The sequence below is a fragment of the Melanerpes formicivorus genome, unplaced genomic scaffold, assembly GCF_026170545.1.
Source record: "Melanerpes formicivorus ecotype bairdi unplaced genomic scaffold, bMelFor1.0.p_v2 SCAF_10, whole genome shotgun sequence".
NCBI classification, from domain to species: Eukaryota; Metazoa; Chordata; class Aves; order Piciformes; family Picidae; genus Melanerpes; species Melanerpes formicivorus.
The window spans coordinates 5,919,990-5,987,748 of NW_027142362.1; the positions used below are offsets into that span (position 1 = coordinate 5,919,990).

The 67,759-nt window shown below is 55.6% G+C and overlaps 2 protein-coding genes and 1 non-coding gene across 4 annotated transcripts; 2 read left to right on the forward strand and 1 right to left on the reverse strand.

The window, feature by feature from the left end:
- The first annotated feature begins 626 nt into the window (after nt 1-626).
- Nucleotides 627-33,022, forward strand: FANCI (FA complementation group I). Its single transcript, XM_068143410.1, has 37 exons — nt 627-710; nt 821-893; nt 1,883-2,013; nt 3,060-3,216; nt 3,307-3,364; nt 3,765-3,806; nt 4,292-4,415; nt 5,239-5,324; nt 6,256-6,388; nt 7,104-7,196; nt 7,658-7,794; nt 8,958-9,138; nt 9,737-9,824; nt 10,980-11,110; nt 12,046-12,116; nt 13,004-13,118; nt 13,912-14,034; nt 15,508-15,576; nt 16,764-16,865; nt 17,657-17,842; nt 17,942-18,063; nt 18,405-18,569; nt 19,700-19,879; nt 22,197-22,360; nt 23,105-23,181; nt 24,378-24,494; nt 25,737-25,788; nt 26,985-27,112; nt 27,247-27,315; nt 27,449-27,536; nt 28,117-28,301; nt 29,046-29,102; nt 29,179-29,238; nt 29,929-30,015; nt 30,946-31,041; nt 32,020-32,145; nt 32,936-33,022. The coding sequence occupies exons 1-37, from the start codon at nt 627-629 to the stop codon at nt 32,999-33,001; spliced, it is 4,023 nt and encodes a 1,340-aa protein (XP_067999511.1). The 3' UTR covers nt 33,002-33,022.
- Nucleotides 32,628-46,167, reverse strand: POLG (DNA polymerase gamma, catalytic subunit). 2 transcript variants are annotated; one of them, XM_068143412.1, is made up of 23 exons: nt 46,105-46,167; nt 44,945-45,581; nt 44,415-44,610; nt 43,865-44,032; nt 43,433-43,579; nt 42,748-42,827; nt 42,107-42,293; nt 41,824-41,983; nt 41,489-41,612; nt 41,194-41,418; nt 40,959-41,079; nt 40,524-40,583; nt 40,303-40,422; nt 39,996-40,156; nt 39,821-39,874; nt 39,606-39,723; nt 38,995-39,130; nt 38,636-38,882; nt 37,293-37,415; nt 36,690-36,861; nt 36,235-36,443; nt 34,494-34,654; nt 32,628-33,424 (listed from the first exon to the last, which is right to left on the reverse strand). In XM_068143412.1, exons 2-23 carry the CDS (start codon nt 45,520-45,522, stop codon nt 33,363-33,365), a joined length of 3,609 nt encoding a protein of 1,202 aa, XP_067999513.1. In that variant the 5' UTR covers nt 45,523-45,581; nt 46,105-46,167; the 3' UTR covers nt 32,628-33,362. The 2 variants fall into 2 exon arrangements, with proteins under 2 accessions (XP_067999513.1, XP_067999514.1); XM_068143413.1 differs by having other exon boundaries at nt 46,067-46,164.
- Nucleotides 46,168-46,288: 121 nt separating this feature from the next.
- Nucleotides 46,289-46,361, forward strand: TRNAR-UCG (transfer RNA arginine (anticodon UCG)). Its single transcript has one exon. It is a non-coding gene; the product is annotated as a tRNA-Arg (tRNA).
- Nucleotides 46,362-67,759: the final 21,398 nt, after the last annotated feature.

Here is a 67,759-nt window from a genome sequence, read left to right on the forward strand (position 1 = left end):
TGCTCTGGCACCGGATCCCCCAGCTAAATCCTGCTGCTTAAGGGTGGGCTAAACCTCCTCGTGTGCCCAGGGCCACTCCTCGTGCCCCCCGGAATTAAGGGGTTTACTCGAAGGGATCCGCGCCCCACGTGGGTGGCACTCGCCGGGGCTGGGCACCGCTGCCGCGAGGTGGCCCTGAATGGACACTTTGTACCCAGTGCCCCACTTCCCTCCCCGCCGCCAGCCCCACGCTGCCCTGCACCCCACGCCGTAGCGCACCCCACGCTGCACCCCTAAACGTGCGCACCCCACACCGCTCCACACCCCAGCCTGCCCGCACCCCACGCCGCCCTGCACGCACACCCACACCCACTTCACACCCCACACGTGTTCCTCACACGCTGTCCTTCAGCCCCTGCTGCCCTGCAGTCCATGCGCCTGCACCCCACGCTACCCTCCACCCCACGCCGCCCTGCATCCCGCGGGACTCGAACCCGCGGCTCCCGGGCGGGGCGGGGTGGGTGGCGGGCGCGGGAAGTGCGCGCCCGGGGCGGGAGCTGTTGCCCCGGTGACTCGCGGCTGCTTCCGGGCGGGAATTTCGGGGCGGCGGAGCTGGGGCCGGCCGGCCCGGGCACCCCCGTGGGAACATGGCGCAGCGCATCCTGGCGCTGGCGGCAGAGGAGGCTCCGGAGCGGCTGCAGGAGGCCCTGCAGAGCATGAGGGAGAGCGAGGTGCGCGGTGCCCTGCGGGCGGGCGGCGGGGCTGGGGGCGCTGCGCTGCGGGGCGAGGGTGGCTTGTCCGCGGGCGGGATGCGGCTGACCGCCTCCCCTTCTCCTTGCAGCTGGGCGAGATGGTGACGAAGCAGGCTCTGAAGGGCAGGGAGACGGCAGCTTTGCTCAGAGGGATCTTCAAAGGTGGGTGAGCTGCGAGCTGCGCTATGGGGGCAGGTGGGGAGGGGGACCGTGGCGCCAGCCGGCCGGGTGGTGCAGAGGGATGTGTCACTTTGGTTTAAAAAGCAGCCAGTCTGGGCTGTCCCGGGGAAACGACACCTGGGGGTGCGGGGAAATCGACGTCTGTGTGTCAGGAACCCGTGGCAAGGGAGCTTTACTTTGGGGAGCCCTCGGGTCTGAGCTGGTCAGCTGAGATTTAATTGCCAGCAGATCCTCCCCAACGTTTTGACTCTTCCTGATCTCCAGCAGCAGGCCGAATGGAGCAGGGGGTGTGACACAAGTGGATGAGTGCTTCATCCCAGGGCTCTCGTTTCCTCTGCTCAGTTTATTTCTCTGTTTTGTCAGATAGGTAAAACCGGGAGTTGCAATTACATCAGCTCGATTTTTGCTCTGTTCCATCAAAGAACAGCCCCAAACAAAAGAGCTCAGGGCTGGATTCCCATCTTAGGGGGAGGATTCAGTGAGAGCAGTGTTGTCTCTTGCTGGGTTTTGGTGACAGTTTGGGTGTGCATGTGGAATTCTGTGTGCTGCCTCAGGCTCTTTCCTGAGCCAATCCCATCCTGGGCTGCATCAAGAGCAGCATAGCCAGCAGGTCGAGGGAGGGGATTCTCCCCCTCTACTCCACTCTGGTGAGACCTCACCTGGAGTACTGCATTCACAGAATCACAGGAAGGACCCTGTTGGAAGAGACCTCCAAGCTCATCCAGTCCAACCCTTGTCCCAGCACCGCAGGGTCACCACCAAACCACATCCCTAAGCACCAGCTCCACAGGCTGCTTGAACGCCCCCAGGGATGGTGCCTTCAGCACTGCCCTGGGCAGCCTGTTCCAATGTTTGAGAACCCTCTCTGTGAAGGAGTGTTTAACAGTTCAGCCCTGCTCATTTCCTGTGGTTCAGCAGTGTGTTGTTTCCTGTGTAATTTGCCTGTTCTTTGTTTGTCTCCTCACCACAAGGCTCCCCTTGCTCCCAGCCAAGCGGCCTGCTCAGGAGGCTCCAGGTTTACAAGCACTGCATCCCACTGGTGGAGTCAGGGGACCTGCATTTGAGCAAGGTGTCTGAAATCATGGGCCTGCTGATGCTGGAGGTAGAGATTCCTTTGGGCTGGCTTTCCTTTCCTGGGCTCTGCTGGGTAATCGTTTTGTGTGCAGACAGAGACATCTCACTGAGGAGAGCGAGTTGTGTCCTTCCCATGGATCCACCCTGGGCTAAGCTGGTGTTGGAATTTGCCCTCTGTGTGTGAATTACTCTATCATTCTATGAGCCTGTGATTCCAAAGGTGATTCAGCTTTGGCTATTTAGACTCAAAACTCCAAACTTGTAATTACATCAGCTCGATTTTTGCCCTGCTCCATCAAAGAACAGCCCCAAACAAAAGAGCTCAGGGCTGGATTCCCGTCTTAGGGGGAGGATTCAGTGAGAGCAGTGTTGTCTCTTGCTGGGTTTTGGTGACAGTTTGGGTGTGCATGTGGAATGCTGTGTCTCAGGCTCTTTCCTGAGCCAGTCCCATCCTGGGCTGCAGCAAGAGAAGCAGAGCCAGCAGGTCAAGGGAGGTGATTCTCCCCTTCTACTCTGCTCTGGTGAGACCCCACCTGGAGCACTGTGTCCAGTTCTGGAGCCCCTAATTACAGGAAGGATCTGGAGGTGCTGGAAGGTGTCCAGAGCAGGGCCACAAGGATGAGCAGAGGGCTGGAGCTGCTCTGCTATGAGGACAGACTGAGGGAGTTGGGGCTGTTCAGTCTGGAGAAGAGAAGGCTCCAAGGAGACCTAATTGTGGCCTTCCAGTATCTCAAGGGGGCTACAAGAAAGCTGGGGAGGGACTTTTGAGGGAGTCAGGGAGTGATAGGACTGGGGGGAATGGAGCAAAACTAGAAGTGGGTAGATTCAGATTGGATGTCAGGAAGAAGTTCTTCCCCATGAGGGTGGTGAGAGCCTGGCACAGGTTGCCCAGGGAGGTGGTGGCAGCCTCATCCCTGGAGGTTTTTGCAGCCAGGCTGGATGTGGCTGTGAGCAACCTGCTGTAGTGTGAGGTGTCCCTGCCCATGGCAGGGGGGTTGGAGCTGGCTGCTCCTTGAGGTCCCTTCCAACCCTGACAATTCTGTGATTCTTTCCTGCTGTTGTGTCTTCTCCCAGGCTCGCCAGCTGCCAGGCCAGGCCTTGGCTGAGCTTGCCACCCTCTTTGTTGATGTTATTAAAAGTGGCAGCCTGTCCAATGGGAAATCCTTGGAGCTGTTTTCCACTGTTCTCACTGCACTGGCCAATTCAAAGGAGAGCCTGGCTTATGGGAAAGGTAACCCCTCTCACTTCCTTCTTCCCAGCCTGTCCTCCCCTCCTCTGGAATTGTCTCCTAAAAGATTTCTGCCCTTTTTTTTCCCCTCAGGTGAACTGAATGGGGAAGAGTTTAAGAAGCAGCTGATAAATACCCTCTGCTCCAGCAAGTATGTCCCAGCTCTGCCAGCCCATGGCCAAACAGGGTGCTTCATGTCGTGCTCTGATGAGTTGGATGTCACCATCTGTGTCCTGTTCTGTCATCTTTGAATCTGTGCCCTCTGGGGCAGTGCCTTGCCTGGCTGGGAAGGCAGAGGAACACCCTGTCCCCAGATCTTGCATGAACTGGTCTCAGGAAGTGCTTTTTCCTTCTCAGAGCTGGGGCAGTTCAGAAGTGTTAACAAGCCTGGGTGCTTGCAGGGGGGTTGGGGGTTGGTTTCTGGTGGGAATCTTCATACCAGCATGTGGTGGGGACATGGTGACACTGGAGGATTGTGCACAGGGAGGGAAAGGGCTCAGCCATAGCTTTGCTTGCTCTCCCAATTTGCTGGCTGATTTTTGCTTTACCAGGTGGGACCCTCAGAATGTGATACACCTTGCCAACATGTTCAGGTAATCCTTTGTCCCCCTTCAGCATCAGCACTTCCCTCTGCTGTGCTCAGGTCTGTGTCCTGTTGCACATGCAGCCTGGGGGCAATGACAAATAGGAGGTCTGACTGTGCCAAGGCACAGCCTTCTGGGTGGTTGGTCAATGAACATCCAATGTCAGATCCATGTGGATCCAAAACCCAGCTGGGAAGGCATGTCCCCCACACACCCCCCCAAAGACTGGGCATGCCATCCTGGGTTTCATTCCATGTGTGAGTGAGCCTTGCCACATGGACAACACATTCATGAACAGACACACTCTGGAGGAGATCTCAGCACCTAAGGCTGAAGAGTGTCCTGGGACAGGCTATTGAGGGCTCTGTGGGGTGAGGCCTTTGGGAGCTCTTGCTGCCCCTCTGGGGCAGCCTTGGTCTAGTTATGGGCTGCATCTGCTGTGGGATTCTGGGGGAAATCAGTGAAATGCTCAGGCTGCATCTCTGATTCAACAGGGACATTCCACTCTCGGGAGAGGAGCTGCAGTTTGTGGTGGAAAAGGTCCTTAGGATGTTCTCCAAATTAGACCTGCAGGAGATTCCCCCTCTGGTCTATCAGCTGCTGCTGCTTTCTGCAAAGGTAAAAGCTCACAGGAGCTGCCCTCCCTCCCTCCCTAAGCATACCCCATGAGACAGAAAGCTGGAAAGGCTGAGCTACAGGCTGGATTTTGGTGGGAATCCTGTGCTGGACATCCATAGGGATTTTTTTCCCCCCTAACTCCCTGTAGCCTTGTAAGCTGACTGCTCATCTTGAGCTTCCTGGTGGGGCAAGAAGGAAACAGTTGGGGGAGAAAAGGATGAGCACAGACCTAGCAGACAGCAGAGATGATCTGGGGTTTTAAGCATGGTTTGGCTCTCTCTCTCTGTGCTCTCCACCCTGTAACAGGTCATGCAGCATGACCCTCTTCTGGGATGTATTCTGACTTGTCTCATGTCTTGTGCTCTTGCTGCAAAGCAGAGGCTGCCAGTGACATCTCTGCTCTTTGACAGGGTCACTTGGCTCTTTTGATTGCTTCATTTGAGACCAAGTCAGTGACAAAATGATCCACTCAAAGCCCCAGTACCACATTCTGGAGGTCAAAATGCAGTGCTGGATTTGAGGTTAGGAGTTGAAAAGCCTTGCCAGCTGGTAACAGCATGACAGATCCTTGCAAAGATCCTTTCTAATTGGTAACAGCTTCTAACTAGCTTCTTCCAACTCATCAGTAAGTGCAGCCAAAAGAAATGCACCAACCAAACCAGGCTCTCTAACTGGAAATGAGCCACACAGGAGCCCTCCCCCACCCTGCAGTTCAGGAGGGGAAGTGAAGGACACAATGACATTTGTAACTGGTGTGGGAATAGAGTGTTCCCTGGGGTACTGCTGGCCCTGCAGTGGCTCACTGTCATGTCCTGCCTTGCAGGGCAGTAAGAAGGCTGTCCTGGAAGGAATCATCAGTTTTTTCAATCAGCTGGATGGGAGACAAAAGGAAGAACAGAAGGTTCCACAGTAAGTTCTTTCTGTCATCCCCTTCCCTTTAAAGACCTGGGTGTTTGTGGGCACACTGGGCCTGCACAGGGCTCCTTCCAACCTGAGTGGTTAAGCCTTGTACAGGTACAAAGTCCTTGGTACCTGACAAAGCATTTATGGCTTGGTAGACCTGCAGCTGGCTCGGGCTAATCCCAGGCACAAATCCAGGCTGGGTGCAGAGTGGGTTGAGAGCAGCACTGAAGAAAGGGACTTGGGGGTGTTGGTTGCTGAGCAGCTCCCCAGGAGCCAGCAGTGCCCTCATGCAGCCCAGCAGGCAGCTGTGTGCTGGGCTGCAGCCAGAGAAGTGTGGCTAGCAGGGCAAGAGAGGGGATTCTGCCCCTTGGCTCTGCTCTGCTGAGACCTCACCTCCAATCCTGCCTCCAGTTCTGGTGTCCCCAGCATGAGAAGGACACAGAGCTGGTGGAGGGAGTCCAGAGGAGTCCTCAAAGATGATCCAAGGGCTGGAGTAGCTCTGCTGTGAGGACAGGCTGAGGGAGCTGGGGGTGGTCAGCCTGGAGAAGACTCCAGCAGCAAGGTGGGCTTAGCACCCTAGAGCTGCCTTCTAATAGCTGAAGGGATCCTCCAGGAAGGCTGCAGAGGGACTTCTCCTGAGGGTGTCTAGAGACAGGACAAGGGGGAATGGTTTGAAGCTGAGGCAGAGCAGGGTTAGACTGGAGCTGAGGAAGAAGTTCTTCAGTGTGATGGTGGTGAGACTCTGGAACAGGCTGCCCAGGGAGACTGTGGCTGCCCTCTTTCTCCCTGGGGATATTGAAGGCCAGGCTGGATGAGGCCTTGAGCTGCTGAGCCTAGCTGAGAGGTGTCCCTGCCCATGGTGGGGAGGTTGGAGCAGATGATCTGTGAGGTCCCTTCCAGGCTGAGCCATCCTCTGATTTTTCTGCTAAACTCACAGATCAGTGGACCTGGAGGTAGCCACAATGCCCCTGGAGCAGCTGCGCCACGTGGAGGGCACCATTATCCTCCACATTGTCTCTGTTATCAACCTGGATCAGGACCTGGGTGAGGAGCTGATCAGGCATCTAAAGGTAGGAGAGGGATGGAGCAGGCAGTGCTCCTGAAGATGTTGAAGCAGGGTGTTTAGAGCTGGTTTGGGTGGTTGTCTGTAGAAGAGATTGAATGATTCCTGTGGGGGCAGTCACAGTGACTTTAACAGAGAGTCACAGAATCACCCAGGTTGGAAAGGACCTCAGAGGTCATCAAGTCCAACCTGTCACCCAACACCTCCTGACAGCTAAACCATGGCTCCAAGTGCCACATCCAATCCCCTCTTAACACCTCCAGTCATGGTGACTCCACCACCTCCCTGGGCAACACATTCCAACGGCCAATTACTCTCTCTGTGCAGAGCTTTCTCCTCACCTCCAGCCTAAACCTCCCCTGGCACAGCTTGAGACTGTGTCCTCTTGTTCTGGTGCTGCTTGCCTGGGAGAAGAGACCAACCCCCCCAACTACCTCCCTTCAGGTAGTTGTAGAGAGCAAGAAGGTCTCCCCTGAGCCTCCTCTTCTGCAGGCTAAGCAACCCCAGCTCCCTCAGCCTCTCCTCCCAGGGCTGTGCTCCAGACCCCTCCCCAGCCTCCTTGCCCTTCTCTGGACACATTCAAGTCTCTCAATATCCTTCTTAAACTGAGGGCCCCAGAACTGGACACAAGTGCTTAACATGTGTCTGAAAGCTTCCCTAAACTTGCAGGAGGCTGCAGCTGACCTTAAGCAGCTTTCTGACTGATGTTTGTCATCTTCTAGAGCGAGCAGCAGAGGGGCCCTGGTCGAGCCCTGTGTCCCTTCAGCGTGGCTCTGCTGCTGTCGGTCGCGGTAAAACACAGGCTGCAGGAGCAGGTATGTGGCTGCTCAGCTCACACAGGCCTTCCACTGCACTCCTTGTAGAGGAAAGGAAGCGCTGTTAGGTCAGAGTCCCATCAGAATTAGGCTGTGGATGGCTTCAGGATGCTCCTGGAGAGGCAGTTAGGTCGTTGGTGTGCTGTGGCTTACAGAGCCCAGAGCAATGTCAGCGTTTTCCAGAGCTGTGAGTGCTGTGGCTGTGGGTTAGAGGATAAAAAAAGCAAGGTCTTATTTTCCTAATGTTTTGGCTCTCTGGTGGCCACCTGAAGAGGATCTTGGCAGCAAGTTCCCCTCCTTGAGGCCCTTAATGAGGTTGGTGTATTTGTCCTGAGAAAGAAGGGAGTGCAGGTTTTTGGCAGGGTGTGCTGCAACTGCTGCTCTTGCTGGAAGGCACCCAAGCCTCTACAGGTCCCAGTTCAAAGCTCATTTCCTCACACTCAGTGGTTTTTACCTTCCAGATATTTGATTTCTTGAAAACCTCAATCACAAGAAGCTGCAAGGACCTGCAGTTCCTCCAGGCCTCCAAGTTCCTGCAGGATTTGTTTCCTCACCAGTATGATGTCAGCTCTGTAATTCTGGAGGTGGTGCAAAATAGGTGAGGGCTGCAGGGCACCCACTGGGCTTTGGGAGGAGCAGAGTCTCAGCCTTACCAGGGTGCTCTGGGGTGCTGCTGACCAGATGCCAGCAGGGAGCAGTGTCCAAATCCACAGTTTTAACCCCAGTGTTACATTGGTGAATTAAACCAAACAAAACAATAACCAGAAGGCAATGAAGAGCAGCTGGATAAATCTGCTCCCTGTACCCCAAACCTTGGCAGCTGATGGAACAAAAAGGACTCACTTGGATCAGGCTCCTTTCTGCTGCTTACTGGTGAAGCAGTGGATGAGAGGAGTCATGCTGCTGGCTGGAGTTTGTGTGCTGGTCAAGGGATCAGTGAAAGGTTCACTCTTTTCTTTCCCCCCACCACGGATAGTCCTCTGAGCATCCTGTGGGATAGCTCTGTGATCTGTCACCAGCTCTCCTTCAGTTCCTCTTCTAGCTTCCTGGCTGACCTGAAAGCCTGAGGATCAGCAGGGTATTTGTGCACCCTGGTTGGATCCTACTGTCACATCCAGGTTAGACTTGAGTGCACAGAGCAAGGAAGCTTTTGGACTGGAAAGGAAGTGTGAAGGTTGGAGAGCCAGGACTGCAAGATGGGTTGTGCTGAGCACCTGTCCCTCAGCCTGAAGACAGCCTAGAGGAGACTCCAAGGAGACCTCAGAGCTCCCTTCCAATAGCTGAAGGGATCCTCCAGGAAGGCTGCATGAGGGACTTTCCATCAGGCTGTCTAGAGACAGGACAGGGGGGAATGGTTTGAAGCTGAGGCAGAGCAGGGTTAGGCTGGAGCTGAGGAAGAAGTTCTTCAGCAGGAGGTTGGTGAGACTCTGTAATAGGCTGCCCAGGGAGGTTGTGGCTGCCTCCTGCTTGGGGGTTGCTGAAGGCCAGGCTGGATGAGGCCTTGAGCAGCTGAGTCTAGTTGAGAGGTGTCCCTGCCCATGGTGGGGATGTTGCAGTAGATGATCTGTGAGGTCCTTTCCAACCTGAGCCATTCTGTGGGGCTGTGAGGGATATCATCTTCCCTGGAGTGATCAAAGCATCTCTCACTGCTGCTTTGGACCCTGGAATGACTGCAGAAGATTTTACTTTATGATCTGTGTAGTCTCAACCTTTTCTGTGGGTAAGCTGTTTGTTTCCTGGTCTGTTTCATGTTTCCCTCAGTGCATTTGGCTGGGACCATGTTACTCAGGGCCTGGTGGATCTTGGCTTCAGCCTCATGGAATCATATGAACCCAAAAAGCCTTTTGGAGGAAAAGCTGCTGATACCAGTTATGGCCTTTCCAAAATGCCAGCCCAGCAGGCTTGCAGACTGGGAGCAAGCATCCTGCTGGAAACATTTAAGGTAGTGCATGCTTTGGAGAGGATTTCTGGGGGGAGGGAAGGGAGCTCATTTCTTGCTCTCTTGGGAAGCGCTGCCAAACCCTTGGCTGCTGTATCCACCACGAGGGTTCTACCAACAGGACCAGATTTAGGCTCCTGCTTGCCCCTGTCCAGCTGGAAGAGGCCATCCTCATAAAGACATGGCCCTAAATTCTTCCATTTACCATGACAACTTGCACAATCCCTTCTGCAGTGCAAAAGAAACTGCTGAGAAGGTAGAGAAATGCAGAGGTACAAAGAGAGGCTGGCAGAGGTGGGGCTGAATGCAGCATCTGCACTGAAGTGCTAAACTGGCATCCCACAGCCCATTTGACCCACTGTGTTCCAAATGTGGTGTGTGAGCCTCTCTGGTGTGCTGGCTCTGAGTGGCCTGGGATGAAACCTGCCCCAAGCTGTGAGCTCAGCTGCACAAAGGGGAGTGCTGGCAGCCAGTCCCAGCTTACCTGGCAGGTCTGGATTTGCTCTGTGCTGCAGGATGCCTGCGCTGTGAGGTGCAGCAATGTCTTCAGCTGATGTGGGGGTTGAGTGTTTTTTTCACTTACTGCTCTTTCTCATTTCAGGTTCATGAGCCCATCAGGAGTGATATTCTGGAGCAGGTCCTGAACAGAGTCCTCACAAAAGCAGCATCTCCTGTCAGCCATTTCATAGGTAAGAAAGAGCAGTGTGTCCTGCTTGGGGGGCACTCAGAATGTAGCTTCTCAGAGCAGCTTAGAGAATCACAGAATGGGTTGGGTTGGAAGGGACCTTTAAAAGCACCCAGTCCAACCCCCTCTGCAGTCAGCAGGGACACCTTCAGCTAGACCATGTTGCTCAGAGCCCCTATCCAACCTGACCTTGAAGCATTCCAGGGATGGGACATCCATCACCTCCTTGGGCAACCTGTGCCAGTGTCTCACCACCCCCATTGTAAAGAACTTCAATCTAGTCTAAGTCTCCCCTCTTTTAGTTTAAAACCATCACCCCTTGTCCTGTGGCAGCAGACCCTGCTGGGAGGTTTGTTTCTATCTTTCTTATCAGCTCCCTTTCAGTGCTGAAAGGCAGCTCTGAGGTCTCCCTGGAGCCTTCTCTGTCCTCCAAGCCAAACCACCCCAACCCTCTTAGCCTTTCTTCATAGCAGAGGTGCTCCAGCCCTCTCATCATTTTTGTGACCTCCTCTGGGCCCTTGCTCCAACATCTCCATGTCCTTCTTGTGTGGAGGACTCCAGAGCTGGAGCACAGTAGTGCAGGTGGGGTCTCAGCAGAGCAGAGGGGCAGAATGCCTTCCCTTGGGCTGCTGGCCACGCTGCTTTTGATGCAGCCTGGGACACAGCTGACTTGGTGAAGTTCCTGCAGACATGACCAAGAAGAGGAGTTGTCCCTCCCCCTCCTACTGAGGTGTCAGCTGCCTCAGATCACCCTGTGCTCAGTGCAGGTGAGAAACAGGTCTGCAAGTAGCTGCCATGGAGCAGCTGCCCCACAGGGAGCTGGTGTCAGCAACTTGTGACACATTCCTGTCCCTGCCTTCCTGCTCCCCCTTGGGCAGCTGCTTGGGAGTCACTGGGGCTGCTGAGCTGCCTGTGCTGCAGCCTCTTCTCTTATACCTCAGTGCCCTCTGGTGGGGTGAGGCCCTGCAGCCAGGTTGTGAGCTTTGCACACTGGGTGCCTGCAGCAGAGCTCAGGTTTTTGGTCCTCCTCCTCTCCTGACCTCTCCCTGGAGCCGGAAGGGCTTCGCTATTCTGTGGCGGTTAGCTCTGGAGGCATCTTCTGCTCAGGCTTTCCTGCCCTCTGGGTAGCAGCTGCTCCTTTGCTCCTTCTATTTTTCAGACTTGCTGTCCAGTATTGTTGTGTCTGCCCCTCTTGTGCTTCAGTCCTCCTCCTCCAAAGTCACAGAGACCTTTGACAATCTGTCCTTTCTGCCCATCGACACGGTGCAAGGCCTCCTCCGGGCGGTGCAGGTAAGTGCTGCATTTCCCCCCCAGTATCCTGAGGAGTGACAGCTCCAGGCCACAGTTCTGGGCATGATCCAATACCCCCCCCCCAAAACAACCCTTCATGCTCTGCTGTGGTTGTTCAGTGCAGCATGGAGCTCTGCCCTCTAGCAGGAGGCATATGGTGCAGTCTGGCGTGGTCCTGAGCTGCTCTGTGCCGACCTTTCAGCTGGAAGATGCCCAGATGCTGCACACTGCAGCAAGCCAAACAGACAGTGTTTAGCTGAGCAGCTGTAGCTGTCATCTTGATTTTGTTTTATCTCCTCCCAAGCTCCATGTCAGTGTTTATCTTTGCCTGGGCTGAGATAGGATGTTAGGGTTTGGAAGGGACCTCTGAAGATCATGGAGTCCAAGCAGGAGCATAGAATCCAGCACAGGTCACACAGGAACACATCCAGATGGGGCTTGAGAGTCTCCAGAGAAGGAGACCCCACATCCCCTCTGGGCAGCCTGTTCCAGTGATCTGTGACCCTCACAGTGAAGAAGTTCCTCCTCATGTTGAGGTGGAACCTCCTGTGCTGGAGTTTCTATCCATTGCCCCTTGTCCTATCCCAGGGTGCAGCTGAGCAGAGCCTGTCCCCTGCCTCCTGACCCCCAGCCCTCAGATACCTCAGATACTGCCCTGCCCTTCAACTTGTACCTGCTCAGCCCAGTCTGGGGGGCGGGGGGGAGCAGTTCTCTTCCCCAGCCCTTGCACTGTGTCCTCACTAACCTGAGGAGGTGTCTCACTGCTCCAGCTCTCTGGGTTTCATTTTACATGGGTTTTATTTTGGTTCCCCTGCTGGAGTGATGACAGTGTTGGAAATGCAGGGCCAGATGGGCCTGAGGAAGATGAGCTCATATGCCCTGAGGGCTTGGCATGCCTTGGTGTTTTTCTCTCCAAAGTGTGTCTTCCTTTCCAGCCTCTACTCAAAGTCAGCATGTCAGTGAGGGACTCCCTGATACTTGTCCTCCAAAAAGCTATTTTTTCCAGGTAAGCTGGGAGAGGAATGCTTTGAGAAGATGTCTCCAACTCATCCATGGGCTTGGAGCAGAGGTGGTTTTGGTCTGTGCTGGCTGAGTCTCTTCTTACCATGTTCTTCCCCAGCACCAGATGGTGACATCTGCCATCCACCCCTTTAGCCTAGGACTGTAGCACAGCAGCAGCTCTACTGAACCCCAACCCCAGCTGAATGGGCTTTGGAAATTCAGAAACTGTTGGCAACTCCAAATCTGAAGGCAACATTAAACCCAGTTCCCACAGGTGTTTGCACAGCTGAGTACATCCAGATGCTAGAGAGGAAGCAGGGAGCAGAGTGCTGAGCTGCCACCTTCCCTCTGATCCCTTTCAAGGTGGGGGAGAAGCAGACTTCTTGTCTCAGTAATGCTTGGGGCACACCACCCTGCTGCCTTCACAATGCTCTGCTTGGAGACTGGATGTGGTTGGGCAGTGGCTGCCTGGTTGTGAACACTGAAGTCCTGCTCAGGATGATTGTTCAAGCCAGGGGCTTGGCCTTGGGAAAGGCACAGGGTTTCAGTGAGCAAAGCCACACACCAGCTGTTTGGGAGGAGTTTCCCATCTCTGAGCTCTCTGAGACTCTTCCCATGCCAGCTGTCAGGGGACATTTGGTGCTTGAGTCTTGCCTTGGTGCTCTCCCTCAGGGTGCCCAAGGACGGAAAGGAAATTGAATGTTGTGAGGCTGTAGAGCAAGGGAGTTCCCAGGCTCTTACCTGCTCAGGGCTGTGCTGGCCTCTTGGGGGTAGAGTTCCATGGGGCCCAGCCACTCTCTATTTGTGGACCCTTCTTCATTCTCAGCTCTTCTTTTGTGTTCCCTTGCTTCCATTTTCCTTATGCTCCTCTCTCCTGCCCTTGCCCCACAGGCAGCTGGATGCTCGGAAGGCAGCTGTTGCTGGGTTTTTGCTTCTCTTAAGAAATTTTAAGATCCTGGGCAGCTTGTCCTCTTCCCAGTGCAGCCAGGCCATTGGTGCCACTCAGGTAGGTGCTGTCCTGCACTCCCTGGTGTGGATATGTCACAGAATCACAGAACGTTAGGAGCTGGAAGGGCCCTGGAAAGCTCACCCAGTCCAACCCCCCTGCCAGAGCAGGATCACCCAGGGCAGGGCACACAGAACACAGCCAGGCAGGGTCTGAAAGTCTCCAGAGAAGGAGACTCCACAACCTCTCTGGGCAGCCTGCTCCAGGGCTATGGCACCCTCACAGTGATGAAGTTTTCCCTTCTGTCCCTGTGGCACCTCCTGTGAGGAGAGGCTGAGGGAGCTGGGGTTGCTTAGCCTGGAGAAGAGGAGGCTCAGGGGAAACCTTATTGTTCTCTACAACTACCTGAAGGGAGGTTGTAGCCAGGAGGGGGTTGGTCTCTTCTCCCAGGCAACCAGCACCAGAACAAGAGGACACAGTCTCAAGCTGTGCCAGGGGAGGTTTAGGCTGGATGTTAGGAAGAAGTTCTTCCCAGAGAGTGATTGGCCATTGGGATGTGCTGCCCAGGGAGGTGGTGGAGTCACCATCACTGGAAGTGTTCAAGAGGGGATTGGATGTGGCACTTGAAGCCATGGTTTAGTTGTCAGGAGGTGTTGGGTGATAGGTTGGTCTTGATGGTCTCTGAGGTCTTTTCCAACCTCATTGATTCTATGCTTCTATGCTGAGGAGCTCCATGGTGGTGCTAAAGAGCCTGGCAGTGCTCCAGGGCCTGTTTCTGTGATCCTTTAGGGGCTGGGCTGTGTTGTGATCTCTGAGAACTGTAAGCTGTAACATGACTAATACTGCCTCTCAGGTCCAGGCAGATGTTCATACCTGCTACAACTCTGCAGCTAATGAGGCCTTCTGCCTTGAAATCCTGGGCAGCCTGAGGTGCTGTCTGAGCCAGCAGGCGGACGTTCGGCTCATGTTGTACGAGGTGAGCATGGCCTCTGCCCTCTCCTTTCTAAACACCTCTGCTGCTGGAGGTCCAGGGAAATAATGATCACAGCAGCCCATCATCACCTCAGCTATCTTGGGACACAGCTGCTAAGGACTGGGTTGTTTTTTTTTTGGAGGGGCTGGTTGTTTGTTTTCAACCCTCCTTCATTTTATTTGGGAACATTCTGAGGCCAGAGGCACAGTGATCTCTCTCCCTCAGCTGACACTGCCTCAGAACCACCTTCTGAGGCCAGAGGCACAGTGATCTCTCTCCCTCAGCTCACACTGCCTAAGAACCACCTTCTGAGGCCAGAGGCACAGTGATCTCTCTCTCCCTCAGCTCACACTGCCTAAGAACCACCTTCTGAGGCCAGAGGCACAGTGATCTCTCTCTCCCTCAGCTCACACTGCCTAAGAACCACCTTCTGAGGCCAGAGGCACAGTGATCTCTCTCTCTCCCTCAGCTCACACTGCCTCAGAACCACCTTCTGAGGCCAGAGGCACAGTGATCTCTCTCCCTCAGCTCACACTGCCTAAGAACCACCTTCTGAGGCCAGAGGCACAGTGATCTCTCTCTCTCCCTCAGCTCACACTGCCTAAGAGCCACATAAAAAAAGAGGAGGCTCTCTTCCTGTGGTGTGGCCTGAGAAATGGGAGGTGTATTTGATGCCCAGTGTCTTAGTGGGCATTGGACAGAGTTGCTTGTAGTCAGTGCTGGGCTCCAAAGAAAGCCCTGACTGGGGGCTATGGGGAAGCTTCCCCAGAGGCTGCATCTGGGAGCTGTCTCCTTTTTTTTGTGTCCTCCTTTTGCAGGTCTCTAGGAAGGTTAGTCCCTCCCTGAGGTTTCTTAGGGCTGATGGCCTGATACAAAGAGCCTTTTTTGTGTGTGTGTGTGTGTGTGTATCTTAGCTCCTGAGACAACTCTGAGGTACCCCCCTGAGGGAAAAGTCCTCTTTAGGTCAGAGGTATTTTGTTTCCCTCTCGCCTTGGTTGGACTGACCTTTGGTGAGCTGCAAGGTTTTGCTGTGTCCATCACTGTTGCTGTAAGGCCTTGTGTTTGCTTTACCCCTCCACTGAGTCTATTTTAGAGGCTGAAGGATTTTCCCCCCCCCATAGTTCCCCCAGTGCCTTGTTTTGCCTTTGAAGCAGGAGTTCACAGTTTGAAGTTGGATCTGGCGCTGGTGTTAAATAGCAGCAAAAGTCACTCTGGGCTCGGTGCCACCGCTGCTAGGGAGATACAGCCTGTGAGAGGGCCCCTGTGAGGAAATTCATCCTCCTTCTGATTCATCCCTGCTTTCTGTGGTGCCTCGGCCCTGCCAGCCACGGGGGTTTACGCTGAGCACACTGCCGCTTGCTCACGGTCCCTTGCGGCGCCCAAGGGTCACTGCCGCCTTATGACGCCAGTGTCAGTGTGCCTGTGGCTTCTGCTCTGGCTTGTGAGAGCCAACTTGTCCTCCCTTCCTGTCTTCAGGGCTTCTATGATGTCCTTCGCAGGAACTCCCAGCTGGCCAGCTCCATCATGGAGACTCTGCTGTCCCAGGTGAGCGCTGCCCGGTGCTGGGGCTGCCCTGCAGCCACCCTGAGCAGGCAGCTGGGCTTAAACGGTGGGGAAACATTGCTCCCTTACCCTGGAAACATGTTTGGAAGTGCTGTGGCACTCCTCTGAGGAGCTGTTCAAATCCCTGCTGTGCTGAGAGAGCAGCCTGGGTGAACACCTGGAGGCTGGTTCATACCCTGTGTCACAGGCTGGAAGAGAAGGGATGTCAGAGCCCTTCCCGAGCCTCCAGCTGGGAGGTGCTGTGGGAAGGGTGAGCCCAGTGCTCTGTGCACTCCCTGCTCCTCAGCAGTTGCCCTCCCATACCTCCCCAAGGATGTGTGCTGACACAGTTATTCTTGTGACTGTCCTCCCATCAGGAGAATACCCAAGCCCATGGAGGAGCTGGGAGGATTAACTCATTCCCCAGGAGTGTTGCTCATGGCAACAAGACAATCACATTCCCTCCATCCATGGACAAGCTGTGCTTTCTTGGAGACAAGTCATTTTCTTCCCTTTAATCATCCAGAGAGTTCATGCTGACTAATTCCAGCTTTCCCATGACAGCACAGGGGCTGAGATAGGAACATGAACAGAGCCAAGCCAGCTTTTGGGTAACAGAGGGCACTTCATGGGAGCCTGGTCTGAAGGTTTAATGCTTTGTCTCATTGCTATCTGCATAACTTTGCCCATTCCACCCTGGTCCTGTGTCAGTACTTGGAGCATATCTCTCCTGTGGTGTGCCAAACAGCCAGGAACTGGTACAAGCATGGGCTCCCATGGTTTGTTTTGCTGTCAGGTGGAGCCTCTGTCACTGACTGCACCCACAGGCCAGGAGACACCACAGCAGAGCCAAGCCTCTGGGTGATGACAGGCAGCAGAAGCTGTTACTTGTCCTGACTGTTCAAGGCATGGGCAGCACTGCAGGCAAAGTGCAAGTGGGGTTGCATGTTGAGGCAGCACAACAGCAGGTGGTCAGATAAACCTGCTTTTGTCCTGGCTGAGGGGCACCTGAGCAGCTCAGGAGGGGGTTTCAGGTACTAGTAGAGCAGCTGGTGTGGCTCAGGGATGTGTTCAGGCTCATTATTGCAGTGCCAGCTTTCACTCCATGAAGATGATCCTGTTCTGCTTTCAAACACCCTGAGAGGCTCAGGCACCAGCTAACTGGTTATTTCTCTTGTTTTCTATGGCAGATAAAGCAATATTACTTGCCCCAGCCAGACCTGCTGCCTCCTCTGAAGCTTGAGGGATGTATCATGGCTCAAGGAGACCAAATCTTCCTGCAGGAACCGCTGGTAAGAGCTGTGCTGGCTGGCCATAGCTGCAGGCACATCTGCTGTGCTGTGTTGTGGTTGTGCTGCTACATGAGCTGCATATTTTGTCTTTCTTCAGCCTTTTCTAGCCTGGAGCAGCTCTTTTAGTAACAGTAGAGCTGGGCACCTCACCCCTGGCTCAGGCTTTCTGTCAGAGCTCCACTAGCACAGTGGTTTAGGGAGACCTGTGTGAGAAATGCTCTAAGAGTGGTGTAGTTCTGTTATCCTCTATTGAGATCACCATGGGTTGGGGGGGATTTTGCCCCTCCTTCACCTTAACTCCACATCAAACAGTTGAGCAGTGTGTGTGTGTGTGTGTAGCAGAGGGTTTGCTCCTTTGAAACTGCTGGAGGTGAGACCTCAGTGATTGGATTCAAAGGAAGGATTCAAATGAATCACGCTGTTTCCCCCTAAGGAAGCTCCCACCCTGTGCTGCAGCAGCACACCCAGGAAGGGAGCAGGCACTTCTCTGGGCTAAGAGCCCTTTTGGGAATTCCTTTTCCATCTCTTTCAGCAGTTGAGGGAGCTGGGTGAGGGAGCAGTGGGAGTTAAGTGTCTGCATCCCCTGTTGGCGAGCTCGGGCAGCCAGCCTTGTCTGAAGCCCGAGGTGGGCAGCTGTGTTCAGCACTGCAGGTCCCCTCCTTCTGGGAATGAGACACTGAGTCTCATGTGAACCTCCAAAGGGAGCTATGGCTCTTTGCAGCCAACTAGAACAGTCTGTCAGTGACCTCCAGGCAGAAGGCTGAACGTGACTGTGTGGCTGCTGCCTTCAGGCCCATCTGCTCTGCTGTATCCAACACTGCCTGGCCTGGTATAAGAGCACTGCACGACTGTGCCAAGGAGCTGAAGAGGAGGAGGAGGAGGAGGAGGAGGAGGTGGGATTTCAGCAAAACTTTGAAGAGATGCTAGAATCTGTCACAAGAAGAATGATCAAGAGTGAGCTGGAAGACTTTGAACTGGTAAATCACATTCTCAGTTTGGCTCAGTGGAAGAAGACACCGAGTTCTTGTCAGGCTTGGAGGAGATTTGTTTTCTCACTTCTTTCCTTTACCTCTTAGGATAAATCAGCAGATTTCTCTCTGTCTTCTGGTGTTGGTGTGAAGAATAACATCTATGCCCTTCAAGTGATGGGAATTTGTGAGGTCCTGATTGAGTACAATTTCAACATAGGGAATTTCAGGTAAAACATCAACTCTCAGCCTCCAGCAGCAGCTGTGCCTGGCAAGTGCAGCCTCAGTGCAAGCAGAGGAGTGCCAGCGCAGAGTGGGGGTGATGCTTCCTGGATGCCAGTGCCTTGTGGCACAGGGAGTGTCTTGCTGTGGAGTGTGGTGAGAGATGGGATGTGACATTTTATAGAAGAGCAGGACAGGGAGGAACAGATGGAGGTGTTAGGGAGGTGGGGAGATGTCGTGGGTTCCTCCTTTGGAAAGTGTGGCTGTGGAACGTGGCAACTGAAGCCTCAGATGGGAAACTCTGAAGGCTGGGTTTTCTCCATTAGTGCTTTCTGCTGCTTTATTGCAGCAAGAACAAGTTTGAGGATGTCCTAGGCCTGTTTGCATGTTACAACAAACTCTCTGAGATCCTGAAGGAGAAAGCTGGAAAGAACAAACCTGGCTTGGGCAACAAAACTGCACGGAGCTTCCTGTCCATGGCTTTTGTATCTACTCTGCTCACAGCCCTGTTCAGGTGAGAAGCTGTCACATCTGGAGTAGCTTGAGGACCATTCACAAGCTGCTTCTGTGGGGTCTGCATGCTGGCTGCCTTGTTCACTGCACACACAGCACAAGCATTCTCCTTCCTGTTCAAAGCATGGGTGGTAACAGCACAGTCTGGAGACCATCGTGGTCAGGGCAGGATCCAGAGGTGTGCAGCTCCTGGTATTACAAAAGCATAGAATTGTTTGGGCTGGAAGAGACCTCTAAGATTGTGGAGTCCAACCTTCAACCCAACACCAACATGCCCACTAAAGCATGTCTCAAAGTGCCCTGTCCACACACTTCTTGAACACCTCCAGGGATGGTGACTCCACCACCTCCCTGGGCAGCCTGGTCCAATGCCTGACCACTCTTGCAGGGTCCAGGGCTCCTGACCTGTGTTCTGCAGGGAGTTCTCCTGGACCTTGCTACAAGACCCCAGAAAATCTCTGCTCTTCCAGTCCTGAGCCATTCCCTGGGCATCAAACTCCATTGTTTGAGTTCCAGAGCTCTGTGGAGCAGAGGCAGACATCAATTCAAACCATGTCTGCTGGTGTCTTGGGACAGGCTGGTGGAACTCTGTCATAGAATCACAGAATTGTCAGGGTTGGAAGGGACCCCAAGGCTCATCCAGTTCCAACCCCCCTGCCATGGGCAGGGACACCTCACACTGCAGCAGGTTGCTCACAGCCACCTCCAGCGTGGCTGCAAAAGCCTCCAGGGATGAGGCTTCCACCACCTCCCTGGGCAGCCTGTGCCAGGCTCTCACCACCCTCCTGGGGAAGAACTTCTTCCTAACATCCAATCTGAATCTACCCACTTCTAGTTTTGCTCCATTCCCCCCAGTCCTATCACTCCCTGACACCCTCAGAAGTCCCTCCCCAGCTTTCTTGTAGCCCCCTGCAGATACTGTCATAGTATCATAGTATCAGTCAGGGTTGGAAGGGACCACAAGGATCGTCTCGTTCCAAGCCCCCATGTCCTCAAAGTGTTCACTGCAGGCTACCAAAACAAAGGGGCTTCTCCACCCTGAATTCAGCTGATGATTTTGAATCTTGTAGGGCCATCCCTGTGCCTGTTCAGTGCACCCTCAGTTCTCTGACAGCGCTCTTGATCCTTCAGGGACGATGCGCAGAGCCACGAGGAGAGCCTGGCGGTCCTGCGCTCCAGCACGGAGTTCCTGCGCTACGCTGTCGGCGTAGCTCTGCAGAAGGTGCAGCAGCTGGAGGAGACAGGGCAAACTGATGGGCCAGATGGGCAAAACCCTGAGAAGATGTTCCAGAGCCTCTGCAAGATCACCCGGTGAGCGGCTGCGGCACGGGGAGGCAGCAGGCCTGCGGAGCCGGGGGGAGGGCTTTTGCTTCTCGGGTAGGGCTCTGGGAGAGGGCTGCAGGCCACGGCTGCTGCAGACACTTACAGTGTGACAGAGCTCCAGTCACAGCTGTTGGCCTGGAAGAACCAAACACCATCAAACCTTCCTTTTCAATCTCTTCCTGAGTTTTGGTTCATAGAATCCTACAATGGCTCAGGTTGAAAGGGACCTCACAGATCATCTCCTCCAACCTCCCCACCGTGGGCAGGGACACCTCTCCACTTGACTCAGCTGCTCAAGGTCTCATCCAGCCTGGCCTTCAACACCCCCAGGCAGGAGGCAGCCACAGCCTCCCTGGGCAGCCTGTTCCAGAGTCTTACCAACCTCCTACTGAAGAACTTCCTCAGCTCCAGTCTAACCCTGCTCTCCCTCAGCTTCAAACCATTCCCCCTTGTCCTGTCTCTAGACACCCTCAGGAAAAGTCCCTCTGCAGCCTTCCTGCAGGATCCCTTCAGCTATTGGAAGGCAGTTCTAAGGTCCCCCTGGAGTCTTCCCTTCTCCAGGCTCCCTCAGCCTGTCCTCGTAGCAGAAATGCTTCAGCCCTTGGATCATCTTTGGGCATGATGAGCTTTGAGATCTTTTCCAGCCTTGTTGATTCTATGATCTTTATTCTGTTCTGTTCTATTCTATTCTGACATGATGATCTTTGAGGTCTTTTCCAACCTTGTTGATTCTATGATTCTATGATCTTTGTTCTATTCTGTCCTGTTCTGTCATAGACCCATTGCCCTTTGTCCTGTCATAGAATCAACGAGGTTGGAAAAGACCTCAGAGATCATTATTCTATTCTATTCTATTCTATTCTATTCTATTCTATTCTATTCTATTCTATTCTATTCTATTCTATTCTATTCTATTCTATTCTATTCTATTCTATTCTATTCTATTCTATTCTATTCTATTCTATTCTATTCTATTTCTATTCTATTTCTATTCTATTCCTATTCTATTCCTATTCTATTCTAATTCTATTCTAATTCCTATTCCTATTCTATTCCTATTCTATTCTATTCCTATTCTATTCTATTCCTATGCTATTCTGTTTGAAGGTCTCTTCCAACCTGGTCTATTCTATCCTATTCTGTCCTGTCCTATTCTATCCTGTCCTATTCTATCCTGTCCTATTCTATTCTATCTTTGTGGTCCTCCTCTGGCCTCCCTCCACCAGCTCTGTGTCCTGCTCATGCTGGGGACACCAGAGCTGTGGCATCCCTCCTGCTCCCCGAGGAGCTTGCATGGTTACAGGCCGGATTCCTGAGGCCTCTGCGATGCAGTGAGGCTCAAATTCGTTTTGAGCTCCAGCATGAAACAGATGTAAGAGAGGCACAAGCTTTGCAAAGCCTTTCTTCAGGGCTTTTTTCAAGATGCCTGGAGACATTCAGGCATGTAATCCTTTGGAAACCCAGGAATGTTAACCGTGGAAATGTCTTTGGGGATCTAGGTCACATCTGCATGGGGCCTTTTCAGCTCCCAGTCAGCAGAGAGCACAAAATGCAAATCACCTCTGCCATGAATAATGCCTGGGCCGTGTCTCACCCCAAATAATAGAGGCTGGGGTTGTGGCAGCCATTAGGGCTGCATGTGAGCTACATCATGTTTTGTGTGACTGGACACTGAAACAGAATAAGATCATCTGTGTGGGCAGCCCTAACTAGGGAGAAGAAAGGAGAGGGAACAACAAAGGGAGAGAGTGGGCTTAGGGGAGCAGGAAAAAGATGTTTGCCTGCAAACAGAAAATGAGCCTTTGGGCCAAACAGTCTGTGTGCTCTCCCAAGCTTTTGGCTTGGTCTTGCCTGCCTTCACCTTGCTGATTTTATTTATGTGGAGCCCTAGAGTGAGGGCTGACATCTCACAGATCCACACTGCCCAGAGAGGAGCTTTTTATGGCACTGATAGGTTTGACACCAGCAGTCAGTGTTTGGGTAGGCTGAGACAGAAGGAAAGCTGAGTGGGAGAAAGGAGTGGTTAAAGATAGGCTCCAAATGGGATTGGAGGTCCCCTGGCCTTGAAATTCTTCAGCTGTGCAGGAAGAATGCAGAAGCTGTGTGGCTGACTTTGTAAACAAAACCTTCTTCAAACTGGATCTCTTCTCCCTCCACTTCCCCATAGCAAAGGAGACCTCACAATGGATACCAGGAAGGGCATCCTAGTGGGAAAATCTGTGATCAGCCCTCTTCCAGTTCTTGCACTGTGCAGCCAGCTTTACTGGAGCCTGTGGTTGGTGGTAACTCCTCTCCCATCCCACAGGGTTCTGCTCTGGAGGTACACTTCAATTCCCACCCATGTGGAAGAACCAGGGAAGAAGAAGGGCAAAAGCATCTCCCTGCTGTGCCTGGAGGGTTTGCTGCGCATCTTCAACACGGTGCAGCAGCTCTACGCTGCCAGGATCCCCCAGTTCCTGCAGGCCCTGGGTAAGCACATGCTGCACTTCTGCTTTGGTCTCTAGCCTTTTGGCTTCCACCATGGCCACTTAGGGACCTTTCTTCCATAGCCAGGGGTATGGCCCTCGTCTCTCAGCAGCAAGGTGGGCTCAGCACCCTAGAGCTGCCTTCCAGTACCTGAAGGGAGCCTGCAGGAAGGCTGCAGAGGGACTTCTCCTGAGGGTGTCTAGAGACAGGACAAGGGGGAATGGTTTGAAGCTGAGGCAGAGCAGGGTTAGACTGGAGCTGAGGAAGAAGTTTCTCAGTAGGAGGGTGGTGAGACTCTGGAACAGGCTGCCCAGGGAGGCTGTGGCTGCCTCCTGCCTGGGGTGTTCAGTGCCAGGTTGGATGAGGCCTTGAGCAGCTGAGTCTAGCTGAGAGGTGTCCCTGCCCATGGTGGGGAGGTTGGAGGAGATGATCTGTGAGGTCCCTTCCAACCTGAGCCATTCCATGATTTTCACACCAGAGGCAAGTTCTAGAGGTATCTTGCCCTGCTTCTGCAGAGCTCTGAGGCCTGCCAGCAGAGAGCAGCTGAGCTCTGGCTCAGCATTTGTCTGTTCGGAGTCCGTCCCTGACATCTTTCTGTGCTCACCGTGGCTTTGCAGCTCTGTATTCCTTCTCTAGCTGTGAGCAGTTGCCACCTTTCCCAGGTTCAGGAAGAAATCCTGTGTTCTGCTCTTGGCACTTAGCTTGGTGGGTTTGTTTTTCCTTTCTGCACCTCTCTGTCTCTGCCAGATACCAGCGATGGTGACGCAGAGGCAGCGGATATTAATGTCACCGAGAGAGCTGCCTTCCAGATCCGGCAGTTCCAGGTAAGTGCCACTGAGTGCTGCAAGTGTTCCAAAACACTGCTAATTCTGGCACAAAACACTGCTGCCTCCCTCTTGCTTGACCACAGGATCGAGTGTGTGTCAGCAGCTCTGACACTAATTCACTGCCACTTCAGAACAGCTCCTGATCTCCGAGGGAGGCTGCCCCAGGGCGCTGTGCAGAGCTGGGCTGAAGTGCAGCTCTCCTAACAGAGCTTCAGGTCCTGCAGCTGGCTCAGGCCAGTCCCAGGCACAAATCCAGGCTGGGTGCAGAGTGGGTTGAGAGCAGCACTGAAGAAAGGGACTTGGGGGTGTTGGTTGCTGAGCAGCTCCCCAGGAGCCAGCAGTGCCCTCATGCAGCCCAGCAGGCAGCTGTGTGCTGGGCTGCAGCCAGAGGAGTGTGGCCAGCAGGGCAAGAGAGGGGAGTCTGCCCCTTGGCTCTGCTCTGCTGAGACCCTGTCTCCAATCCTGCCTCCAGTTCTGGTGTCCCCAGACTGAGAAAGACAGAGCTGTTGGAGGGAGTCCAGAGGAGTCCTCAAAGATGATCCAAGGGCTGGAGCAGCTCTGCTATGAGGACAGGCTGAGGGAGCTGAGATTGTTCAGCCTGGAGAAGAGAAGACTCCAGGGGCACCTTAGAGCTGCTTTCCAATAGCTGAAGGGATCCTGCAGGAAGGCTGCAGAGGGACTTTTCCTGGGGGTGTCTAGAGACAGGACAAGGGGGAATGGTTTGAAGCTGAGGCAGAGCAGGGTTGGACTGGAGCTGAGGAAGAAGTTCTTCAGTAGGAGGCTGGTGAGACTCTGGAACAGGCTGCCCAGGGAGGTTGTGGCTGCCTCCTGCCTAAGGGTGTTGAAGGCCAGGTTGGATGAGGTCTTGACCTGCTGAGCCTAGTTGAGAGGTGTCCCTGCCCCTGGTGGGAAGGTTGGAGCAGATGATCTGTGAGGTCCCTCCCAGCCTGAGCCATTCTGTGATAAACTGACCTGAGTACTGTAAAAGTCACAGTGGATCCTATGCAGGCCTTTGTGAGCACTCACAGCAAAGGCCAGCACTTGCTCTTCAGGAGTTCTCTCTTTATATTCTTTGTCATTCTCCCTGCTGCAGATTCCTTTCTGTGCTGCAGCTTCTCCTTGTTTGCTTCTCAGAATGGCCCTGCAACAAGCATTGCACACTCAGAGGCTCTGTCTTTCCTTCCCATGGTCAGAGGTCTCTGGTGAACCAGTTCAGCGCTGCTGAAGATGACTTCAACTCCAAGGAAACGCAGTCACTCATCGCAGTCCTCTCCACTTTGTCCAAACTCCTGGATCCAGCCTCTCAGCAGGTACTTCACAGCCACCATGGAGTGGCAGGGAGGGGGGGTCCTAGCCACAGGGGTGGGAGGAAGACTCTCAGAGGGCTCTGCTGTGTCTGCTTGTTCTGCCTTCTGCAGGCCAGACCACGGCAAAGGGACAGTTTTGGTGCGTTACCAATCTCACTCCTGTCACACTCCTCTAAGGACAGTCTGGAACAAGCTGGCTTCCCAGTTCATAGTATCAGTCAGGGTTGGAAGGGACCACAAGGATCATCTAGTTCCAACCCACACCAGATCAGGCTGGCCAGAGCCTCATCCAGCCTGGGCTTAAACACCTCCAGGGATGGGACCCCAACCACCTCCCTGGACAACCCATTCCAGGGCTTCACCACTCTCATGGGGAAGAACTTCCTCCTCCCCTCCAGCCTGAATCTCCCCACCTCCAGCTTCATTCAGTTTGGAACAAGCTATGATGTCCAGTGAGAGGACAAGGGGCAATGGGTACCAGCTGGAGCAGAGGAGGTGCCATGGGAACAGAAGGGAAAACTTTTTCCCTGTGAGGCTGCTGGAGCCCTGGAGCAGGCTGCCCAGAGAGGTTGTGGAGTCTCCTTCTCTGGAGACATTCATAACCTGCCTGGATGTGTTCCTGTGTGCCCTGCCCTGGGTGATCCTGCTCTGGCAGGGGGGTTGGACTGGATGATCTCTGGAGGTCCCTTCCACTCCCTGATACTCTGATTCCCACCCTGCTTCTCTAAGCTCTGATCCTGCCTTTGGGCACCTGGAGTCTGAATGGTTTGTTCACCTCAGCAGGGACTCCTAACAGAGCCTACCTGTGGTGCAGCTTCCCCATGAGAAGAGAGCCAAAGGCAGCCAGCAGACTTGTGACCAGTCCAAACTGGCTGAGTGCCTAATTCCTGCTTCACAAGGAGACTTTCTGTCACACTGGGGCACTCTAGAAGCTGGAGGCTGCACTAAAAGTGTGCCAGGAGTCTGGAGTCATCATTTACCTTAAATGAAATGGAGCTGTTGCTCTGTCCAAGGGAACCTGGAGCCATTCCCCTGGCCTGGAGCTCAGCTTTGTGCTTGCTAGGTTTAGTGTCCCTTGTGGAACTTCCCAGGGCAGGGTGGGACAGCTTTCTGCCAGGAGAGGCCTCTGCTCCTGTCCCTGTGCAGTGATGCATTGGCTGAGATGATTTGGGGTCTTTTAATGGTGATTAGTTTTGTGCTTTAAATCCTGCCCCACAGCCAGGATATCCTTTCTCCTTTCTACAGTTCCTTCAGTTCCTGACTTGGACAGTCAAAGTTTGCAAAGAAAATACTCTTGGTGAGTAAGCTTTGGAGAGCAGGTTGAGATGTGGGCAGCTCTGATAATAGATCCCTAAATGCTCTGCTGTTGTCTGTCCTGGTCTTAGCTCTCTGGGACAGGTAGATTCAGGTCCCATTCTGTGGCACACTGGACACTGTGGTTATTGGAGTCATAGAGTGGTTCAGGTTGGAAGGGACCTCAGAGATCATCTATTCCAACCTCCCCACCATGGGCAGGGACACCTCTCAACTAGACTCAGTTGCTCAAGACCCTGCTCTGCCTCAGCTTCAAACCACTCCCCCTTGTCCTGTCTCTAGACACCCTGAGAAGAAGTCCCTCTGCAGCCTTCCTGCAGGATCCCTTCAGGTACTGGAAGGCAGAATCATAGAAATGTAGAATCAACCAGGTTGGAAAAGACCTCAGAGATAGAATAGAATAGAATAGAATAGAATAGAATAGAATAGAATAGAATAGAATAGAATAGAATAGAATAGAAATAACCAGGTTGGAAAAGACCTCAGAGATCATTGAGTCCAACCTATCACCCAACACCATCTGGAGAAGAGGAGGCTCAGGGGAGACCTCATTGCTCTCTACAACTACCTGAAGGGAGGTTGTAGCCAGGTGGGGATTGGGCTCTTCTCCCAGGCAAGCAGCACCAGAACAAGAGGACACAGTCTCAAGCTGTGCCAAGGGAGGTTTAGACTCAAGGTAAGGAGAAAGTTCTTCCCAGCAAGAGAGATTGGCCATTGGAATGTGCTGCCCAGGGAGGTGGTAGAGTCACCATCCCTGGGGGTGTTCAAGAGGGGATTGGATGTGGCACTTGGAGCCATGGTTTAGTTGTCAGGAGGTGTTGAGTGACAGGTTGGTCTTGATGGTCTCTGAGGTCTTTTCCAACCTCATTGATTCTATGCTTCTATGCTGAGGAGCTCCATGGTGGTGCTAAAGAGCCTGGCAGTGCTCCAGGGTGTTTCTGTGATCCTTTAGGGGCTGGGCCCCTTATCACCTTACTCCTGTGTTGTGATCTCTGACTTGATGACCTCTGAGGTCTTTTCCAACCTTACTGATTCTGTGATTCCAAAGACTCTCACCTGCTGTGTTCCTGGGAGTGCAGACTGCGAAACCCCCCCTGAACCTGAGCCTTTCCCTGCCTGGAAGTCTGATGTTCCAGGAGCTCTGCAACTTGCCAATGCACTGTTTGCTCTTGCCCACAGAGGATGCTGCTTGCTGCAAGGGTTTGCTGTCCCTGCTCTTCAGCCTTCATGCTCTCTACAAGAGCCCTGCCAGCCTGCTGCGCGAGCTTGCCCAGGACGTCCACGCCTGCCTGGGAGACATAGATCAGGTACGAGGCAGAGCCAGCCCTAACTCGTCACCACTTTGTGCTGCCAGGCCAGGACTGAGTGCATCTTTGGTGCAAGCTGTGTGGCAGCAGCTAACCACTCACCAGCATGTGCTTGCTTTCTCTCCTCTGACCAGGATGTGGAGGTGGAGAGCCGGTCCCACTTCGCCCTAGTGAACCCCAAGACAGCAGCCCCCACTGTCTGTGTGAGTCAAGGGAGCCTGGCTGGAGCAGTCTGGGGGGGTCTGGGCTGCTCTGCTACAAGTGGCTCAGAGATCCCTGCTGTGCCAAACTTCTCCACATGTTTTGTTATTGGTCTTCTGTCTCATTCTGCCTCAGCTGCTGGTTCTGGGTCAGGCAGATAAGGTCCTTGAGGAGGTGGACTGGCTTATCAAGAAGCTCAGCAGCCTGGGGTCAGACACAGCAGGTAATGAAAGGGATGGGATGGGATGGGATGGGATGGGATGGGATGGGATGGGATGGGATGGGATGGGATGGGATGGGATGGGATGGGATGGGATGGACCAGGTTGGTAAAGACCTTTGAGATCATCCAGTCCAACCTATCACCCAACACCATCTAATCAACTAAACCATGGCACCAAGTGCCTCATCCAATCTCTTCCTTAACACCTCCAGTGATGGTGACTCCACCACCTCCCTGGGCAGCACATCCCAATGGCCAATCTCTCTTGCTGAGAAGAACTTCTTCCTAACACCCAGCCCAAAAGTGGCCCAATTCTTACTGTCACACCTTTGGCAAAGCCAGATTAAGACAGAGAGGGTGGGGAAAAAAAGCAAGCTGTCTGGGGACTTTGAGGTAGTATCACCTGAGGGCAGGCTGAACTCTCCCTTGAGCTGGTTCAACATGAGCATTGTCACCAGATCCCTCCCTGTGCCACCCTGGTGCTTTGTGCACGGACACAGGGGGGGCCCTTTTGCACTTCTCACCCCCATCACTGCCTTCATTAGACACACACTCACCAGGTATTCATCCCTGTCTTCTAGAAGACTCTTCTCAGGCATCAAACCAAAGCCAGGCTCTGGAGAAAGGCATCATTCTGCAGCTGGGGACTCTGCTGACAGTTTTCCACGAGCTGGTGCAGACAGCACTCCCTGCAGGGAGCTGTGTGGACACGCTGCTGAGAAGCCTCAGCAAGACGTACGCAATTCTCACCTCCCTCATCAAACATGTGAGTGCTGCTCTGCTGACAGTCAGCTGGCTGAGAGCTAACAGCTCCCTGCCATCTGCTACAGCAGGCTCACAGTGACCCCTGGCAGCAGCTCTGCTCAGGACTGGGCTGGTTGATCTCCTGCAGGAGATGAGTCCATCCTTACTCGGTTGGCTTTCGTGCCCTCAGTGCTGTGACCTTTCTGCAGCAGTGGAGCTGGAGGGAAGACTCTCTCCAGCTGAATTTGGCCATGCAGGGTTTGGAGGGGTTGTGGAGTCTCCTTCTCTGGAGACTTTTAAGACACATCTGGATGCATTCCTGTGTGACCTGTGCTGGATTCCATGGTCCTGCTCTTGCAGGGGGGTTGGTCTTGATCTCTGGAGGTCCCTTCCAACCCCTAGCATCCTACGAGCTGGCTCTTGCCAGTGCATCTTGTAGGTTCCTCTATGCAGCTGTGTGCCACAATGAGCAGCACTGGTGATGTTCTCTCTGTGCTCAGCCACCCTGCCCTTGGCACTCCTTGCTGCATGTGGCTTGAAGCATTGGCCCTGGGGGAAGAGGGCCATGAAAAGAGGCCAGTGGAGCTAGCTGGAGACCAGGTGATGAGTTCCCCAGAGCTCTCTCTCAGCTCTGGAGTGCAGCCATGCCATTTGGGATAGAGCAAGGCTCTGGGGAGGGTGGCTGTTGCAAATCTTGCCCTCCCCCCTGTGCTGTTGGACGAGCTGCTTTGTGTCCCTGGCAGAAGCTCTCCTGTTTGCCTTGCAGTATATCCAGGCTTGCCGCAGCACCTCCACCACCATCCCAGGAAGGCTGGAGAAGCTGGTGAGTGTGAGCTGCTGGGGGAAGTGGCTCCTTGCCTCCAGCTGGGAGCACCCCCAACCTCTCTGCTCCTTTGCAGGTGAAGCTCTCGGGTTCCCACCTGACCCCGCAGTGTTACTCCTTCATTACCTACGTACAGGTAAGGCCTAAATGAACTGGCAAAGTCACAGGCAGCCTGCCTGGTGCTGAGTGGTGCATCAGCTGCACTACATGGGCACCTTGGGGGATTATTCATCTTCTTGACAGGATTTGAGTTTCTCCTGTTTCAAGCTTTGCTGTGTCAAATAATAGCACAAGACATTTCAGCACCATCGGGACCCAGCTCGCTGCTCTCTGCTGGAGCAGGGAAGGAAGAGGGTTGGGGGAGCTGGGCTTTAGCTTTTCTTTTTCCTCTCCCTCTTCATGTCAGGGTTTTTTTGGATGAGATTAATGCTGCTGTTAACCACAATGGCAAATAAAGGTCAACAGCACTGCAGGCATCACAGTGCAAACTGATGTGGGTGCCAAGGACTGCAGTGCCCAAGCGTTTGGAGAGGACTTGGGTGCTGGGGTGAGGCACTGGAGTGCTGGGGAAGGTGGAGTGGTGTGCAGAGCTGCCACTCCTGAGGCCTGCTCACATGTGTGTATTTCTGGAAGGATAAATCCTGAAATGAGGTTTTCCTTTCTTCTCTTTTTGTTTTGAGATGCTTTCCCAATTCCATCCATCCTTGTCTCACCACCTCTCTGTCATCTAGCTGCTCATGCTGATGGCTGGCCAGAGCAAAGGCTGCTCTGGCCTTTCATCACTCCTTACCCTCTGATGACACATCTTTTTGGCACCCTCCTTCAGAACATCCACAGTGAGAGCTTAAGCTTTGCAGAAGAGAAGAAAAAGAAGAAGAAAGAGGATGAAGCTGCTGCAGTCTCCACAGTCATGGTAAGACTGAGTCACTCTGTTAGAACACAGGCTGCATTTGAACTTGGGCTCATGGCTCCAAGGCTTGTGTTAACTGGTGGCTTCTTAGAGATCACCAAGGACAGATTGAGCCTTTAAGGCACACATTCAGATTTATTCTACCTTAGCTTCAGAGAAAAGGCCTTAAAAAAAGAAAGCCCAACCCACCCAAGCAACTAAATGGAAAACCAAACCAGAACAAATCCACCTTCACTAAATGCAGCCTAGAAGCTCCCAGCCAGGAACCAAAGGTTAAGTCTGGTCTGGAATGTTATCATTTGGCATAAGCTGTGAAAGGACAGGAAGGAGCTAAGTTCTTGGCCCCAGTCCTGCCCTCTGCTGCAGTCTGTCTTAGTTTCATCAGTGCATTTAAAGGTAAAGTGAGGTAGTTGAAACTGACTGGAAGGATTTGGTCAGGAGCAAGTGAGCCCGCTGGCAGGTTCCTGCTCTTTCATGTCCTTTGTGCTCACAGCCAGCATGTCCCCTGTCTTGTCAGCTGTCCCATGATGTGAAGGGGTTCAAAGCCTCAAGCATGACCTTCCCAGCTGTTCGCTGAGCAGGGGCTGAAGTGCTGCGCTGAAGCCGTGGGGAACAAACAGCAGTGGTGGCAAATAAACAGGGCAAAACTGTAGTGAAAGCCAAGCACTCCCTGCCTGCAGAGTGTGTGCTTGTGATGCCTTGGCACAGCTGGAGCAGAGGGCGTCCTGCTCTGACGGCTGTCAGAGTACAAAGCAATTCCTGAGGCAGCCTCACAGCAGAACCAGCATGGGAGTCAATTTAATGCCAGTAACAAGCTGGCAAAGCTTGCTGGGCTACAGCTGGCATGGACCAGTGCTACTGAAGGCACTGTTGTGCTCCTCATGCCTTGCTAACTTCCACCTGTGACCTCTCAGCCTCCATTCTGCATTCCAGGCTAAGGTGCTTCGGGACACCAAGCCAATCCCAAACCTGGTTTTTGCCATAGAGCAGTATGAGAAGTTCCTCATCCATCTCTCCAAGAAGTCAAAGGTAAGGTAAAGCAGAGCTCTCCTCTGACTTGAACTCAGTGGAGCAGAGGGAGCAGTGATGTGATGGAGAGCCACTGCTGGTCCACCTTCCACCTTTTAGCTTCTATTAATCATAGAATAGCTCAGACTGGGAGGGACCTCACAGATCATCTCCTCCAACTTCCCTGCCAGGGGCAGGACACCTCTCAACTAGGCTCAGCTGCTCAAGGCCTCATCCAACCTGGCCTTCCTCACCCCCAGGGAGGAAGGAGGCAGGCACAGCCTCCCTGGGCAGCCTATTCCAGAGTCTCACCACCCTCCTACTGAACTTCTTCCTCAGCTCCAGTCTAACCCTGCTCTGCCTCAGCTTCAAACCATTCCCCCTTGTCCTGTCTCTATCCCCTCATGAAAGGTCCCTGTGCAGATTTCTTGCAGGATCCCTCCAGGTACTGGAAGGCAGCTCCAAGGTGCCCCCCTGGAGCCTTCTCTTTTCCAGGCTGAACAATCTCAGCTCCCTCAGCCTGTCCTCACAGCAGAGGTGCTCCAGCTCCAGTGCTCAAAGGAGGCAGGTGTAAGAGCCTTGCACCTCTCTCAGCCTTTGCCCAAGCTGCCCCCACACAGCTACAGCAGGTGCCAGTGGCGGTGCTGCTGCGAGCCAACATCGTTTGGTTTCTGCTTGAGCAGAACTCTCACACCTAAGGGCAGCTTTCCTCACCCCTCTCCCCCACTCTGTTTCACAAACAAGAGAGAAATGTGCCAGGCTGAGGTACAACCTGAGAGTCACCAAGTGGTGCCCCCCTGGCTTTTAGGAGAAGAGAGCTGGGCCCCAGGACCGCACAGGGGCAGCTGCTTCGTCACCGACCTTTTCCTTTCAGCCTGCATTCTTACCTTCAGGGACTCGGCCCCAGCGCTGTGCACAGGCCGAGGCAAGGCAGAAAACTAGACTAGGATGCTAATGGCATCATGTCCTCTCCCTCTGGCTTCTCCTTGGCTGCTGCAGGTGAACCTGATGCAGTACATGAAGCTGAGCACCTCGCGGGACTTCCGCATCAACGCGGCCGTGCTGGACAGCGCCATGCAGGAGCACAGCACCCAGGATGCTGAGAATGAGCCAGACAACGAGCAGGTCAGAGCTGCTGCAGCTGCTCTCACCAACAGCTCCCCCCTTGGGAGCCCAACCGTTCCTGGGAGCTGTCTGTGTGAAATCAGGACAGTTTGGCTTCCCTGGGTTAGCTCTCGCTTGAGTGCTCAGCTGATACGGAGGAGCTAACAGCCTGGCTGCTGGCCCCTGCTGCACTCAGCCCTCTCTCTGCCTCCAGTGGCCTTTATTGCCGTGCACCACTTGGCTGCACCTCTGGTTTTAGGGAAGATAGGTTCTTAAGGCCTTCTTGTTTGCCTCAGCAAGCAGAGAGGTCTATCAGCATTCCCTCTGAGGACCTACTGGCTGGCCAGGATTAGACCTTTGCAGCATGATCCAAAGTGAGTGTGCAGCCAGGTTGATGGTAGCAGCTAAACAGCTGGCAGGGCAAACACAGCCAGGCATCATTCTCCTCAGAGCCATCCCCTCCCCTGGGCAGTGCTGCATTCAGAACAAGAGAGACAACTGACTTTGCTGATTGTCCAGGTTTTTATTGGTGCTTCTGGTCAGATTTTCCTGAGTGCTTGGAAAAGCCAAACTCCAGCAGACACAGACCCTGTCCCTGTGCCACTGCTCACCTGTGGTCTGAGCTCCACAGCAGGAACAGGGCTGGAGCCATGGGGGGAAGGTCTCAGTGGGGGAGAGAAGGCACATGGTTAAGAGTGGAAAAGAGAAGTACATCCTGTTCTGCAGAGCTGGTTTCTTGCTTGAGGTAAACATTCCTTAGCCTAATCACACACAAACAATGACACTCTGTCCTGCTCCCCTCCCCCTGCAGAGCAGCACCACGGAGCAGGCAGATGAGAACCAGGAACCCAAGAAGAAGAGGCGGCGAAAAAAGTGAAGCTGTGGCTGCTGCCTACTCCCACAGTGCCTGGGCTGAGGCAGCCTGGCTTGGCCCTGGAGAACTGCAGCTACCTTCTTTCTCTTGCCAGATACTTTGGATTTCTTGCTTCCTGCCCAGGAGTGTGCAAAGCAGTGGCTCTGGCCCCCCTGTCAGGTTTTACAGCTGGCTGCCTCCCTCAGCAGCACCTCTGCTACTCAAAGGTGCTGCTGCCAAAAGTTTCTTGCCCTGGAGCATCCCTTCTTGAAAGAAAAAGGGTTCAGAGGGAGCAGGATCAGTCCCTGCCAAGAGATCTCCTGAAAGAAGAGCCAGGCTGTGGCACACAACCTGGACAATTGTCATGCTGGCACTCTTGGTGTCATCATTTCTTCTCCAGTGATCCTTTGGTTATTTCAATGAGCTGATAGATATCCAGTGCTTCTCCTGGGAAAGAATGGGACAATCAATTCCCTGCCTTCTGCAGCACACTCACAGGCTGCAACACAGGGGGGGTGAGGGTCAAGAGTTGCTTTAGTTCAGAGGATGGAGCACAGAAAACCCTACAGGTATTCAAACTTCTGGTTGGTGTGGTGGTGTGAATGCAACAACCAGCCCAGAGGGAAGCTGGAACCACGAGCTGTGCTGACTGGGAGCTGAAGCTGGCTGCTGGTTTGCAGCCCCTGAGGGAGCTGAGGTGACAGCTTCCTTGGCCACTTCTGCTGTTACAGTTGTGCAGACCCTGATGCACTTGTTGAGTTTACCTTGTTCTTGGTGAGGACAGAAGTTCCTTTTTTTTTTGCCCACAAACACAAATCCTGTGTCTTTAAGCACCCTTTCCCCTGCAAGATTCCCAATAAAGGTTCCCTAAGAGGAGTGGAATGTGTGATGTGTCCAACTCAGAGACCAAATCTCAGGGCAGGTTCTTATCTGGAAAAGAAAGCTGCCACACCTTGAGGAGGAGCTGCTGAAGTGCAGCTATGGACAGCTCTGGGACTTAGGATGGTTGGGGAAGACCACAGCAGTGTCCCAGCAGTTTTCTGATCAGAGCTGAGCTGGGCTGAGTGGGGTGGGGAAGGAGAGAAAGCACTGTGGGCTGGAACAGTCTGGGGGGGATGGAACACAAAATACACACAGCTGTTGAGGTGCCTCCTTCCAGAGAAGGAAGAGCCCCAACTCAGGCTGGGTTAGAGCTGCACCAGAGGGCTCCTCTCTGAGGGGCACAAAGCAAACATGTGTGGAGTAACAGAGCCAAGCCTGGCTCATCAGGACCAGAGCTGTGTGGAAGCAGCAGCACAAACTAGCTGGTGACTGAGAAAGGAAAGAGGTAGAGGGGCTGGGCTGGTGACTGCCCTGCAGGGCAGGTGATGGGGCAGAGAGCTGAGGGCTCATGAGGTACTCCTGGCCAACAGAGGAGCTCTCAGAGGACAACTGCTCAGCCAAAGCGCTTTGCCTAAGCTGGGGAGGCCTGTGCAGAGGGAACTACCTTGCACAGACACTCCTCAACCCTACTGACCTTGAGGGATGCCATACTTCTTCTCCATCCCAGATGGATTGGAGGGCGTCACACAGTTCATGGTGACCTCTTTCCTTAAGCACTGGTCAACATCCACTGCACTGAAGAAAGCCACTGACTGTGGCAGATCCTGGAGGCCCAGTTTGTAGGCAAACATGCACCTGGAAGAACATGAGACCAGGTGGGACAGTGCTACGCAGCACCCTCAGCCTCGTCACACCTGGCTCTGATCAGCCACAGCTTCACAAAGTCCTGGCCAGCCCTGGCTACCAGGGCAGTGTAGGTTGCACCCACATCACTCAGCAGCTGGTAGTCAAGGTGCTTCTGAAGCACTCAGTACCAGGAGGGTCAGGCATTGCCAGATGGATGTTGGAGAAAGAGTAGCAGCAGGTTGAGCCTCCTTGGAAGATGGGAAGGACCCAACCCTTTGCTGCTGGCTAATCCTCCCAGGCAGAGATGATGCTGGATTTTCCCAGCAGGAAGCCCTGGGCTCACACAGCAGCCAGCACAAAGACAAACATCAGGGTGTCTGCCCCTGCTGCATCCCTGCCTCAGCACAGGAGAGAACAGCTTGGCTTTGGCCAGCTCCCACAGAACCAAATGGCCCCAGCACTGGGAAGGGATTTGGCAGAGCTGGCTGTGCCAGAGCTGAGGGGAGGGGGGCCCTTTGAGGTCAGGAGCTTTTCTAGGCTGAGCTCAGCTTTGCACAGTGCAGGGAAGCAGCAGGAATGCCCCACACTGTGGAAGAGACAACAGCACCAGTGCTGGCAGCAGACAAGAAGCTGTGCCTCCTGAAGGCAGGAGGGAGATGAGGACACAGTGTCAGGCTCCCAGCTGCTCAGTCAAGCCCAAGGGCTGCTGCCACACACCACCTGCAGCCCTGGAGGATCAGAAGGTGATGTACTCACATCCCAGCAGAGCAGATCTGTTGGCCCCATCCCTGCAGGAGCCCAAAGCTGGCAACATCCCCCTCTTGCCAGCACATCACTCCTGGGAGTCGGAGCTGAGCTTTGCTTACAGCCACCTGAGTCAGGCGCGAGGGAGCTGCAACCTCCACTGCTGCCAGCTTCCCTTGAGCAGAAGCAAGCTGCTCTGCACCAGCTTGCCCTGGGCTAAACCAACACCTCTGCTGCTGTTACAGCTTGAAGGGGGAACTTCAGCCTAGTCCCTGACTGCAAAGGCTGAAGCTTTACCATTGGATGCACAAAGGAAAACAATGCTAAGGTCTATCTAATTCATTGGATGGCTAGTGGCAATCTAGAGCAGTTCTTCCTCTCTTCTCTTCTCCTGTCCCTGCTTACAACTTCCCTCTCTCTGCCTCTTGCCTTGCCAGGGGTGCCTCTGTTTTGACTCCTGTGTGAGGGAATGGGAAGGAGGGAGGGAAGTGGGGGGAGGAGGTGAACGGGTCCCCTGGATCCACCCAGGGAGTTCTGAGCAGTTTCTGTGCTGTTTATAAATGGTAGCTAGATAGCTATTGCACATCTGCTGTGCATCCTGTACATCCTCACTGCATTTCTTACCTCCAGCTTGTAGTTTTGCTTGTAAACAGAGCTTCATCTGCTTCCACCCCAAACTGAGCTGGGCCTGGCAATTTTATCTGGAGGGTAATTCTCTCAAATAATTGGGGGGCTGGAGATGGGGGGTGGAGGGCATGATTTCAACCCATCACAGCTGTCACCCCAACCCCTTGAGCTCAGCCCTGTTCCCCCCAAAAGGCACATCCCCAGCAGTGGCAGCTCACCTGGTGAGGAGGTTGGTGATCTGCAGGGCCAGGGCGGCCCGGTAGCGGTCCTGGTGCTGGACCAGGTAGCGCACCTCGTCGTGGATGCTGATGCAGAAGCGCCCCTTGATGTCAAACTCCTCAAACAGCCACTTCATGGCCACCAGCATGAGGTGCAGGTAGTCAACAGCAGAGCTCTGCACCACCCAGTTCACTCTGCTGGTCACGAACTGGTGGAAGGAAACACAGGCACTAAGAGAGGGTCAGGGTGCAGCGCCTGGTCCCAGTCCAAGAGGGCTCCCGGGAGAAGCCTGCTAAATTCAGGGCTGGGGTCTCCTGAGGGCATGCAGCTGAAGAAGAGGGGCAGTGGGTGTCCTGTAGGGTCTCCAGAATCTAAGAGTGGCTGAATGTGGGACTGCCATTCTGGAGAAGACAAGCAAAGGTGGGAGGCTGGCAGCCCAGCACCACGTCCTTACCTCCCCCTTGGCCACAGCAGGCTCCAGGGCCCTGCTGATGTGGCAGCCCAGCACTGGAGTCTGGGGCAATGGGGACAAGGCAATGCTCTCCAGCTTGTTGAACATCTCAGACTCGGTGCCTCCAGCCCACACTCGCTGCTCCACCACATTCCACTTCTTCTTCTTCCGGGACCTGGCAGGGCAGAGGGAAGGTTGGCTGGAAGCGTGGGAGGGCAGCACAGGCCCCATTTGAGAACCTCAAATGCTCCTTTCCTGCTTTGGGGAAGCCAGAAAGAAGTCCCTGCAGCCTCCTGCTGCCAAGTGACCACTGGGAGAGACTGAGAGAAATAGAAGAGAGTTAACCAGGCTGGAAAAGACCTCTGAGATGGAGTCCAACCTATCACCCAACACCATCTAGCCAACTAACCATGGCACCAAGCACCCCACCCAGTCTCTCCTCAAATGAGACCTTCCAGATCAAACCTACTCAGTCTTGGGGGAGCAGGAAGGGGACTGGGATTGTGCAGCCCTATTTCCCTTCTCTGCTCACCACCCACATGGCTGCAGCTCCCTCTGCCTCACACCCAGACAGCACCAGAGCCACGCAGGGTCACAGCACCTCACCTTCTGGTGGCTTCTCTCTGCAGCCGCTGGACATCCTGGGCTGACACTGACCCATTCTCCGCCCTGTCCATCTCCAGGCCCAGCTCTTTCACCAGCCACTCTCCCTCCTCAGAGAGGTGAAACCTGGAGGGGAGAGTGACCCAGGGGTGGTCCAGTGGGATGCCACCAGCCTGCCCAGCACTCAGGCTCCAGTACTGACCTTAGGGGTCAGTACTGGGACCAGTGCTGCTCAACATACACAATAAACCAGGTTGGGAAAGACCTTTGAGATCATCAAGTCCAACCTATCACCATCTGATCAACTAAACCATAGCACTAAGTGCCTCATCCAGTCTTATTTTACACACTTCCAGTGATGGTGACTCCACCACCTCCCTGGACAGCACATTCCAATTGCCAGTCTCTCTTTCTCATCAACAACCTGGATGAGGGCACTGAGTGTGCTGCCAGCAAGTTTGCTGATGACACCAAACTGGGGGAAGTGGCTGACACAGGAGGGTTGTGCTGCCATTCAGCCAGACTTGGACAGGCTGGAGAGTTGGGCAGGAAAAAATTGAATGAAGTTCAGCAAGGGGAAGTGAAGAGTCTTGCACCTGGGAAAGAGCAACCCCATGTACCAGTATAGGTACTGCTGAAGAGCATTGAAGGGGAAAAAGACCTGGAGGTCCTAGTGGATGGAAGGGTGACCATGAGCCATCAATGTGCTCTTGTGGCCAAAAAGGCCAACGTGATTCTGGGGAGGATTAGAAGGGCTGTGGTTAGCAGGTCGAAGGAGGTTCTCCTCCTTCTCTACTCTGCCCTGGTGAGGCCACATCTGGAGTATTGTGTCCAGTTCTGGGCCACTCAGTTCAAGAAAGACCTCAGGGAACTGCTTGAGAGAGTCCAGCACAGAGCCACAAAAATGATTAAGGGAGTGGAACACCATCCTTAGGAAGACAGACTGAGGGAGCTGAGGGCTCTTCAGCCTGGAGAGGAGGAGCCTGAGAGGTGACCTGATTCATGTTTATAAATATGTAAAGGGTGATTGGCAAGAGGCTGGCGCCAGGCTCTGCTCTGTGATGCCCAATGCCAGCACAAGGGGCAGTGGTGGAAGCTGAGGCAGAGGAAGTGCCATGGAAACAGAAGGGAGAATTATTTCCCTGCGAGGGTGACAGAGCCCTGGCACAGGCTGCCCAGGGGGGTTGTGGAGTCTCCCTCTCCGGAGCTATTCAAGCCCCGCCTGGATGTGATCCTGTGTGGCCTGCTCTAGGTGCCCCTGCTCTGGCAGGGGGGGGTCGACTGGATGAGCTTTGGAGGTCCCTTCCAGCCCCTAACGCCGATGGGTTCTGTGGGGCAGCACCCACCTGCGGACGCCCTTGGTGAGGGCGTACATCTGCTGGGCCTTGTGGCGCGCCTGCTGCGGGCTCAGCCGGTGGTTGAACTGCAGCAGCAGGCGCTCGGCGAAGGGCTGCCCGGCCCCGTAGATGCGCCCGTAGTTGAAGACCTTGGCGTGCTCCCGGCTGATGCCCACCGTGCTGGCGGTCCTGCTGTGCAGGTCCGTCCCGTTGCTCTTCTTCCCCTGCAGAGTCATCCAGCCGAAGGCGGTGCAGCCTGCCGGGAGGGAAGCGAGGGCTAGACACCCGACAGACCCGGCCTTGGGGGAAGGGGGGCACCCCGCTGCCCAGCGAGCCCGCCCTCCCGCCGCGGCACAGCCCCCGCTTACCGTGCATGCCAGCGAAGTGTGCCTCGCCCAGCACGGCGGCTATCCACAGCTCCTGCGAGTCCACATCCGCGCCCACCAGGGCGTAGCCGGGCGGCACCTGGACCATGGCTTTCAGCTCGCTGCCCACCCGGTCAGCCTGCGTGCGGGACACGGTGCCCAGCTCAGCGCCAGCCCTGCCCCTCCCTCTCCTCCTCAGCAGCGCAGGAGCAGCCCTCCCGCTGCAGCTGTGCCAGCACTGCCCACACCCCTCCCTGTCTTGCTTTGAAAGGCAGAAATAGGTTCAAGGCACGCACAGAGCATCACCAACCCGGTTACTCCCACCAGGCTCCTCCAGCACAGAAGAAAGGGAGCTTGCAGAAGGACAGAATCTCATGCTTCAGTATTTTCTCCTCCTTTCACCACACTTGGAGGCTCAGGAGCCCCTGCTGACTCTTTCCCCCCTCCCAAAGCGCATGAGCAAGACAAGGCCCCCAGCACCAGCCCTGCCACCTCAACCCCTGCAGCATCCAGCCTAAACTCCTCTCTTTTTCCAACCCAGGCTGCTCCCATCAGTGCAAAACACGCAGAGGGTGCCCCAGCAGAGCCCTGCAATGACCCAAGCCTGGCCATACCCGGGCGTTGCTGGCTGTCAGCCAGGTGGGCTCCACCGCCCGGCGGGTGATGGTGCCCGCTGTCACCACCTGTGGCAGGATGGCTCCGTAACCGTCCTCCTCGTTATAGTCAGGGTGCCTGGGACAGAGGTGAGGGTGAGCATCATCCTGCCAGAGCCCTCCCAGAGCAGAGTAGAAGAGACCATGACCCTGGCTGGGGCCGCTCCCCGCTGTACCTGGTGACCACGCGAGGCAGCTCCCCTTTCTTCAGCCACACCACCATCTGGGAGCTAGGAGGACATGCAGCAGGTGAGACACGGAGCACCACTGGGTCTGCAGGGCCTTCCCCCCGGGCACAAGGAGGCCTCCACTCAGGGTGGGGTCACGACGCAGCGGAGGGCCGAGGCTCACCTGATGCGCTTGTGAGCGTTCCTCCAAAACGAGACCATCTTGTTGATCTCCAGGGCTCTGGTGCCGTGGCTGCGGCCCACGGCGGCCCGCAGGGTGCCGTCCTCCATCTGGGGCAGGAAGTCTTTGGCAAAAGGGCTTCCCACGTTGTTAGCATTCCCGTCCTGCAGCAGCAAGAGAGGCGCCACAGCTCCGGGTCAGCCAAGCTCTCTGCATCCTTCCGCCGCGAATGCCATGGGCACCGCCCAATGCCAGGCTCCGCAGCAGAAACAGAGGATGAGCAGGAAGCCCCCAGGGGCACCCAGCTTGCCTTGTGAGGCAGCTTGAAGAACCAGCAGCCAGGGACGTTGACATCGTTGTAGGGACCGTTGCCGTGGTGGTGCGGGGGCTGGCTCCCTGTCTCCGCCAGCTCACACAGCTCATCCATCTCCTGCAACCAGCAGTGCAAGGTGACGACACGTGCTCAGGTGGGAGGAAGTCAAGGAAAGAGGGAACCATCCACAACCCCATCCTGCAGGAAACCCCCCTTACCTGTGCCAGGCTCTGATCCACTCTGCCCACCTCCACCTCCAACTGGCTCAGGTCCTCCACCTGTGTCAGGGAGGGCCCATGGGGGAAGCTGGGTCAAACACCAGCTCTCCAGGGACTCCAGACTCTTAAAGGAAGTTTTTCATTTTCATCCTCTGCAGCCACACACAGGCCTGGCTTTTGCATGCACACAGGAAGAAGCCCAGCCCCACATCTTCCTCCCACTGAAGGACCCTCCACCCTTTCCCTCACCTCCTGCAACATCATGCCCCACATCTCCTTCCCACTGAAGGACCCTCCACCCTTTCCCTCACCTCCTGCAACATCATGCCCCACATCTTCCGCCCACTGAAGGGCCCTCCACCCCTTCCCTCACCTCCTGCAACATCATGCCCCACATCTTCCTCCCACTGAAGGGCCCTCCACCCCTTCCCTCACCTCCTGCAACATCATGCCATCGTCCAGCAGCAGCAGCCCATTCTCCACAGCAGCCTCCTGCCCCGGGGGCTGCTCCTTGCCCTTCTCCAGGCAGTGCTGCCTGTACAGCTGCTCGATCACCCTGGCAGGGCAGAGGACAGGGCTCACACGCCCAGCACGGGGCCGAGGCTCCAGGGCAGCCCCTGGCCAGGGTCCTGGCAGCCCCCAGCTCAGCACCCCACTACATCCCCCTCACCTGTGCGGGCAGGAAGGGCCCCCAGACTCTGAGGGGTCTGTCAGCAAATTGTCCTGGCGCCCTGGCACCAGGTAGCCCCAGCCATGCTTCTCTGAGTAGTGCAGGGGGAAGCCGTCCCACGCCAGGCGCATCAGCTTGGGCGTCACCCTCATCTGCAGGCTGATCAGGCTGGGCCCTGGCACCCACCCTGCCTCCTCCAGGCGTGGGCACAGCTTGCGGTACCAGCTGCAGGGCAGCAAGGGTGGGTCAGACCACGCAGGGCAAAGCCTGGGGATACCCAGGGTCCCCAGCTCACCCTGGGTGGCCTGGCAGGTGCTGGAGTCTCTTGGGCTGCAGCACAACCGTCTCCTTCAGACGCTCCAGGCAGACCTGGCTCGCAGGGGCTTTCAGCTCCTCATCCTCGCTGGGGGGACCAGGATCTGGTGGGGCAAGGAGGACTAGGTGGCAAAGAGCCCCCCATGCCACCCCACTGGCAACCTCAAACCAGCCCCTGGCCTCATGCCCCCAGTGTAAGGTCACAGATCAGCAATGCTTCACCCTGCTGGCTCCAAGGAACCACATCCTTCCATCTCGGCACCCATGGGAAGGTATCCCTCAAGCATCCATGTCCCAGGGATGCCCCACACTCACCTTCCTGCCACTCCTGTGCAGCCTCATCTGTGCCCACTGCCACCAGGGAGGCCTTGCTCTTTCCATCCTGATCCTTCTTCTTTTGGTTCTTCCTTGGATTCTTTTTCTGCTTAAACTCCTGTGTGTCCCACTCGAGATCCCAGAGCCAGGGGTCATCCTTGTACCTGCAGACACATGGGAGCAGCTTTGCTTCCATCCCCAGCACCTGCCCACAGCCCCCCCAAGGACCACCCAGCATCTGGTCTGTCCTAGGAGGGGCAACACCTGCACCCCCAGCCCGCAGGTACCTGTCCTCATGCAGCAGCTCACAGGCATCATTGGCCAGGTTCATAAGAGACTTCTTCATCTCCTTCTGCAGCTCCTCGTAGGTGCCCTGAGCATCATCCAGGTACCTCTTCCAGTTCCCATTGACAGGCAGGTAGGACACCCCCATCTCCAGCATCCCTGCAAGTGTCACAGGGTGGGGGCACCTAGAGCACAAAGCAGTGAGGAATTAGATGTCTGCCAAAGGGGTTTGCCCTGGAAGCACCAGGCTATGGCAGACACCAATCCATCTTCACTTAAGAGGTTCCCAGCCTCACATGGCCCTCAGTGTTGCCCCCCTGAAGCCATAAGGAGCCCTGTAAGGTCTGTCTGCCCTGCATGGAAGTTGCTGTCCTGAAAACAACCTCATGCAGTAACCCCAAACCTCTGATTTACCTCATGGAGTCTACCTGCCACCTCCAGCCATGCTGTGCTGCTGCTTACTCCTCCACACCTACAGAGGAGTGGCCTGAAATCTCTCCTGAAAGGGGTCCAGAAGCACCCAATCTCCTGCCACCACCTTCAGTTGAAGAGGAGCCATATCCCATCCCCAGAGGGATCATGATCTGCCCTGATGCCAGCCAAGCCTGCAGCCCCTGGCCAGAGTTCAGCAGCCCTCACCTCTCCATGAAGAGCGGCAGCTGCTCCTGAAACACCTCGTGGGTGGCCTGGACGTCGTGGGCACAGTATGACATCAGGTCCTGGGGGGCAGAGGCAGGTGAGGGCCGGCAGAGCAGTGCAGGGCAAGGTGCTGAGGCTACAGGAGGATGGGGAACATCACAGCCCCACACACACCCAAAGCCCTCACGTGGAGCAGCAGCAAAATGGAAACTACCACAGAAACATTCAGGTTGAAGAAGACCCTCAGGATCACCAAGTCCAACCCAGAACCCCACTCTTCAAGGCTCACCCCTAAACCATACCCCCAAGCACCACATCCAAACCACCTTTAAACACATCCAGGGTTGGTGACTCAACCACCTTCCTGGGCAGCCTGTTCCAATCCCTGACCACTCTTGCTGGGAAAAACATCTTCCTAATACCCAGTCTAAACCTACCCAGTCTTCAGGCTGTTCCCTCTTATTCTGTCACTAATTACCTGTGAGAAGAGACCAGCACCAGCCTCTCTACAATGTCCCCTCAGGTAGCTGTAGAGAGCAATGAGGTCTCCCCTCACCTCCTCTTTTCCAAACTAAGCAGCCCCAGCTCCCTCAGACACTCCTCATAAGATTCATTCTCCCACAGCTGCTCCCACCCCGCTCCCATCTCCAGGTCCCCCTGCCCATCAGGATGCTGGGATGGCCACCTGGAAGTGACTCCTGATGTCAGCCATGGTGCCCTTCACAAAGAGCTCCCTCGCCTCCTTCTGCAGCGGCTCCCCACCCACGTAGAGCGCGTGCACGTCCGCCAGGTTGTTGATGCTGCTGACGTGCACCCAGTCCCACGAGGTGATCTGTGAGCAACAGGGGAGGTCAGGCAGGGCAGGACGAGGATCAGCTGCAGCTGAGGTCAGCTGAGGTCAGCAGAGGCAGAGAATGCTGCTGCTGCTCCATTTGGAACCAAGGCCACCTCATCTGGAAGGTGCTGGGAGAGCTTCACCCACCAGAGCTGCTCCAGCAGTTCCTACTCTGTCAGACAGGAGCAGACGGCCCCAGGAGAGGAGGAAATGGTCCCAACACAGGATCAAATGGTCCCCTGCCACCCACACCACCGCCAGCAGCTCAGCTCCTTTACTCACAGCTGGTCCCTCCGTTTTGCTGCATGTTTTCTTCATGTGCTCCTTGACCTGCTGCATCCCCCTCCTCTTGCCGTGCTTGGCAGCCATCCACAGGCTCCGCTGGAAGCCTGTCAGCCCCGAGATGGCCATGTGCATGCTCATGGTGTCCAGGAAGCGCACCCGGGAGCCCTGCGACACGCCGAGGCAGAGAAAAGAGGCAGTCTGGACACACTAGAGGAGAACAGTGCTGCCAAACACACTGCACCTGCCAGCAAGCACCACCCTCCACCACAGAGGTGCAAGCCCTCAGCTGAGGCTGCTTTCATGGAGGGAATGCTTTGCATCCCGGCACCCTCTTCTGAGGGCCAAGAGCATCCCCAGCGCAGGCTGCCAGCTGCTCAAAGGCTCTTGCCATGTCCTCAGCTGCAACTCTACAGGGTACAAGAGTATCTCCCCTTAAAAGGAATCAAACCTCACAACCCCAGGGACAGCACCTGACAAAATGACCCTGAGAAGCTGATGCCAATGACTCTCCAAGAAGCCAACCACAGCTACCAGCACTGCAGGTTACCTGGATGAGGTACTGCTCCTTGATGAACGCCCGGTCAAAGGCCACGTTATGCCCCACCACCACTCTCTCCAGCCAGTCCTGCTTGCTGGCACAGCTGGCACCTGCTGGGCTCTCCAGAGGAATGAGGTCAGCCAGGGTGAGGTGGCTGGACCAGGAGTATCGCTGCTCCAGCAGCCGCCTGCTGCACCACGAGTACCTGCAGAGGACACGCAGCACCCCGCAGCTGTCAGAAATTAAGTAGGAGATCCTGTGCCCAGTTGTGCCTTCAGGATCCTCCTGACCACCACGCTGTGGGTGCTGAGCAGGATCCTGCCTATGGGAGGGAGGCAACTAACCCTGGGGCATGCTGCTCTTGTTAACCAGGACACATATCCCACACCCCAAAGCCACACTTTGGGGCTTCCCTGTGCTTTTCCCACAAGGCAGCAGTCATCTACAGGAAGAGATTCTGCTGAGGAGCATCCTTATCCTTTCCAAAGCTGTGTTCCCCTGACCACCACGACGGGCATGACCCCAGCACCATATCTCACCAGGCACGTGGTGAGACTGCTACAGCCAGCGTTGGGCAGTGGCCATCAGCCACGCACACCTCCACGTCCAACACCATCGCCCGCTCCTCAGGGAAGTCAACAGCTTCTGCTTGCCCATCAGGGCCATAGCGGGTCCAGCCAAGCTGCCATGCCCACTCTGTGGGCATGGAAGGCAGCTCACACCGCAGCAACTCGTTGGCTGCCTCCAGGTAGGGCAAGCTCTGCTTCTGTGCCAGGAGACGAAAATGCTCATCGATGTTGTCCCCATACATGCGGGGCAGCTGCAGCTCCACGTCAGGCAGGGTGGAGGTCTCCTTGCCCCACAGGTCGTGCTGCTGCAGGTGCTTCACGCTCTTCTGGACCTCTGCTGCCGAGTAGTGTACTTGGGTCCCCCGGAAGATCTGTTCATGAAGGCTCTTGGACAGCATCTGGATGTTGAGGGGGTTCATGCGCCGCTGGTCGCTGGCTGGCTCCGGACTCGGGCTCTCCGGCAGCGGGCGGCTGGCCGAGGAAGTGGAAGAGCATCGCCGGGTCCTGGCGCTGCCCCTCAACGACCTCCTGCAGAGCCAGCCCCTCATCCTCCCTCGCTGCAGGGGTGCTCCCCCAGCACAGGCTGCTCGCCCCGGGGCGGCCGGAGCTACGGGGACAGGGCAGCCGTGAGAGACGAGCTCGGCACCGCCACGGACACGCACCGCCGAAGCCGCCCGAGGCACCGCACAGCTGGGAAAGAGCGAGCTGCCAGGCACCCTCCCCACAGGACGGCACAGGCACACCGCTTCCCCCAGCAGCCCTGCACACCCCGCAGGCATGCAGCCCCCCAAGGAACGCATCCCTGCCGGAGCAACCCCCGTAGCCGCGCACAGCCCCTGCAAGAGTTCGCAAACCACCCCACGCACGCATGCACCCCGTGCACCCTTCCCCGCACCCGTGAATCCGCCTGCATCTGTGCGCAGCCCCCATAAGTTTGCGAACCACCCCCCGTGGATCCGTACCCCCCCTGCACGCCTCTACGCAGCCATGCACACACCCCCGGCACGCATGCACCCTCTTATACAGCTGCGCACATGCACACACCGCCGCAGCCCTGCACAGCCCCCGTGAGCCCGCAAACCGCACACGCACCCCCGTTACACAGACGGATCCCCGTTACACAGACGCACCCCAATAGGCACCGGCTCCTGCCGCCACGCTCCGCCCGGGCCTGCTCCGCAGGGCGGGTCCAACCCAGGCCACCCCGGGAAGGCTTCCGGTTTCGCTGACGTCCTATCCCGCTCCCCCCCACACCATAGTACGGCCCGCCGGCTATAGGCTCACTAGAACGCACGGAAAATCGGCTCTTGGAGCGGCCGCGTGGCCTAATGGATAAGGCGTCTGACTTCGGATCAGAAGATTGCAGGTTCGAGTCCTGCCGCGGTCGGGGGAAAAAGCAGGGTCTTTCGCTATTCCCTTTTTGTTTCCCGGCCCCTGTCAAAGGAACCGGTGCTGGCCTGGAGCTGCTGCTTCCACGACACCGGAATCAACGCATGAACGGTTCGCGTTTTGTTCGTGTTTTTAACTGGAGAGAGGAAAAAAAGCAGAGGGGCGGCTACGTGCGCGAAGCCCGAGAGCTCTGGTGTGGGTACCAGGGGCGCGGCAGAGCGGTCCCGGGGCACGGAGCGGCCCCGCAGCAACGTGGGGACCGGCACGGTGTCACACCTTTGTCGTGCTTCGCTCTCCTTCTCCCCGTCCGTGGGCTCCCAGGGCGGGTCACTGAGCACCCACCACCCTGCTCCCCGTCACCCCGCAGCCCTGCCGTGTTCCTGGCGGTGGTTTATGGGGCTCCCCTCAGCAGAATCCGACAGGAGCCGGGGCAGTCACCTGCACCCCAGAACCTCTCCCTTTAAAGCTTTGAGGTCTCAAGGGTGGCTTGGATCGAACGGTGGGGTCTGGGGTCCCCAACCTTGACCTTGGCGTTGAGGGCGCCTTGCTGAGCCGCCAGGTGTCGCTGCGGCCCCGCTGCTGCCCCGTTCCCGCGGGACCGCGGCCGTCGGGGCGTGGGCATGGCTCCGGGCCCATCCCGCTCTGTGCTCCCTCTGGGGCACCGGGCAGCGGCTACCAGGCACTGCGGCCCCTTCCTTGCCCCTTCCAGCCCCTGTGGAGCTCCAATCCCGGGATGAGCCCCCCCGAAGTCCTGCACGCCCGAGGAGAGGGGTGCAGGATTGGAGGAGGGGGAATCTGTTCTCCTCCTCTCCGAAAAGAAAGCAGCAGCACGATGCTGTTCTCTGCGGCTTTGAAAGTATTTCACAGCATCCCAGTAACCCCTGAAATACCTACTGCTGCCCCTATCCCAGCCTGAGATTTGAAGGGAGACAGGCGAGTAATGCTTCACCCAGTTTCACCCAGCAGCGAAAGGTACCCGCCTGGCAGAACCCACCCCGTGGGTGATGCACGTGCTCAGACCCACCCATAACGGGGGCTTGAGGTTTCCCAGGTCGTTCTGCGGCTAAGGCTGGGAGCTAGCAGTGCCGAGGCAGCGAGGATGGATGCTGCGGGGCCACGGGTTCTCTGGGAGGGAGCGGGAGGTGAACCGGGGAAGAATTTGGGGGGCACCTGGTGCAAAGTAGCTCTGGAGAAGGACCAGGCTGCGAAGGTCTTGTTCTCCCCTCCGGTGCATTATGCCAGCGCTTCTTATTTGGGGTCTTTGATCTGCTTTTCCGTCTTAAAAAAAAAAAAAAATCCCACAATATAAAACATAAATTTAAGAATACAAACCTGAGCCACCAAAAAATTTTCCCCTTCCTTCCAAAGAGAGGGGGGGGGGGGGGGGAAATCCCTGGAATTATTCTCGCCGCTTCATTTCTGAAGCCTTCCCGGGCGCAGCACTCTGGAGGGAGTCGATGCCAACGAGCCCCCGCTCGCTGTCCGCAGGCAGGACCGTGCCGGGGCTGTCTGTACCTCACCCGGGTGCGGGCAGGGCGGCTCGGCAAGGCAGCGCACGGCTGTAAAAAAGAATAAACAGCCACCATCAAGCCCGCCAGAAGCCCCAGATCCGCCGTTTCGGCAGGGCTGGCTGCAATGCCTAAGTAGCGCTCTCTTTTATTTTTTTTTTTTTCCCCCCTTTCTTTTTTTCCCCTTCCCCTAGGCTCTTTGTCTGTCTGTCTGCAGGGGAAGCATCCCCATCCTGGTACGCCCCGTCGGGCTCGGGTACAAGCGCTGGGGAATGCAACTTCCCCCCCCACACTCCCCGCCCCGCCTTGGAGACCCTACTCCCCGCCGGTGCTGTCGGTCGGATAATGGGGCGGTGGGACTTTGTTTAACCCTGTTGCCCCCGGGGCCAGGGGTCAAGGGCTTCCTCTTCCCCTGGGGCACGGCGGAGAGGCCGCCGGTCTCACCGGGAAGACCGCGGCTGTGAGGGGGGAGGCGGTGACCGTCGCCTCTTCCTCCCCGTCACGGCCCTCTTGATGGGACCGACGTGGAATCCCTCAAAGCCCCATCGCCCCGCCAGCATCGAAAGGCTGAGGATGGCTCCGGGTGCGTGTTTCGGGGGAGTAGGATGCGACCAAATATCATCCCGGGGCAGGGCGAGGTGGGGTACTGCAGTGAAGCGGCCCCTGCCTTCCATCATTCCCCGTCTCTTGCCTTCCCCTCTCGATTTTAGGAAGGCTGTATTAACGCGGTGCGATTTTAACGGGGCTTTAACCCCCCTCCGCAAGAAGAGGTATCTCAGCCGCCCGCCCCGGGAGCCAAGAAACGGGAGAAATGGGCAATTTTTATAGGTGACGTACGGGCTTACGTGGGATCCCGTGCCCAACACCACTCTTTCAGCGTTTTTCTCCTGAAATAACCCTTCTCTGCATCTCGTGCCCCCCTTTCCCAGTTCGCACCCCCTTTTCCAGACTGGGAGGGGAGGGGAGCTGGGAGGGGTAGAATGAAAAGGTCAAAGAAAAGCAGCCCCTCACATCCCGATATTTTCTTGTTCGGGAGAAGAGCTCCGGAGCTCCCAAAGTGAGCAACGACGAGGGCGCGAGGAGGCAGGGCGCTGTGTGGGGGTCGGGGATGGGATACAGGGGCTTGGGGGGCCTCCTTTTCGGTATTAAGGGAGAACCAGCGAGGGAAGGATGCTGGCCGCACCGCGGGCATCCGAGGTAAGTCCTCTCCTGCCCGCAGCCGTGGTAGCGGAGCCCGGGCGCTGTCGGCGCTGCGGGCTGCGATTGCTTTAGGGGTGCAAAGGAGCCTGATCCTTGGGGGTTACTCAGGCCGAGGGCCGTCTCATCCCCACCCCCGAACCGGGGTCCTGCGGCGCCAGGCTGCTTCGGCGATTTCTCAGGACGGAGAGAGATGCCGGTGATCTCGGCCCCGGGGCTGCAGGCAGCCTCTGCTCCGCGCCCTGCCAGCTCGCTCGCCTCTGGGTCGGGGTCCTCCCGGGCCGAGCAGCCCCCGGAGCCCACTCCCAGCCCCCGGGACTCCTCCCGTGTGTGTCTCAATTCGCTCAGGCTTGACTTGGCAATAAGCTCTCTCAATAGGGTGACAATAGAGCCCCGGTGGGACCCGAACAAAGAATTTGAAAGTAGTTAAACTGCAGGACACGTCCAACGCCTGGGTGCTTGAATTTAAAATAAAAAAAAAAAAAAAAAAAAAAAAGGAGAAAAAAAAAAAAAAAAGAAAAAGGGGAAAAAAAAAATCGGAGAAAAGAAAAAGGAGGAGAGAGAGACTTTTCTTTGGGCTGGTGAGAAAATGCTCAGGGTAAAAGTTGGTTTGGCGTCTTCATTTCAGCGACAATGGGGCAGAGCTAATTCAATAGGAAACGCGGGGATTTTTTAATGAAAAGACCGCCGGGGTTACACCGAAGTTAAGCTCTTGTGAATTAATTATTAGGGCAAATAAACTTGGGGGGGGTGGGGGTGGGGGGGTGGTGGTGTGGGGAGGGTGGAGGGGAGCGCTCGGGAGGGAGTGCTGCAATTTCTTAATATTCTCCTTTTCGTGTTTAACGACAATGCCATTAGGTTTTCGACTCTGGGTGAGCAAAAGGATTTCTTAAACTCCCCGGGAAGAGGAGAAGACGCTTTTTTTTTTTCCCCTCCCCCCCTTCCCCCCCCCCCTTCCCCTTCCTTTCTTTCTTTCTTTCTGATTTTTTTTTTTTTTTTAATGGCGTTAACTGCTTTTTAAAATAAAATCCTTCGGAATTTGGCAACGACCTCCGGTTTCTGCTGGCGGTGGCATTTGGGGTTAGATTTCTTTTTCGCGGCAACTCGCAGATGCGGGGGGAGAAAAAAAAAAACCAAACCCCACACCAAACCCAGGAAAAAAAATAACGGGGGGATTTAAAAAGCAGGAATGTAAAGGGCGAGGCGGAGTGTTCGGCTGTTGCGGATCTCTCGGGCTCGATCGGTTTATTTTTTCCTACATAGAAAACCTGTCCGGGGATCCCTCTGCTCTCATCGGGGCGGCGAGAGACTCCCCAGAGCCGCTCCGGACACCGGTGGAGTGAATCTGAGATAAAAAATAGGAGCCGGGTTACACGCAGGAAGAGGAAGGAGAGGTCGGAAGCGAAGTAAAGGTGTGCCAGGAGGGGTTGAGGGGAGGTGGGGTATTGATGGGGGCTTGGAGGGGGGAGGGGGGCTTTTCTTTGCCTTACGGCAGAGGCTGCCGGCTATGCAAGATGTGTGTAATTCTGTACAGAAGGCGAGGAAGATAGAAATGGAGGGAGCGGAGGAAAGAAGCGCAGGCGGTCTCTGCCGTGCCCGCGCCCCGTTTCCAGCTCGCTGCGGCTGTCGGGGCGAAGGGGCCGCGGTGCTGCGGCCTGGCTTCGGGGTAGGAATGGCATAGCTCGGCTCAGCTCGGCCCGTCTGCAGGAGGGACCCCCACCGCTGGGGACGGAGTCGGAGCCCTAGGACAGCCAGTTCCCGGGCTCTGCCCGACGGCTTCAAGTGGGCCGAGCCGGGTCCGGTCGTGCCCAGGAGCCGCGGGGACGTTCAGCATTTGGACAGCGGTGCGGGCCGTGCCGGGCCGTGCCGAGGCGGGGAGCAGAGCAAGAAGGCCGGGGAACTGCTGGGGAACGGAGCGCTAGGGACGGCTGCAGCCGTGGCGGGAGGGGGTGTTAGGAGCTCGAAGAACCGGAGAAAGAGCCGAGCGGGGGACACGGGCTGCAGGAGGGGTCCGGCCCCCGGCTCTCTCCTCCTGTGCTAGGGGCAGAGCGAGATGCCAGGCGGAGTGACCAGGTGAGCGGCGGTGGCTCCGCAGAAGCGGGCGGCAGAGGGTCTCCCTGGGGACCTGGGTGGGGGGAATACAATCCCTCTCCCTCGCTCAGCCCCATCCTCGGGGGGTAATTATGTGGGTGAGGCGGAGGGGCTGCGCTTTCTGCTCGGTGGAGCCTGCCAGCCACCAACCCCCGCCGCCACCACCGCCTTCCTCCCGTCCTCCTCCTCTCCCCCTCCCTCCCCCTGCCTCCTCCCCTCCCCCTCTCTCTCTCTCCTCCTCCTCCTCCTCCTCCTCCTCCTCTCCGCCATGGTTGGAGTGAATAGGAGGCTGCCGGGCTGACGTCAGTGCGGGCAGAGCCTGCCGGCGGCGGCAGCTCCTGGCCAGCAACCAGAGCCGGCACCGGCAGCAGCCGGGAAGACGCACGGAGCCCGGGCAGAGCCGCCCCCGCCGGCTCGCTCCCGGGGCCGGGGGATGATGCTTGGCCGAGGGCAACCCTGCTCGCCCCTCTGCCCGCCTGCCCACGGTTGGAGCCGGGAGGCCCCTGCCGCCCGATTTGGCCAGGGACCGCCGTCCTCGGCACGGCAGCAAGAGTGAGTGTTGCGGCCGGGCATCGCCGCCTCGGTGGGGCGGCCCCAGCAAGGCGGGAGGGACGTTTTCCCCCGGGAGGGAGGACACAGGCGCATCGGCTGCCGGTGGGGAGGAGGGAGGCAGGGAGGGAGGCAGATGGGTGATGAAGTTGGGCCGGTTCCCGCGGGGAAGTTGGGTGCCCGCAGGTGCAGGTATCACGCGGGACCGGGACAGGAACCGCCCCGCGCCGCACCCCATCTCCGGCCCACCCGGGGAACGTGGGGGACCGTTTGCTGCCGGGGATGTGTTTCCTCCGGCAGCCTCTCGCCGGCTGCCCGGGAGGTTGCAGCTGGGCAGGGGGACCTGGGGCGGGCTAAGCCCCGACGGGACGGTGAGGAGTTGGGGACGAGTACTGCCGGGGGGCTGCTGAGTTGCCCTCAAACGTCCCCGCCCGCTGGCCTAATGGAGACCGGACAAAACGCCTGGGCGAGGCCGAGCTTCCCGAGGCACCCAGGCTTTAGGCCGCGGGAGAAATCCAGGGCGCCCGGGGAAGTTCTGTCTCCCGGTGCAGCGGGGGAGGCTGCGGAGCCTCTTTTCTCTGCGGGGGGAGTGGTTGTAACAGGGCAAGCGGCGGTTTACCGCCGCGGAGCAGCAGCGGGGACGCTGCTGCCCGTGCCCCGATCCACCATCGCCTTCTGGTAATGGAGGGTTTCTTTTATTTTTTTATTTGCTGCATCTCTTCCCCCCCCTCCCTCCCCCTATTCTTAAAATATTTAATCCTGTTTTTTTTCCCCCCCATTGTTTCCTCCCTTTTTGTTCTCTTTTATTTTCTGCCTTTCCCCCTTTTCCCTCCCATTCATTCTCCCCTTCTGCTCCCTGCCTTCCTGCAAACGCTTATTGCTTTGGGCTTTGATTTGTTGTTGGGTTTTGATGTTTTGTTTGCTTTGTGGGCTTTTTTTTCCCCTCTCTCTCTCTTTTTTTATTTTTCCTTTTTATTTTTTTTCTTTCTTTTTTTTTTTTTTTTCCTTTTTTTTTTTTCCCTTTTCCCCCCTCTCCTATCTCCCTGGGAGTGAAACGCGTTTTAGGCCTCAGCCTTGAGGAAACCCGAATCATAGCAGTGCAGGTGGCCTAAGACCCTGCACCTGGCCAGGTCTATTCGACGTGTCTCCACCTCCCGGCTCCCGGCTGGGCAGAGCCTCGCCCTGCCGAGCAAGGAGGGTCCGGGACCGGCCCCGCCTAGGTCCCTGCCCAGAGGAAAAAGAGCACCCGGGGGCTGGGACACTGCTACTTAGGCTTTACAGCACCGGGGCTTGCTCGGAGGCGGCTTTTAATTGCTAAACAAAGCGACGTGTTTCCTTCGCGCCCGTAGGGAGCTGCCGTTTCTGGGCGAAGCCCCGAGTGTGGGAGGAAAAGAAAAAAAAAAGGGGGGGGGAAAGCCCCAAAATTAAGAGAAGATGCAGCTCGACTCGGCGAGGCGCGGGGGGTTACTCCAGGTTGGCTAAAAATAACTTCTCCTAATTAAAGAAAAGTGACGTCAGACGTGCAGGACGTAGAAGAGGGGAAGGCAGCGGACTCGTTACAGGGCGATCACGTTAAGTAATTCAGGGGCAGCCCGGTGACCGGGCTCTCCCGAGGCCGCCCGCCCTGCCCAGCGCCGGGGTCACCCGTGGCGGGAGTGGGCAGCGGGGCCGTGCCACCCTTCGGAGGGCGCGGAAGCTCCGCGGTCGCGGCAGGGCCGAAGGTCAGTACAGCACCATGGTCAGAGCCGCGCCGGCCCCGCCGCTCGTCCCCGTCCCGTCGGACCACCCGCAGCTGCGGCTAGTTTTCTCCCGTGGGTGCGTGAAAAGAAAAGACGGTTCCGAGGTCCCCGTGGGCGACCCAGCTGAGACAGGACGCGGGATGCCTCCGGACGCTGCTCGCTGCGGCCGAGGAGCCCCAAAGCCCAGGCAGCTCCCGCTGATCCCTCCCCAGGATGCTCGCTGGCGCTTTGAGCTGTGCCATGAAGCCATTTTGTACGTATCCAGCTAAAATTGTGGAGAGGAAAGAAACAAATAAAAAAGACGGCAGACCGAATCCCCAGAAAGCAAAATAGCAACAACAATAATACAAAACCCCAAAGCCTAAAAAATTTACTCCGAATACCCCAAGCGCACGGCGCAATTTTCTCCCAGGTGCAGGGGCTTTGCCTGCACGAAGCGGGCCGAGGCGAGAGCCCCGATCAGAGCAAGGCATTGCCGAAAAGAAGCAGGAAAAAATGTAATAATATTACATGTATTTCTGCCAAGAAAATTGCCTCCCTTACCCAACAGAGAGCAGGCAGCCCGTTCCCAGCGCCGGCAGCCCAGCCAGCTGAAGTGCTTCACCCGCAGCATCCTCTCTCGCCCGAGCCACACAGCGGCCCGGGGGCTCGGCACGGCTGGCGGCAGACCTCGCATGGCGGCGGCCGGGCAGAGATGCGGCTTGGCTGGGCTGGCTCCGCTCGTCTGGGCCCCTCTCTCTCTGCCGCAAAGCCGGCGGGGCCGGAGCGGAGCCGCATCGCCTCCGGACCGGTCCCGGGAGCTCGGGAGGCTGCCCACGGCCCCCCTTGCCCTTCCCAGCCGCCGAGGCCCCGCAGTAAGTAACTGGGCCTCCTCCGGTGGAGGGAAACCGAGACCGGGCCGTGGGCCAGGCGAACCCCGCTTTCCCTGTGTCCGCTCGGCGGTGCCGTCCTTGCACCCCTGGGCTGCCCCGTGGAGGCGGCAGGGTAGGCATCTTCCCCAGCTCCGGCTGGGGAACGTACCGGCAGCGATGGCCAGGACAGCGACAGCGGTAAATTAAAAAAAAAAAATCAGGACCATAAAATTAAGAAGATCCGATTTGTAGCAATTTTATTTTTCTCCCCTCTCTCAGGGAGAAGAGGGGAAAAAAAAAAAAAGGAAACCAGCCAAGAGCCCTCCCGAGCGGCTCCGGGCAGCAGGGAAGGCACCGAAGGGCTAGGGATGGAGCAAAGATTGTTCCCCATCTTCTCCTGCCCCATCGGGTCTGCCGTGCCACCCGGGATCTGGTTTCTCGTTGGTCAGGAGGCGGAGAGGAACCGGCGGTTCCCGGGAGCCAGGAAAGGCGGCCAAAGCTCGCCTGGGCGCCGGGAGCAGCGGGGCTGGCAGCGCCGATTCTGTAGCTTTTAGCCTAATTGAGCTGCTGGATTTCATATATCCCTTTTATTTATTTTTTTTTTTTTTTTAAGGGAATGGAGGGGAGGGGGAAGGCGAGGACAGGAAAGAAGAAATAAATAACCCGAGCAGAGCTCGCCGAGAGCCGGAGCCGCGGGAGCGCTAGGCTGGCTCAAGCGGCGGCTGCTCCCGCCGCGATCGCGGCGTTTCGCGGCTCCCCCGGTCTGCATCAGGCCACGTTTTACCCTCTCCTCGGGTTTCGAGGAAGGCGATGTTTAGGAGGGGCAAGGGATTAGAGTTTTTATTTTTAAATATTTTTTTTTTTCTCAGCGTGGAGGAGGTCAGAGAATCACCTCGGATAATCGTATTTACCCCCTGGCATCTTATTATTATCGTTGTGTTGTTATTTGTGCGAGCTGGATTCGGCCGCTCCACGCCTGGCGCGTTAAGGACTTGTGCTGGAAATATCACAACCTGGGAGTGAAATAATTAAAATCAGGGAGCAGAGGAGATCGTTGCGGGATCGCGGGTGCGTCCCCAGCCCCCGGCTGCGTGGCGGGACGGGCGGGCCCCGACACTGGCTGCGGGGACAGAGGCCCTTCGGGCTGCCCCGGGTGCGGGAGTTGCTGGCGTTGCGGGGAAGCGTAAGAAAGGTGCGCTGGATGGGGGCGGGAGTGGGTGGAAAAGTGTCGGGAAAAGGAAAATGGATGGAAGGGGGAAAAGAGGGGGAAAAGGAAAGCCCGGAGAAAGGCAGAGAGGAAAGGGAAAAGATAAAGGGGAGAGAGGGAAGTTAGTTGCAGGTGGGTGCCCCCGCGCCGAGCCGTGCAGGAGTGCTGCCTGCATCCTCCCTTAGCTGCCAGACACGGGGCACGGTTCGGGGGGGTAGAGCGAGAGGCATCGGCAGGGCGGGGCCCAGCGACCCTCGGCTCAGCCCCTCCAGCACAGGCCCTGAGGCCAGGCACCGCGGGCGGAGGGGGGCCGGTGCCGGGGCGCGGCGGGAGGGGGCTTGGGGATAGGTCCCGCCCGGTGCCGTGCCGCGCTGTGCCGGTCCGCCCCGTCCCGCCCGCCCCGTCCAGACGCCGGTGGGGCTGGGGCTTGGAAAGCGCGGGAAAGAGGGCGCTGATTTAAATGCGGGCCCGGGGATTGGCTGTGCGAGGCGTGACGTCACTTCCCAAAGGGGGCGATTACCGTGCGAGGGGAGTAGAAGTTGGGCAGCGGGGCGGGAGCGCGAGTGCCGCTCGCCCGGGCCGGGACTGGGCACGGCTCAGCTCCGCTCGGTGCAGCCCCGCGCAGCCCTTCTCGGCTCGCCGCCGCCCGGTCTGGCTCGGTACGGCTCGGTTCGGTGCTCCGCAGCCCTCCCCCGAAGCCTCGCGGCAGCCCCGCCGCCGGCCGTGCTCCCCTGGCTGATCCCCGGCTCGTCCTCTCCACGTTGTATTTATATTTTTTTTGCGTTTATTTTATTTTTTAAAAATCTGTTTACCTTTTTTTTCCCTTTTTTTCCTTTTTTTTTTTTTTTTTTTCTTTTTTTTTTTTTTTCCCCTCATGTATTCGTGTGGTTCCCGGTGGCAGCTCCCGGCCGCCCTGCCCCGGCCGTGCCCGCACCCTGGAGCGGACGGACGGATGGACGGATGGCCGGCATCCCCGACGGAGGGATGTTTCTGTCTTTGGTTATCTAGCTGTATGAGTGTTGTGGAGCCATCATAAAGCTAGATAACCGAAAGTAGAAATGACTTCCAGACCTACTCGCCTGGGGGAAGCGGCCGCACCAAGACCGGTGGCGCAGGGACGACCCGACCCGCCGCCCTCGGGGCTCCAGGTAAGAGCTGCGGCTCCGAGCCCTCCCCGTCGGGCCGCTCCGCGGCAGCAGGAGGGAGGGCCGGGGTGAGGGAGGCGAGCCCTGCGCGAATGCGTTCATTGCCAAGGAAATTCGGGGTTTAACACGCGATTAAACGCACCGCGACATTCACTCCTGGGCTGCAGGGTGTCGCGGCTCTGGGAGGATCGGGGGAGCGAGCGCCCTCCTCAAATAATTCCCCTCTTCCCGTCCCAGCCTGCTGATCAGACCTCGAAACCCCCATACTTTTGGATGTTTCCCTTTCTCTCCTCTCTCCCGTCCTCTAATTTTCTCTAATTTTTCGGCTTTGGGCTTGATCCTGGCCTCCCTTTGGAAGGTCAAGTTGGTAATAATGTGATCATTTTCTTGTGCGGTAGCTGTTGCTTTTGTCCATAGCTGGAGGGGGTGGGGGGGATGTCCTCGGGAACGGAGATGCCCAGGGAAGGGGTCCTGCTGCTGGTTGCACCCCTCTGCCGTGCAGCTGCCCGACCCTGGTGCTTCTTTGGGAGCCGAGCGGTTGGCAAGGTACAAAGCCTCTCTCACCTCCGCTGCAAGCATGAGAAGTTGAAACCTAATATGTATTACAATGTCTGGCAAATAATAATAAAAAAAAAAAAAAAAAAAAAGAAAAAGAAAAAAGAAAAAGAAAAAAAGAAAAAGAAAGAAAGGAGAAAAAAAAAAAAAGAAAAAGAAAGAAAGGAGAAAAAAAAAAAAAGCAATTGGCAAATCTGCATTCCGTTCCCATGGCGACACAAAGCACCGCGCTCTCCGCCGAGCCTCCCCGGCACGTTTTCCCAGCTGGCGTGGGGCGAGCTCCCCAGGCCGGGGCCGAGGTCCCCCGGGCCACCCTGGCACCCAAGAGCAGAGCGTGGGGATTGCCACCAGCCCCTAGCCCGGCACTGCCCATTTGCATCCCGCATGGATGATCCCCACGCTGCCGGGAACCCACTCACGCGGGCTGTGACAGCTCCAGGGCGCGGGGGGGGGGGGGGGGCTACAGAGAGAAAAAGCTTTCCGTGGCTGAGGCTGCGAGTGAGCTGTTCGCTGGCTCTCAGCCCCGCAGGAGATGCTGTGGGAGATGGGGAAGGGTGGGCAAGATACTGCCTCGCTCCCACTGCTCGGAGAGGTGGCGTGCGGGCACCCTGCTCCATCCTTTTCTCTGCCGCTGGGCATCCCTTGCCGAGGGGAGAGGGTCGCAGTGCAGGGCTGAGCCCCCCCACGCCCACCAGCGTGTGGGGATGGTGAGAGGCGGGGAGCCACGCACACCTCAGTGGCAGGTTTTCCACCTTGCCTTGCACGGGGTAATGGCGTCAGACGCCACGTAGGCCTTGCAAAGCTAAATATGCCCGTGCACCCTTCCAGGGCCAGCAAAGCACCGCCATAACCACAGTAAGGGGAGGGGGGGGGGAAAAAAACCCCAGTCAAGGATCTCAGCCTGAATTTGGCTACACCGGGAGAAAGAAAAGTTCTGAGGAGCTGTTGTTATTGTGTGCTCTAATGAGAAGCCATTGGAGAAATTAAAAGCCCCCAAACCCCCCCAAAACATAAGAGAGAGTGGGGCAGAGAAAGACGAAGACGCCAGCGCTAATTCTGCAGGAAGCCTCCCAGGGTAAAGGGGGGGAAAAAAAAAACAAGTCTGTGTGAGTGTGAAGGCTGAAAAGCATGAAGGCCTGGAATTAGACTATCATTTAGAGAGCGTTACTAATCCGAAGTTACAGCAGTAATTCCGTGATTTGCTGGGGTCCCACACGCGGCGCCAGAATTAAAAGATATGGATTTTCTAGAGAGAGAGAAAGAAAGAAAGAAAGACAGAGGGGGGGAAAAAAAAAAGAATACCTAACTCAACTGTGGCACCGAGCCTCGTCGGGATCCAAATGAATCATTCATCCCAAAGGCAGAGAAAAGACGTGTCATTAAGAGCCAGCCTCCTCCTCCTCCTCCTCCTCCTCTCCAGCCCATCTGGAATATGCATGCTCTCGGGGTGCGATCCCAGAAATTGTGGAAGGGATCGGAGGTGGGGAGGAGGCGACGTGGTCCTTTCCCTCCTTTATTATCTCTCTTGTTTCATTTTATTTCATTTCTATTTGTTTTTTCTCTTTCAAAGAAATAATTTTTCCCCCCAATTATTTCCCCAATATTGTCAGTGCCACTCGTTTATTTATTTTTTTTTTGCCCCCCACCCCCTGTTTATTTATTTCATCCTCTTGGTTTTTAATTCCCCTCCCTCTCCCGTACGCCAGCACCGAGTCAGGTGCAAAACGGTTGGCAGCAGTGGAGATGCTTTAAAACTATAGGACCGAACAAAGCGTGGAGGGAACTGAGCAAGGTGCTTGATGAATGCATTTATTCCGGAGTAATGATTTGATGGGGAAAGGGGGGGGGGGGGAAAGGATGGAGGAAAGAAACATTCAAATTCCTAATGAATATAATGCAGGAGGAATCATTCAACCAGCGTGTTAGAGGTTGGTGGAAGGGGGGTGGGGGGGGGAAGAAATCTGTTTGGTGGGAGTGTTTTCTGCACTGGCAGAACCCAGGAGGTATTTCTGTCCCTGGCTTTTGTAATTGCAAAAGGTGAGGGGGGGGGGGGGGGGGGGAGGGGGAAAGAGGTTGGGGAGGGGGGGGAAAAAAAAAAAAGCAGAGGATCTGAAGGGGGGGTTGGGGGTGGGGGAAATCTCTCTCTATACACACATCTAATAAATGTCTTTGTGTGTGTGTATAGAAATGCACATCCATCTGGAATTTAATGAAATAAAATGGAAGTGTGGAAATCCGTGTCTACATGTGAACTCTTACAAAGGAGCAGTGCAAGCTTTTCCACCTTGCTGTTCCATCAGCTGGTCAGAAACCACCCTTGAATACCCCCCCACCCACCCCCCTATTTTTGTTTTTCCATTTTTTCTTCTTCTTCTTCTTTTTTTCCCCCCCTTCTTCTCCCCCAGATCACCTGTTCTGTGCTGACTTTTCAAGTCTGTATTTTTTTTTTGCAGGCTGTGGGCTTGGTTCGCTTATCCCAGAGCAGTTCCCCCCTCCGAGGGGATTGAGGCAGGGACTGGGCAGTTTGGTCTCTTAGTTAGGGAGAGGCTGCAGGTGAAATTGTAAGGAAGGGGGTGGTGTGTTGCCTAAATTCTTCATTTTCACCCCCTGTTGTCGATGTGAACCTGTGGGTGTTTGGAGGAGGCGTGAATGTGCTCCCCCCCAGTTAACGAGGGAGGTGGCAGTGAGTAATGGGGGACGGTGGCACGAGCATCCCCAGCTCATGCACGGGTGGGTGGGGGACAAGGAGTCAGGTAAACCACCACCCTCTCCCCTAGTAAACCCCTGCTTGCAAAATACCTCCTGCATTTAAAGAGTCCCTGGCAATCCACCATCAGGTCTTTGCTTTCTGTGGTTTATTTTTTGTTAAGTGCCGTGGTGAAAGGAGGCTCTCCGAGAGTCCATCTTCAGGCCAGGGATGGATTTGGGCTAAACAAGGGCCTCTTTGTGGCTTAGCCCTTGGCCCTGTTTTCATAGCTGTTGGCTTTGGATGGATCTTCTCCCCTGGGTAGCCTAAACCCTGAAGGAAAGGTGTCTTTTTTGGTCTGTGCTGAGAGGAAAGGCTAAGTCCTGGCATTCCCGGCCCTTGCAGGTTTTCTCTTCTTGACGGGACTCTCCTGGCAGAGCAGTAGGATGCAACACAGGCCAGATGTGGGTGAGGTTTCTGGAGCTGGGCCGTGATGTCTTTGTTCTTTAGACTAGGGATGGGCATAGGGAAACCATGCCCTGAGACACTGGGTGCTCCAACTCAGCATTTCCCATCTTCTCCTAAGACTTGGCTGCTGTGCAGCAGGCTTGGCTCGAGGCACGAGGTGAAGGGGCTTTGTACCAGATACTTGGGGGAAGCCAAACGCTGCCAGACTCGGGGTAGGTGGAGAAGGAGGTGTGTGGTCCTTGCTGTTGGACAGGGCTGCCCTGGGAGCTGGGCTGTGCCAGCCCTCTGGCTCAGTGATGGATGAAATCCCATCACTGGGCATTTCTGCAGATTCACCTGGCAATGGCAGATTCCACGCTCCAGGCCAAGCTCGTCCATTTCTTTTGTCTCTCTCGGCTCCCACCCCCTCCCCACACCCTCGATGCTGGCAGACAGTGCCTGCCTTTACCTGCCGCTCTGCCCTGCCTTTGTCCATGCAGCAGGAGAAGGGGCAGAGCTCAGGGCCTTGGAGGGTCCATCCTGCCTGTTGCTGTGGATTGGTGCTGCTCGTGCACCAGGGCAGGATGTGCGGCTGCCCGCTGGAAACGCTCTGCCTCGCGTCTTGAGGGAGGGAAGGTGCTCTCTTGGCACCCTCACAGGTGATGGGAGCTGTTCCCAGCTGTGAGCACCGAGGTGCTGGGGCCTGGCATGTGGCAGTGCACACATGGTGTGGGTACCGCGTGTCACCCTGCCACCACTGCTGCCACACCATGGTTCCTTGGTCACCCTGAATCTCTGGAAGGCCTTGGGGGCCACAAACATAAGATGGCTGCGTGGGATGCCCATGCTGGCTTCTCCACCATGGGATGCCAGGGTCACCCTTTCCAGGTCGGGGGTTTTGGCGTTTCATGACCATGAGCCTGACCGCCTCAGGAAGATGTTTGCCAAGAGCTCAGCTGCAAAAGCATCGCCTTGGGCTGCTCGCTCTCCCTCCCTCCTCCTACCCTTCTGGGCACACGTGCTTGGGACCAGAGCTTGCCCCGGTACAGGGCTGAGCCATCAGGCTGCCCACGGCTGGCTCCCAGCATCCACAAAGAGATGGGATGGGGCTCCGGCTTTGGCGTTTTCAGGCGCCGTCCAATATTTATTCAGGGGCTCAGGTTTGGTTAGGAGTGTTTGCCTTGAAAGCTCAGGAGTGGGGGTAAAAAAAAGAAAATAGGGGGGAGCAAAAGAACACAATCTCCGGCAGTTAGCTGTCTCTTGGAAACTCGGCTTGCTGTTCCTATAGAGGCTTTCTCTTTTCCTTCACCCTGGTCTGGCCTTAAGTACCACTTTAAGTGGGCTTTGCTCATTCACATCCAGGCTCCTTAGAGCAATTGAGCCCGCGGGGGTTTGAAAAGAAGGGACAGTCCTTCAATGGCAGGACCTTGGGCCAGGCTAATTGGTTTTGGTTCAAGGGGATACTAGATTTGTGAAAAGCCCAAAGACATCTTTCCCACGCCAAATCCCAGCTCTTCAGAGGGGGAAGTGAGGGGTGCTGGGTGGGGAAGGGAGCTGAAAGAAAGATGGTTTAGTTGAGGAACCTTGATAACGACCTGGCTGCCCACCGGTCTCGGCTGCAGCTGGGTGCTGCGCCCAGAGTGTCAGTGCAGCAGGGGGCCAGGGTCCATCCTCCTCGGGACAGGTGGCTGGCGGTGGCTGGCTCATGGTGGCACACTGGAGGCGGTGGCCTGGTTTCATTAAAACCAGGCTCTTTCTGTGCGTGCCAGGCTCCTGTGGAGACACCAGGAGTGAAGGAAGGATGGGTCCAGAAACCTAACTGTTTCTGTTTGCTCGCATGTGCAGCCATGGGGGGGGAATTTGCTGAGGTCTCTTGTACCTCCTTTTGATTTAGGAATTTATTTATATTTAAACACTGACTCTCTCTGGCACCATTCCAGCAGTCCCACGACCTTTACTCTCCCTGATCCATAAAAATCACTTAATTATTGGGCCGAAAATCAAGGCTTGGAAACAAAGCCAGCTTATGGGACCATCATTCCTTGATATATTTCCTGAGAGGACATATTTCTGGGCACCTTCAGAGCAGAGCACACAGCTTGTTGGATATGAGATATCAAGGCATTATTTATTGAGGAAGTCTTCACACTCCCTCATCTGTTATAATTAACTGATGACATTTTTTTCTTAGGTTCAAAATATGGTGAAAAAAGTATAATTAGCACGAAGCTGAGGCACTGCATTAAAATGTCTCCTATAGTTAATGTAGGAGAGTCATGCTATTTATTATAGGAGGAGCTGGCTCTGACCTCTGTGTTGCCTAACACTTTTTATTGTAAAGATTCTTGAACTTTTCTCTTTTATTTCCCTCCTCCCCCCCCCCTATTTGAGCACCTCTGACACTCCCATTGTTTGCTGCGGGCCCTTGAAATTCGGCCGGGGTGGGGGGAAGCTCTTAGGCTCGAGAAATGCCTATTCTTTGTCCCTTAAATTCCTTTCAGGTTTAGCTGAATTATGAATTGTTCAGTATCACCATTTCCCTTTGCTTGCCTCTCAGAGTGGAAAAAAAAAAAGGGGGGGGGGGGAAGGCAAAGAAAAAAAAAAAAGGCAAAATGTATTGTTCCCCTGGAATAATAATAACAGACCATGAGCAGAATGAAGCCCTGGACTCCCACCACTGTATTGCAGAGCTCTGGACCAGCTAGGGAAGGTGGGAGGGCAGCTACAGCCCGATTCATGACCCCCTTCCCACCTCTAGCTCCTGCTCTTCCAGCACGGCCCCATCCCCTGGGAGAAAACTCCCTCGGCTCCTGGCGGCGCCAGAAGGAATGAATGTGAGGGGGTGTGGGTGCATTGGCCTGGGCACTGCCAGCCCCAGCGGTGCCCCTTCCCCGCCAGCCCCGGGAGAGCAGCCTTCTGCCACTGCCAGATAGCATTAGTCCTGCGTTTCACAGTGGCAGAAATCTGTGCCGAGGCTCGGGGCTGGAAATCGCTCTTGCCCGTGCGGGACCGAGGCAGGGATGGGTGTGGGGTGGAGGGAGAGAGGGGAATTTGTTACACTTGCCTACAATTGTTTTCCTTTTTTTTGCTTATATAAACAATCTATTATTTATCAGCTATAAATAATGCATTTTTCTGTATGTTTAGACCGCACGTGATTTCTGTAGATTAAAAATGTACACGGTTGAAGGCACCAAAGCAGGCGCTGGCAAGGCAGGGGGTGCCTGATTTCAGCCTGACCACAAGACGTTAATTCAGCCTCTTCCCTGCCCATGCCCTCACCCTGCTGTAATGACACGGTCACAGCCTATTTTTAGCTCTCTCCCTCTTTCCCTGGCCAGGGTGGCTGCACAGCGAGGTGGAATTAAGGTTGCATGGACGGCCATAAATTGGACACTTCCTAACTTTGAAGTGCTTGGCCACGCAATCTAAGCGAGGGCTCTTCAGAGCAGTATTTCTGCATGTGGCATTAACTGCCTTGGTGGGGAACAGCAAATACAGGGGTAGAGAAGCTGTAGAGCAGAATAGCCCTATCAGACTATTGAAAGTGCTTGTTTGAATAGATGGGGGAGTCAACAGAGCCTACACTTGATCTGAGCTAAATGGCCAAGAAGATGTCTCCAAGCTGAGAGGGGGAAGCCTTTGTTCCTTCAGCCCAAGCCTTGATGTTTTCTTTGCCTTTGGTTTTGCCTCCTTCGCTCCTAGGGAGGTTTGGGCTCCTGCTCTGCCTGCATAGTGAATTTGTGTGCTTGTGGAAAGCAGGGGTGTCCCTCAGAATGCATGCATGGTCCCATCATCACAGCAGCAGAGGTGTGCTACCAGCTCACAGATGCTTGCTGATTGGCATCCTCCCCTTGCCTTGCCCACTCCCTTTCCAGTGTCGCTACCAGGAGCCATCAGATACGTTGGAAGGAAAGGAGAAGCCTTTGTGTCTTACATAGGAGATCTGATCTCTTTTTTTAACTGCTGGAAGAATGACTTCAGAGGTGATTGCATGAAATGCAGATTTAGCTTTGCTGGAAATAGCTTTTTGGGGGCTTTTTTTCCTCTCTTTATTTACCATTCGGGCTTTTGAGAGGACACTCGGCCGCCAGTTTTCCCCCAGAGTGGACTCTGGCTGGGCAGAGGAAGTGAACGCTCTTTTGTTTTATTTCCTGGGTGCAATGCGGTCTTGGCGCCTTGCACATACCTTGTGCTGATTCTGGAGCATTTTCCCCTGGTCAGCAGTGTATTTGCCCTGGGTTATAATTATTTGACCGAGCATTTCTTGCCCTGTGGACTCCTGGAGCCTGGTAGCTGCCCAGGGCAATTCCTGCATCAGCACAGGTACTGAAGTGTCCTGCACTTGGGTTTCCATGACATGGGTATGGGCTTGCATTTCACAAGCATCTTCTCCATAACTTTCCCCCTCTCTCCTGTATCTCAGCTCAGCAAAGGGCCTGTCTGTCTGGATGCAGGCAATAAACATCTGTTCTCACCCTGACTTCTGTTAATGAGATAGAGACAGGTAAGCATCACACATACCAACTTTCCTGCTCTCAGCAACATCAAGGAAACGGTGACAAGCTATTAATGGAGAGTGATGGTCTGGGTGCTAATTAGTGCTTCCTTTTCAACTTTTACCTACATGTCTGCCGAGATGCCCATCCCAGCCTCTCCTCTCTCCTTGCATCCCTTTGTTTCTAGCATGTTCCTTGTTCGCCGCGCACATCCCATGTCGAAGAAGCTTCTCTCCTTATGTTTCCCCTACCAATGGCTTTCTGCATCTCCTCGTTCCCTTTTTGTGCCCTTTTTCCCCCGGGTAATTGCTGCTTGCACCCTCATCCTCCTGTGGTTGTTCCCAGCAAAAGAATTAAGTACACCACTGTAGCAGGATCTGAAAGCCTGTGGATTGGGCATGCGAAGTTGGTCAGGAGCTCCTCGTCCTCACCACAGGCTAGCAAATGTTCTCTTGTGGTACCAGTGCACAGGGTCAAATCATCTTGGGGACGTGAGGTCAGAGACCTGTCCCCTCTTTCCACAGGTAAGGCTGCAGGGAGGCTCCCAGCAGCTCACAGGTCTTGGTTGTGGAGTAATTAGTATTTAAAACAGATCCTCTGGTGATGCCCAGAGACCATATAGGACGGGCCTTCAGAGTGTGAGCCTGCAGGAGATGACAGGTCCTGCCCCAGAGAGCTTGGTGGTCTAAACCCTACGTGATTTTGCTGTTCACCAGGCCCCATTAATGGCTGGGCTTTGAGATCCACCCCAATTTATGCTGCTGTATATGGTGCCTGGTCTCAGCTTGGTGCCCGGCCTCTCCCGTTTCTCTTTTTCTGGTCCCTGGGTTCTGCCCCTTCCCTAAGGACTCTAATCATCCCCTCCTCACTTCTTTTGCACGGACTGTGGGTTTCTTGCTGCCAGGCTCGCATCCCAAGGAGCTGCCTAATCTGCCCCTGTCATTCCCAGTCACAGGCTCCACACAGACCGTAGCTTTCCGGCGAGCGCTCGTAGGGCAGTGGGAAGAGGCAGCCATGGTTTGCACATTAGCTAATTAATTTTCATGACTGAACGACGCTGCCTGGTCTCTTGTTTATACTCCTCGCCGCTCCCCTTCTCTCCCCCTCCTCGCTGACACACACACAAGACGACACATCTCGCAGGAACGTCAGCATCCTCCCGCAGCCCTGAGACGCCAGCGGTTATTCTGTTGGCTTGTCAGACGCGGGTTTCCCTGCTTCATGGTACACAGGGGCCCCCTGTTTCACATTTGCTGATTCTTATTAGACCCAGCGCGCCAGGGCCCCGTCTCTCTCTCCCCGCAAAGCAACGCGCCGCATCCCATCCATAAATCCAACCCTGGAACAAAGCCTCCTCTACCCTGCCCCATATTTCTACCCAGCCTGCCCGCTTTCCCTTCTCTCTCTCTCTCTCTCTCTCCCCCTCTCCCGTGCTGAAGGTTTCCTAGTGCCAGGGAGATATGATAATTCTTGTGAAGAGAGCATGAAATGCCTCTGCTCTTTGTGTCTGTTTAATTCAATGAGAATCCCAGCCCCAGATGTCATGAATGGTGGGCTTTGTGCTGGCCCTTCCTAAGCCCTAACCGCCAGCTCTGCTCTCTGTCTTTCTTGTTTCCCACCACTGGATACTGATTAACAAACTAAATTATTTTTCCTCCCTAATGATGTTTTCCCACTTTGCCCACCAGGCTGGAAGAAGCCACGGGGAGGAAAGAGTTTGTGCAAAGGATGAGATAGCCAGGGAGAAAATTAAAGAGACAGTGTTGCTCTCTGGGCTCTGGCAAGGCAGGTCCACTCGGCTTTATTTCCTTATTAGAGAGCGGGGTCGTGTCTGGCTGTATTTTATGGGGCTGGGTGTATTTCAGCCGAGGGGATGGGCTCGAGAGCATCCACACAAGGTATTCTCTGAAGCATGCTAAGGTCTGTAACTCACTTGCAGCTGTGTGCGAGCGAGTTTGCAGGGTCCCACATTTAAGGTCTCTTCTGCAGCCCTGAGTGACACACGGTAATTACCCTCCATGCATATGGGAGCCTCCTTCTAATTGAGACAAATTCTCTTTTCCTTAATCAGACATGACTGCGAGTTCGTGGAGTGGGATGCCTTGGGAAGGGCTGGGACGTCTCCACTTGAGCAAGGTGAGGTGAGTCCCTGGAAGTCTTGCAGAAAGATCTAGTCCGACTCACGCATGGGAGACCAGCTCTTTGACCTGAGCCCTCTCTCTCGCTCTCACACAGCCAAGTTTCCCAGCCAGGTTTTTGAAACAGGGCCAGTTGTTAGCTGCTGCTAGAGAAGGCCAGCAGCGATAATCCAGCCAGCCTGGATGGAGCTGGAGGCGGGTGGCCGAGGCAGGTCGGTTCAAAGCCACCTGCTTCCTGGAGCCCAGCAGTGCCTCCTTGCTGGGCAGCAATGAAGCTGTGGCCAGCAAACACCCTCCTGGAACAGAGAAAGAGGATGGGTGTCAACCTTGTGAGTAGAAAAGGCAGTAGGGAGGGAGAGCTTTTCAACAACAGCCTAGGGGGTCTGAATTGTGCAGTTGGGAGTCACTAAGATGGTCACTGGGTTTGCATTTTGGGTTTTGTTTTCGGTTTTCTTTTGTTATTAAAAAAACCCAGCAATGAAAACCAGAGGAGTATCCCATGCTGGTGTTGTGGGACATGGGCAGGAGCAGATCTGATGGACATAGCACAGGAAAGAGTGCTCAGAGGCACTTCAAGGCAGTGAAGGCCTCAGCTCCACATTTATCAGATATTGTGAGAGCTTTAGTTGGAGAGGTGCAGAACCTTCCCCTGTGCAAAGCAGGGGAGCTTGTGCACGCTCAGCTTGCAGAGTGGCTGCTCCCCTCAGAGCCATGCTGGTGCTGCAGTGCCCAGCTGTGGTTCCCCTTTTCCCTAGCCGAGACTAGAAAGGAGAATGAACAGAGA

Bases quoted from the DNA above. Each gene is read 5' to 3' on its own strand.
- POLG (XM_068143412.1), bottom strand. From the start codon at position 45,522: ATGAGGGGCTGGCTCTGCAGGAGGTCGTTGAGGGGCAGCGCCAGGACC. The intron at 44,611-44,944 runs GTGAGATATGGT...TGTCCTCTGCAG, and splicing joins GCAGTCTCACCACGTGCCTG to GTACTCGTGGTGCAGCAGGC. The intron at 44,033-44,414 runs GTAACCTGCAGT...GGCGTGTCGCAG, and splicing joins AGGAGCAGTACCTCATCCAG to GGCTCCCGGGTGCGCTTCCT.
- FANCI (XM_068143410.1), top strand. From the start codon at position 627: ATGGCGCAGCGCATCCTGGCGCTGGCGGCAGAGGAGGCTCCGGAGCGG. The intron at 15,577-16,763 runs GTGAGCGCTGCC...TTTCTATGGCAG, and splicing joins TGGAGACTCTGCTGTCCCAG to ATAAAGCAATATTACTTGCC. The intron at 25,789-26,984 runs GTGAGTAAGCTT...TCTTGCCCACAG, and splicing joins TTGCAAAGAAAATACTCTTG to AGGATGCTGCTTGCTGCAAG.